General features: G+C 39.8%; 8 protein-coding genes and 1 pseudogene across 8 annotated transcripts; all 9 read right to left on the bottom strand.

Moving 5' to 3' along the window:
• Positions 1 to 5,292: 5,292 nt before the first annotated feature.
• LOC134624067 (immunoglobulin kappa light chain-like) lies at positions 5,293 to 6,614 on the bottom strand. Its single transcript, XM_065470259.1, has 4 exons — positions 6,560 to 6,614; positions 5,765 to 6,472; positions 5,542 to 5,667; positions 5,293 to 5,351 (listed from the first exon to the last, which is right to left on the bottom strand). Exons 1-4 carry the CDS (start codon positions 6,612 to 6,614, stop codon positions 5,293 to 5,295), a joined length of 948 nt encoding a protein of 315 aa, XP_065326331.1.
• Positions 6,615 to 11,729: 5,115 nt separating this feature from the next.
• Positions 11,730 to 13,152, bottom strand: LOC134619884 (uncharacterized). Its single transcript, XM_063465677.1, has 5 exons — positions 13,098 to 13,152; positions 12,262 to 12,954; positions 12,060 to 12,176; positions 11,949 to 11,989; positions 11,730 to 11,849 (listed from the first exon to the last, which is right to left on the bottom strand). Exons 1-5 carry the CDS (start codon positions 13,150 to 13,152, stop codon positions 11,730 to 11,732), a joined length of 1,026 nt encoding a protein of 341 aa, XP_063321747.1.
• Positions 13,153 to 17,883: 4,731 nt separating this feature from the next.
• LOC134619873 (uncharacterized) lies at positions 17,884 to 19,390 on the bottom strand. Its single transcript, XM_063465674.1, has 5 exons — positions 19,336 to 19,390; positions 18,541 to 19,248; positions 18,309 to 18,431; positions 18,178 to 18,215; positions 17,884 to 18,000 (listed from the first exon to the last, which is right to left on the bottom strand). The coding sequence occupies exons 1-5, from the start codon at positions 19,388 to 19,390 to the stop codon at positions 17,884 to 17,886; spliced, it is 1,041 nt and encodes a 346-aa protein (XP_063321744.1).
• Positions 19,391 to 23,067: 3,677 nt separating this feature from the next.
• LOC134624066 (immunoglobulin kappa light chain-like) lies at positions 23,068 to 27,762 on the bottom strand. Its single transcript, XM_063469050.1, has 4 exons — positions 27,708 to 27,762; positions 26,894 to 27,607; positions 26,654 to 26,788; positions 23,068 to 23,264 (listed from the first exon to the last, which is right to left on the bottom strand). Exons 1-4 carry the CDS (start codon positions 27,760 to 27,762, stop codon positions 23,068 to 23,070), a joined length of 1,101 nt encoding a protein of 366 aa, XP_063325120.1.
• Positions 27,763 to 35,183: 7,421 nt separating this feature from the next.
• LOC134624065 (uncharacterized) lies at positions 35,184 to 36,297 on the bottom strand. Its single transcript, XM_063469049.1, has 3 exons — positions 36,243 to 36,297; positions 35,429 to 36,142; positions 35,184 to 35,314 (listed from the first exon to the last, which is right to left on the bottom strand). The coding sequence occupies exons 1-3, from the start codon at positions 36,295 to 36,297 to the stop codon at positions 35,184 to 35,186; spliced, it is 900 nt and encodes a 299-aa protein (XP_063325119.1).
• Positions 36,298 to 39,731: 3,434 nt separating this feature from the next.
• On the bottom strand, positions 39,732 to 40,845 carry LOC134624064 (immunoglobulin kappa light chain-like). The gene is made up of 3 exons (XM_063469048.1): positions 40,791 to 40,845; positions 39,977 to 40,690; positions 39,732 to 39,862 (listed from the first exon to the last, which is right to left on the bottom strand). Exons 1-3 carry the CDS (start codon positions 40,843 to 40,845, stop codon positions 39,732 to 39,734), a joined length of 900 nt encoding a protein of 299 aa, XP_063325118.1.
• A 1,017-nt stretch (positions 40,846 to 41,862) lies between these two features.
• On the bottom strand, positions 41,863 to 48,594 carry LOC134624063 (uncharacterized). Its single transcript, XM_065470258.1, has 8 exons — positions 48,540 to 48,594; positions 47,726 to 48,439; positions 47,486 to 47,611; positions 47,382 to 47,401; positions 44,521 to 44,661; positions 43,623 to 43,734; positions 43,161 to 43,554; positions 41,863 to 41,968 (listed from the first exon to the last, which is right to left on the bottom strand). The coding sequence occupies exons 1-8, from the start codon at positions 48,592 to 48,594 to the stop codon at positions 41,863 to 41,865; spliced, it is 1,668 nt and encodes a 555-aa protein (XP_065326330.1).
• Positions 48,595 to 52,181: 3,587 nt separating this feature from the next.
• Positions 52,182 to 55,805, bottom strand: LOC134624062 (uncharacterized). The gene is made up of 5 exons (XM_063469046.1): positions 55,751 to 55,805; positions 54,938 to 55,651; positions 54,698 to 54,823; positions 54,582 to 54,613; positions 52,182 to 52,586 (listed from the first exon to the last, which is right to left on the bottom strand). Exons 1-5 carry the CDS (start codon positions 55,803 to 55,805, stop codon positions 52,182 to 52,184), a joined length of 1,332 nt encoding a protein of 443 aa, XP_063325116.1.
• Positions 55,806 to 55,945: 140 nt separating this feature from the next.
• Positions 55,946 to 68,041, bottom strand: LOC134624061 (uncharacterized; annotated as a pseudogene).
• Between the last annotated feature and the right edge of the window lie 1,604 nt (positions 68,042 to 69,645).

The raw sequence follows: 69,645 nt of genomic DNA, 5'->3' as shown, positions 1-69,645 counted from the left end.
AGCACAAATGCCAGGTGACTGTGAAAAACCTAACACCACTTTTTCCACAAGTGAAGCCAGTAACTTACTATCCTAACAGATTAGCTCTAGTTGCTTGTGCTTTACCTCCATGCGTGAGATCAGTATGTGCAGCAGCTTAAGCTGTACAATGTTTCAGGATATAGTTTTTCACTTTTTGACATTGTTAGTTCAACACGAGGTAGATGTCTACTACTGCAGACTAAAATTACATTTCTGTCACCTACAAAACACTTGTCTTTAATGTTACTGTTACTCTCATAACCATACATAACCATAAAGTGATGCACAATTCTGAATCCGTCAAACCTTTTGCCAACGAAAGAAGAGGGCACTTCTCATGAGTGTAGAGACCACGTAGAGAAGGAGTGTAAGCCAAGGGATGACTAATAGATGTGCCACTTGGTGAGGGAAAGGTTTGGTTTGTTGATGGTTTGAGTTTTACAACAGTAGAGGGACAGACTAAACCAGGTTTTACTGTAGTAGATAGTGAGGAAGTTATCTGTGCAGGACAACTAGCATGTTTCATATTTGTTTAAGCAGCAGAGATGGTAGCTTTAATGGAAGTGTGTAAAGCTGCAGAGAGATAAGATGTGACAATATACACTGATAGCCAGTATGCATTTGCTACATTACATTTCTTTGTAGTACAGTGGGTGAGACGAGGTGTGACAGCCTCTACAGGGAAACCTGTAGAACACGCCAAACTCTTGCAAAATCTGCTGGAGGCAGAGTTATTACCCAGTAGAATTGCCGTTTGCAAATGTGTAGTACACATGTGAGGGAAAGATCCGGTTGCATTAGAGAATGCTTTTGCACATAAGATTGCAAAAGAAGTAACTTTAGGAGAACATGTTGTTAACATTTTAGCAATGCAACACCAACAGACGTTGCCTATTATGCGAGGTGCACTGGCAGCCATGCAGGGCCACTCGCCTACTGCAGGAAAACAGTTGTGACTTACAGAAGGAGCGAGCTTGCAGGATGGTGTTTGTTATCTGTGTGATGAACCAGTACTGCTTTAGAACTTGTATAAAACTTTTGCTATTTTGCGCCATGGGCTTTGCCATGTCGCAACAGGAGGGAGATAATGAGTAGTTTATACTTTAAGATTAAAAACCCTTAAAAAAACCCTTAAAAAAAAAACCTTTTTGTAGGTCATGTATGATATGTTCAAGCACAATTCTCGGGGTAATTTGAGACCTAAGAGAGGGAAATTCCCCAGACCCAGTCACCCATTACAAGTTACTCACATGGACTATAGAGCTGTCCAACTGTAATAACTATGAGTATTGTTTAGTGATAATGGTCCACATTTTGTAAATGAAGTGATTAGATTAACTGCACAACATCTAGGGATAACACTAAAAACATCATTGTTTATATCACCCACAAAGTGCAGGGTTGGTAGAGAGAACTAATGGAACAGTAAAGTTAAGACTTAGGAAGAGACGCAGGACATGGTTAGACTGTAAAGAATTAGTTAAGATGTACATGAGGATTACTCCAACAGAGAATGGTCTGACTCGTTGAGATTATATATGTTAGAGCATTTAGAGTCTATTCTTCTGTAGTGATGATAGAAGAGCAGAAGAGAGAGCATATTAGCAGATTAGATGCTTAAAATGTTCAAAAATAAAGACGTCTTGAGAACAAATGATCTGCCAGATGATTCTGTTTCTCCGCAGGAGCAGAATCTGAAGTCTGGAGATTGGATGTTGACAAAGCCATGGAGAGGAAGTGCTGGTCCAGTCCACGGTGGGAAGGTCCATATCGGATGCTGCTGACGACGACCACAGCAGTGAAGATCGCAGAAAGGAACACTTGGATACATCAAGCGCACTGCAAGAAGGTAACACACTTCCTGGCCGACTCTGGGTGATGGTGAAAAGGCCAGCGGTACAAAGGGGGGAGTATATCTCTAGGACCTCTCATCTCAATCCTGGTGAAGAAACCAACGGATCCTGAACCCAACTTAGAATGGCTGGGAATGTGCTGTTCACCTTCTTGTGCCTGTGGACCCTGAGTGGGATGACAGGAGCGCACTGGGACAGAGCAAATCACACCCAGTACCCGCATGAGTTTTCAACAACTACTGGTGGCAGTTTGTGAACACAACCACTCACATAAAGAACGAGACCAATGGTTATGCTTGTGATGCCACTGGCTACACATTCTTCTGGACTGTGGCCATATAGCATCACTGAGAGCGAGACAGTTTGTTTGGTTGCCTTGGCAACACATCCAGGAGTGAACATACTTGGAACACTGCCAACTTTTCAACTTCTGAAACCTGAATGGACGGTTGGTTCACCAGTAGCTGGGAAGGTGAACTGCTCTGATACGACAGACCTGCTAGTCTGACTCAAAGTATCTGACTCGCTGCAGGACATTGAACAGCTAAACGAACTGGACATAGGCCAGTTGCCTATGTGTATGAAGGGCAATGGATTAGTCCAAGTTGGAGATTTACCATGGAATTTGTACAACATCACCTATTCTTTGTGTCCTCTGCAAGAAGAATGCAAACAGAGAAGCCTTTTGTCTACATTTACACCATGAACACATCTGTAAGCTGGTTGAGGCTTTGAGCCAAGAAGATCAAAACACCTTGATCCAATTTCCTTTACAAAGCTTTTCCTGTGGTGACAACAGGACAGGAGAAGAGTTGTAAATGCAGATAATTCACCAGTTGACTCAAACCCCCACAGGATGCCCACAGTGAGAAGGATTGGGGGTTGATAAAGTCATAAAGAAGGGTGTTGACCAGGCTACAGCTTTGAAGTTAGCTGAGAGCCACATGGACAAAAGATAAAGTCAACTGATGTGTTTGAATGTCTATGTCTGTATACAGTTGTATTGTAGTGACATATGATTTTTTGAGTATGTTGATTCTTCTTGTTTGACTGTCACATTCAGTTGTTTACTTGCGGGAATACATAATGAATCACATGACAGGAGTAGATGCACCACAAGGCTGGATAACTTGGTTAATGTCTGGTCCTTGGTGGCATTTCCTTTTGAAAATATTAATTCCTGCTTTTGGACTGTTGACATTGATTTGCTTATGTATAGGATGAATTTTACCGTGTATAAGATCAATGCGAACTAAGATGATTTCTGATACATTTGTTAATTATGTACTTTTACAACAGTATGAATTGACTGACATGAATGATATGACAGAAGCCTGTGTATAAATGACGCCTGCGCTGAAATTGTCAAGCAAGAGGTGCATGGATAAGAATATATTACATAGAAATAATTTGGAGCAAAAAAATCACAAAACAGGAGGGAATGTTAGAGTGGATTCTTAAATGTTTGTCATTTTTATGCTTGCCATCCATTTCTACATTATTTAACTGTGAGGCTGAAGTGTTTTATCACAGGGAACATCCTTGTGGAGGTCTGTTTGATGTTTGGTAGAGCTTCCTGCCCTTTGTATGGTTTCACTGTGTTACCTATGGTAAACCATACATTGGGTGTGGGGGAGACTACCCTCTTTATGACCAAGGATGTTCCCCCTGCTTTTAGGTTTTATGACCCTTTGATCAGCAGGAACACACACACACACACACACACACACACACACACACACACACTCTTGTGTATACATTTACATACAGTGCCTTGTCTTTGTAACCAAATGGGGTTGCAAGGGGAGGTGTTTTGTAAACTATTGTTTGAAGTTTGTCAATAAAAGGCAGCGAGAGGAGGCCATCATGGGGTTTCATTGTCGTGCTGGACATAGATGTGGCCTCCCTTGCGCAAGTAATCGATCGAACGCTGTTGCCTTGTTTTTCTTTCATGATGAATAAGTCTCTAGAACTAGCGGGGTTTGTGGGAACAGACCCAACACAAACGCATAGAAAAATCTGCGTTTTCAAAAATACCCGGGTACGTGTGGACGTAGCCTCAGTAAAGCACTCCTCCAACAGCCAAACCCATCTTTTTTCTGATTGGATTGTTAAATTTGTGATTGACATGACATTGACCAATCACCTGAAAGGAAGAAAAATTGGGTCAAACTTCATACATACACACAGCCAGGGAACTGGAGCGTGGAGTTTTACACATAGTTTTTTGCTTTGTATCTGTAACCAGACCTTAACAAAAATAATTTGTAATTTGTGTAAATATTTTTTACAAACACACGCAAAAAGAAGACATACAAACAGGATGTATGTAGATACAAAAACAACATTTTCAGTTTACATGGTTACAAAACTCAGTTCACAACTACGTATTTGATTTACAAGTACAAAATATTTATGACCACAATTTGAGCCCATAGACCGCCACCCCAAGGCAGATCAGCAAATATAGTCCATAAACACTCGTCAACCATGGATCCCCAAACTCAATCTCTACTACAAAATCTTTTAATCTTAAGAGCACATGATGACCAAAACACCTCTTAGAAATTTCCCCCCACCTCTCTTTCCTGTTCAGGGTGCTGTTGTGCACTTTTTACTCTGCTGATGCACAAAAACAGTTTAAATAAACAGGTTAGAAAGCTCAGGCTCATTATAAAGATGTTATTATCAGGAGAACTAAAAAGACAGCAGTGGTGTACTCTTTACAGTCCTTTATTTTTATGATATACTGGAACAAGAGGCTTTCACTGACAGCTGTCGCAAAGAGTTGGAGGTAAAATTTTACTCTCCAGTACTGTTAAAAATATTGTTTTTACAGCCTGATATCACAGTTGCTCATTACATTATGGAAAAGTCAAATCATGGAGCATCAACTTTATTAAAACATTTAAAATGTGAAGGCTGATCTTTGTTATCCCGTAATTATTATTTTTATTTTTATTTAATGTTGATGAATGACTACACAGGTATGATGGGTCACATGGAGATAGTTCTCAAAATCTGCAAAACCTCACAAAAACCAATCAAGCATTAGCTTTTGACACTGAAACAGCTCTATGTCGTTTGACAGTGTGCCATGTTTAATATTTAAGGTAAGTAGTTGTTTGCCAGTGAATAAGAGTATTTTTGTTTATTTTTTTTCTGTCTATAAAACAGTACCAGAATAGCTGGGATGGGTATAAACTGGAAACGCACTTGAATGTTTGTTTTTTAAAAGCTTCTTATTGGAAAGAACATCTCTACAGTTACCACGTTTAGGTGAAATCATAAAACGAAAACTATATATAGATAAAGGAATTCTGTACTTTGTCTCTGTATAACACAACATTTTATAACAAAGATGAAACATTTTCAGCTCTTCTGCTTTACAGTAAAGTAGACACATTCACTCCAGGTGTCATCTCGCTGTCTTCTTGATCTGTTTGTTTTGTTGTCCCTTAAAATGTTCTGGTGATCCTAGTAAAGGAAAAAAGTACATCACAAATGTGCTTCTTTGAACAATAAAAATTGCTGAACCAAAACAGAAATTATATCTTCATTTTTTGTAGTTACCTCTGAAAAGCTTCCATGAGACTCTGGAAAACAGAAGAAAATCTTTTTAGAATATGACATTCAATGCATGAATCGAATTTACAACAACACCTACCTGTGAAGTGGATGCTTTTCTTTTTGGTCATTACAAACAAGAAGGACATTAAACACAAACTAAGGACACAAATGAATGCAACAACTCCATTCAGGACATGCACCAAGTAAAGCAATCCCACCTCATCTGGAAATTGAAAGAAAAGAAGAACTTACAGAATCTTCAGCTGTATCAGAAGAATGAGCCGAGAATGGAACTCAATATTTTTTTGAACGTGGCTCACCTATTAAGTTCAGCTTGGTCCCGTTTCCAAACAGTATGTGTCCACATGAGGCGACAGCACAGTAGTAGGTCCCAGCATGAGACGTATTCAGGCTCTTCATTGGCAGGTTGTAGACACAGGTGTGTGACTGTGTGTTGGGTTTCCTCTCACACTGATCATTCCTGCCTCCATGGCTGTAAATGATTCTTGGTAAAGATTCTTCAGAGTCTCTGAACCAGTAAACACTGTGTTCTTCATCACAGGTCCCAGTGTGTACTGTACAGTTCAGAGTCACGGAGCCTCCTGGCTGGATGGTCTCAGATGTTGACTGCTGCACTAAAGTTGGGATGTTCGACCCTGAACCTTTTACATCAATGACAGTACCCTCTGCAAATGCAAACCTGTATCCATAGCTGCTTGCACAATAGTAAGTAGCATAGTCTGAAATTTGCAGGTCTGTTATCTTTAAGTCAATCTTTCCTTTTTCAAAATTCACTGTGAATCGTGGATCAGTGTTGAATTCATCATGAAACATGGCGTGATTGTCCACTGTGTTGACAGTACAAATGAGCTTTGATTCCTTTCCCAAATTTAACTTATACCAGTAAAGCCTTGCCACATCATTACCTTCATAGAAACAGCACAGACTCACATTGCCCCCAGTATTAGCTGATACAAAGTGTCTTTCTTGATGAACAGACAAGGAGAATTTGAGGTCATTTGTGTGAACTGAAATAAAATGAAAGAACGTAAATGAACATTTTAGACACAAGAAAGGAGGGTAAAAGTTTCGGACTGCAGTTTTAAAAAACTCACCTGTTTCCCCCAAGAACAAACATGTCAGATAGACGACAAACTGTGCAGATGCCATCGTGTTCAGACTCTGGCGCTGAATGCAAAGATTCTTGAACCTGTCTTTGCTTTTCAAAGAAGACTGTGTTTGATTGGCCAACCACAGATGACACAGAATGTCCTATTTAGGGTGCTTGATCACGTGTCAGCTGACGCCTATATGTTAAGCTCAGTGTCTGGACTGTTAGGAAACAACATCAATGACGGTAAAAGAAGGCTATTACATTATGACCTGTGTTGCTTTTGGAGCATACTTTTAGTAAGCATCATTTTCCTTTTGAAATATAATGTTCAGTATTGTCTGTTTTCATAGTAAGACAATTTTTTGTAGTTTTGCCTCTGAATTTTAAATTAAACTCCAGCTTTTAAATCAAGGGTTTTTTTTCCATTAACTGTTTATTTTTATACGAACATCTGTTCACTGTGTTCAGTGTTGGGGAGTAACGGAATGCATGTACCGGCGTTAAGTATTTAAAATACAAAATATGAGTAACTGTATTCCATTACAGTTAACGTTTAAAAAGGTGGTATTTAGAATACAGTTACTTTGTTGAAATAAATTGATTACACGGCGGTCTTATCCTGTTTCATATGTTAGGCTATGCCCTCTCTATTTTTGGTAATTCCACGCCAGTGGAAACCCAAACAAAACACGCATTAAGAGGCTCTAATGCCTGTGTCTCAATCGTGCAGCCCATGTCACCTCTACTTGCGGCCTGCATAATGACATGAAGAAATATTTTTAAAAATTAATACTCAAAAAATTATTTAATATGAAGGCAATAGGTATAGTGTTACAGGCACAGGCCTAAAGAATGTAGCCTCATGGGCAGTGTAGACCGTGCTGCAGGGAGAATGGACTGCTATACCCGTTAAGTGTCTGTGAGCGCGAGGCAGGGAGAAAAAGGAGAGTAGAAAAGTATGAGCTGTCACCGAGCAGAAAAGGGAGATGGAAGTATGTAAATATAATAATAACCACTTCACCCAAGAAGAGTGCCTGACGAGCCCAGCTGTAAGTAAGCTATTAAGACTCGACTGTACACCGTGTTCGTGTTTTCCTCCGAAACAATAAGTTCCGTTGCAGCAGCCTTTCAACGCCTCTCTCTGTCTCTCGCTAGCAAAGTTGACCCAGACAACAAAGTAAAGTTAGTTTTTGGCTACGAGCCCGACACGGAGCCCAACGTATTAGCCAGAGGTCCCTTTACTACGGTTCGGAGCCGCGGACCTGTTTTATATACGCACGGAAAAGTTTTCTATACGAGATCACAGAAAAAGGTGCAGCCTTACCTACAGTCCAACCTACTGTTACTCATTTTATATTAAGATTTAAAAATCCCGTTGGTATTAGTATGGCGAGTAACCTTCAGTAATAGTAATAAATCACACAGCCATAGTACATTCATGTAGTTGTAAAAAGCATGATGATATATTAAGTAATCCAAAGTATTCAGAATACGTTACTCTCATTGAGTAACGTAATGGAATACGTTACAAAATACATTTTGGGGCATGTATTCTGTAATCTGTAGTGGAATACATTTTAAAAGTAACCTTCCCAACACTGACCGTGTTTGACGGTATTGATAGTATTTTCGGAGCGTCAAAATTAATGCGGTAATTGACTGAGGAATGCCTTCCTCTCCTGGACATAGACCTGGCATTCGAACAGTACATGCTTATCAGACTCCAGTTTTTTGTAGTGTGCACACAGTCCCGTTGGGTGCTTGCCTGTTAGCTACAGAGTTTTATTAAGACCTGTGTGTCTTATCCTGAGATGGATAATTGTCATTTATTCTCTCTGGTTCCTACCCACTCTCTTCCCATGACCAACATCGGGCCTCTACTCTGGGGCAAGAGGGGGCAATGCCCCCCTCACACAGCACTAGTCAGAGAACCCCCACTCACCCTCCCCTGAGCTAAATATCCAATCACTGTTAGTATGCAAATGACACGGTGTCAGGTTTCTTAGTATGCAGGGCAGAGCAATAACTAAGCAGCTAATCTCTGTCATCAAAATCATAGCGACTGTAAATGACAGTTTCTTATTTTAATGTTCTCCATTGTATTTGTTGAAACATTTTTGTAATTTTCCTTTAATTGCAGGACTTTGTTTTGAAACTTGGTGGACTCAAGTTAATAAACAACCCATGTCAAAGTATTGTGGTTAAGTTAAATTCAATTGATTAACCTACCTCTGCGATGAAGTGCAGCTGTGAAGAACGCTACGGCAGGCAATGTGGTGCTTTTAATTTGTCTATGTTAATTTGAGCTCCCTGAAACCGCAACAAGCAGGTATTTATGTTTCTACACTTTTATTTGCTGGGTTTAATTTGATAACAGCGTTATTGCAAACCATGTCACATGATAGTTAAAGTTAATTACTTTCACTGAAAATGTGAGAAAAGCTAAAGTAGCATTATATTTTTTTGTTTAGGATACAGTGATGTTTCTAAATGTAACTTCCTTTATTTTAATTATTTCTCACAATGACGATGCTGAGCGATCCTGTTGTTGAACTTGGAATCCGGTCTTAAGTCTGACATCATTAGCCGTTTCCAGGCGTGTGTACCTTAATCAAGCCATGAAATAACAACATGTGCCGGAACATAATAGTGCAAAACTAACATGACGTAACTCTGTTCAGACAGTAAATGGACTGATTCTTATATAGCGCTTTTCTACTCTCATTGATTACTCATAGTGCTCTATACAGCATGCCACATTCACCCAATCACACACTTCCTCTAAACTGAGTGCTTCCTAACTACATTCATACACATTCACTCTCGACATGCAGACTGGAGGAGCCAGGGATCGCCCACCAACCTTCCAATCAGTAGGTGACCTGCTGTACCTCCTGAGCTACAGCCACCCAGTGCTAAATATGAGTAAACCCTCACTAGGTTTTGGATAAAGTGTACACTCACAAACCTGTCAAACCTGCATTTGAAACGTTGGCTACCATAGCAGTATAGTATTGCAACATGGCATTTGGGTCTAACTAAAATAGGAAAATAGGAACATAAACAGTGCCATCATTGCCAGAAATGGCCCACATCTGGTTGATATACACCCTGCCATGACACCAGTCAGTCAGAAGTGCCAGTTTGATGCTGGATCTGGCCCAGACCTGCTTTCTATGAGCCTGGACCACATAAACCAAACCACAAACATCATACACCAAAGCTACAAGAAATGGATGCTGTTCATGTCGATGGGAGAAAGAGTCTACTGGGCAACGGCTACATAGTAATTGCCAGGGAACTCAATGTGTGTGTGTGTGTTTGCGCACGCACAGATGCATGAATCCTTGCTTGTGTGCATATGTCCGTTTGACAAATGAGAATGTGCTTGAATTCATTTATTTACGCTAATTGTTTCCTTCCCCACTCATTTCTCATTGTTTTTTTTTTTTTTCAGGGAACGCCAAAGTGTACAAATGTTGACTAAAATCAGTGACATTCTGATGTCATTGCTGTAGTGGAATATATGTATACATTCATGTGTGTACAAATATTTTCCTTTTCAGGGTCACGGGGCGCACAGGAGCCTATCCCAGCTGTCATGGGGCGAGAGGCGGGGTACACCCTGGACAGGTCACCAGTCTGTCGCAGGGCTAACGCACAAAGACAGACAACCATTTGCGCTTAATCAAGTAACCTATCCCCACACACTGCATGTCTTTGGACGGTGGGAGGAAGCCGGAGTACCCGGAGGGAACCCATACAAACACGGGGAGAACATGCAAACTCCAAACAGAAAGACCCCGGCCTGATGGTGGAATTGAACTCAGGAACTTCTTGCTGTGAGGCAACAGTGCTAACCACTGCGCCACAGTGCTGCCCTACACTCCAATTTTACAAATATTTTTGTCAGGGCTCTGTGTGCGGGCAGGCGGAGAGGAGGATCCAAGCGCAGGACTCCGATACTGAACTGTAACTCAAAAACCTCAGCTTTATTTGCTGGCAGAAAACAAACATAAACTGAGCAATGGCAATGAATACTGAAACACTGACACGGAAACACAGGCATAATCTGAGGGTACGACGCGACACTGGGTTGAGGAAAACACAGGGCTTAAATACACAGGGTAGTAATGAGGGAATGGGCAACAGAAGGGAGACACAGCTGGGAGAGATCAGGGCTAACCAGACGGGGGAAGCAAGCTGCACACACTAACATAAGACAAAGACTTTCACAATAAAACAGGAAACATGAATTACTAAACAAGCACGCAGACTTGACACTGAGAGACAGAAAATAACACATGGAACTCAAACAATACATGAAACCACAAATCCTTAAGCACGGATAAACAGAAACAAGAAACTAATAATAATCATCATCATCATCATCATCAGAATGAGAAAACAATCCAAAACACCAAGATAACTGAAACACAAAGTACCAGAGAAACATAAAGAATAATCCATGATGCCAAAGTAAACCAAAACATAATAAACTCAAAATACTGGGTCCATCGGACCCGGAACCGTGACAATTTTACTTCACAATATTTGTAAAATTGTGTTTAAATATTGTATTTGTATTCATGTTATAATTTACATTATATCTGTATATTTGTGTTATTTATGTAAGTTATTTAAGTCTGTAAATTAAAAAATTTCCATTTTCTTAGTAAAGTAGTTGTAAGCAGCAGTTATGAAGAGGTTTTGAACAGGAAACTGTTAGGTTAGGAACCAATACTTGTACTTAGTGACAAGATATGACCTGTTAGAAACAAGTGATAGAATTGGTTATTCTCAATGGTTATTCTGTAGAAACAGTAGAGAAACTGATTTGGTTTTTTTGTATTAAAAAAGTAAAAGGTCTGCTCATTATTTGTCTTAATTTATTGTCACTGTAAAAGTATCGTGTTATAGAAAGATAAAACACTCAGGAAAGCAACAACTTCCAACAGATACCATCTCATACAAATGCTTCAAAGGTTGAATTCCAGCACACACAGTAAAAAGTGTTTTATTTGGCGAAAAAAATAAACATGAAGTTACAGAACTGCAATGCTTACATTGTGTCAGTGTCTTAGTATATTTTTTCAAAGCCTTTAAATGCTAAAGAATAAGTATAAAAATCTACCAAGATAACTATAATACATAAAAACACACATTGATTTCTACTGCTTTATACTTGAGTAGACACATTCAGCCTTGCTGTTGTTTCTCTGTCTTCTTGGTCTGTCAGCCTTGTGGTGCCTTAAAGCTGCATAATGGAGGTTTTCTTCATTTTGCTTGACCTAATAATAAAATATAATTGTAAAATAACAATATACAACTTAAAACGGGCTAACAAGGTTTTACAATGACAGTGTGCAAAAGTCGACACCAAAATTTACCTCTGCATTTGTTGAAGGCGGGGAAATTCTTGAATGAGACTCTGAAAAGAAAATGATAAAGTGTTCTTACTATTATGCTATTTTGGTTGACAATAACAATAGTTGCAGTACCTGTGCATTTGGTGCCATTTCTTTTGTGGGCCACATACAATAAGAAGGCCATTAAAACGTTTAGAAGTGAGGTGAATGCCAAAGCTCCACTGAAGAAATACACAGCATTTCCATCATCTGTGGACATTAAGACACCAGCAAACATTATATATCTTCTTAGCTCCTATGAAATATTAAAATATAAGCCATCTGAGTTACTCACCCTTAAAGTCCAGCTTGGTCCTGTTTCCAAACAGTATGTGTCCACATGAAGCCACGGCACAGTAGTAGGTCCCAGCTTGAGACGTATTCAGGTTGTACGCACATGAGTGTGTCTGTGTGTTTGGTTTCATCTCACACTGATCATTCCTGCCTCCATGGGTGTAAATGATTCTTGGAAAAGATTCTTCAGAGTCTTTGATCCAGTAAACACTGTGTTCTTCATCACAGGTCCCAGTGTGTACTGTACAGTTTAGAGTCACAGAGCCTCCTGGCTGGATGGTCTCAGATGCTGACTGCTGCACTAAAGTTGGGATATCCAACTCTGAACCTCTTATGTTGATGATAGTGCCGTCTCCAAATTCAAACTTAAATGAATAGCTACTTGCACAATAGTAAGTAGCAGAGTCTGATATGTCCAGATCTGTTATCTTTAAGTAGATTTTTCCTTTTTCAGCACCAACTGTGAATCGTGGATCACTCTTGAATTCATCACTAAAGGTGGCGTTGGTGTCAAACTTGTAAAGAGTAGAAATGAGCTTTGGTTTCTGTCCCAAAGTCAGCTTGTACCAGTAAAACCTCGCAGCAACATCTCCTTCATAGAAACAACTCAAAGTCACGCTGTCCCCTCTGTTAACTGGTATGAAACGTCTTTCTTGATGAACAGAAAAGGAGAATTTGAGGTCTTTCGTCAGAGCTGAAGTGAAATGAAGACAAAGTAAACAATTATGGACTCATGAAATCATCGTCATTCATTTTAAAAGATTCAAACTGCACTTTATAACACACACACACAAACACACACACACACACACACACATAAATACAAAAAAAACTTACCCATTTTTCCTAAGCACAAACATGTCAAATAGAAGGCAAACTGTGCAGATGTCATTGCGCTCATATCGTTCTGCTCATTGAAAAGAATATTGATCCTTTCTCCTCTTTTAAGAGAGAAGAGTGAGTCTGATTGGCCAAGCAGAAGTGACATAGTATGTCCTGTTAAGGAAACTTGATCACATGTCACCTGCTACCTATAGTGTTGAGCTCAGTGTCTCAGAAATATAGCATGGTGAGAGCTCTAAAAAATATAATCTCTTGACATAAATATATATCTTACAGTCAGTCACTTGCTAGCGATGCTATACCTGTGAAATTCAACTGAATGCTAGGTAAGCAACAACAAAGAATCTGATGTTGAGTTAAAGAAATAAATAAACCATTTTCTTTGGTAATTTAAAGTCAGTAAATATTCATCTCTGAATACATGTGCTAATGAAAAGGAACACACTGAAAGTAAATATTGTATTTATTTATTTATTTATTTATTACTTTATTATTTAAACAATAAAGACAAAAACCATACCTGATTTAAATTTGGCCAGTCTCATTTCTATACTGTCAGACTCGCACCTTAAATCTAATATCTACTTGCACATATAAATCTTCAGTGCATGCTAGATCTCCTCAAGTGCAGCATAAATTATATAGGCCTGAAAACTCAGTGAGATCATTAACAAAACTGGCTACAGATACAGACTACGGAATGGAGCAGCTGTCAGCCACCTCCTGTACATGGATGACATCAAGCTGTATGCCATCAGTGAATGAGACATTGATTCACTGATCCACATCACCAGGATATACAGCAATGACATCAGAATATCATTCGGAATGGAGAAGTGTAGTCGGATGATAACAAAGAGAGGAAAGGTAGTCAGAAATGAGGGGATCGAACTACCAGAAGGCAACATTGCAGATATCGAGGACAGCTACAAGTACCTGCAGATCCCACAGCCAAATGGGAACCATGAAGAGAATGATATGCAAGCTGCCACTACTGAGTATCTTTAGAGGGTCAGGCAAGTCCTGAGGAGTCAGCTGAACGGTAAGAACAACAGCCGAGCTATAAACACCTACGCCCTGCCCGTGATCAGATACCCTGCTGGGATAATAAGCTGACCAAAGGAGGAAATGGAAGCCACTGACATTAAGACCAGGAAGCTCCTGACCATGCATGGAGGGTTTGACCCCAAGTCCAGCACCCTGAGGCTGTATGCTAACTGGAAGGAAGGAGGCATCCTGGACTGGTGAGAGTCAGCACCACAGTCCAGGATGAGACAGTTTCCATCCACGAATACATCAGGAAGATGGCCTCAACTGACTGCGAGCTCAGTGAATACCTCAGGCAGCAGAAAGCCAAGAAAGAGGAGGAAGAGGAGGAACCATCATGGAAGGACAAGGCCCTGCGTGGTATGTACCACCGGCAAATAGAGGAGGTGGCTTTTTTTTTAAACATCAGGGACACACATATTATTCCAAGCTAATCTCTTAGAGCTCTTTATTGTACCATGTATTTATTTCAGTCCTTACTTCAGATACACCATATTTATTAATGTAAATTTGAACATATAGGATTCCGTAGTTTTAAGGATGCACATTGCCAACAGCTCCAAATTTTCTCCCTCTTTACCTGGATGGTGCCACCAAAAGACTCCACGAGCAAAATCTCTCTCACCCTGGCAGCACCTGTCTCTCTCCTGCTCTCCAGTTTGCATTATCATAAACTCATCATCATATCCTGCGTTATGATTTACTTGTGGTCTCTCAGCATTTGTCACAGCTGTTTGTGAAGCTGCAATAGTGCCACACATTATGATCAGCCATTATCAACTGAATGAGCCGTGACGCATTTATACAGCAACAGATGATCCCAATACTATAGTACTTTCCACTGTGATCTTGTTACAACAAAATTTATCCCAAGTTACTAAAATATCAATATTTAAATATGAGAATCAGTTCTAGAAGATAAATATCTGGTATATGAAGAATCAGTTTCTTAGTATCGATTCTCACACACATGAGTCAGAGTGTAATGAGCTGGCAAATTCTTTTTGATATTAACTCTCTTTTTGTCATTAGTTTTGGAAAACTTCTTAAATCTATACTTAATGTGTCACCTGTTTACATCAACAGAGTCTCTCTTCTAATTATTTTGCTCTATTATGCCAGGTTTGGTACTTGCACTTGAATTTGTTATTGTTATTTAATTATTATTAGTAGTAGTGATAGTGTTAATAGGAATAATGCACATTTTGAAGATACATTTCTACTACTACTACTAATATGATTATTATTATGCTCAGAATTACAATTAAACATAAAAACAATTCAATTCCATGTAAATGAAACAAAATAGGAAGTGAAAAGCAGTAGGCAATAACTCTTTCATTTGACCATGCTCTAATAGGAATCCTTCCTTAAAAATTTCTCACTTCAACTATTACTGGATGTCATCACAAAAGGTATCTCAACAGGACAAGACTCAGCTGTACATCTGTATCTAAAAGATGAAGGTCACTCTTTCAAGGATGTCCATGTTCACATTTTGGACAAAGAAGAGATGCTTTAAAAGAGGAGTAAATGAAGCCATCTATGTAGATTGTGAACAACCATTTCATTTTATTCATTTCATTTTATTTTGTTTCACACATGGTACAGCAGTAATTCATGTCCTATATATAAACCTTCCTTTCAATTAAAATAACACTGTATCCATGCATGAAAAGGACCATCATTGAACAGAGGGGGTGTTGTTTACGACACCAACTGTCTGCCACCTACAATTTAGTCTTGAGATCCTGTCCCAGGTGTCTAAACCCCCACTCATATCTTTTGCCCGGTAACCTCAATGGGTCACATGATGCAAAGTCTCACAATGGTTTCACCCAAGACCTATGGTGATAATGATCCACGTCTTTTTTCACACCTTGGCTCATGTGACAACCCCCACTAGGGTTTAAATACCTTGAACACTCCCCATTTGGTTTTAGAACCAAAGAAGCCTGTTGGATGAGAGGTGAAATGTCTTTATGAAACTTAAAGAAGTCTAAACCTAGTACCTGCTCCGATCAGCTCAGCACAGCTCCACACAGTTTTTAGGATTTTCCATTAGGAGATAGTACCTGATACCAGGTACCACAGATCAAGCAGCCTTGATCACCTTGACATCTGTCAGGGTGCTGGGTCTTTGACTAAGCCTATTAGCTAGGCTGCTTTTGCGTCTTTGTCTCATCCCCGTGTCTCCAGTGAGAGTTTGTTATCTCCTTTGTGTTTATTTGTTTCCCCCCAGTCGTGTCTCTGTCTTTCATGTTTGTGTTGGTGTCCTGTGTCTTGCTCTCCCTCTCTGTCTTAGTGTCTTAGTCACGTTTTGATATTTTTTCTCCCTTACTTGTTCTCATGTTCCTCTCCTCCCCAGTCCATTGTCTGTTTCCATTTCATTTTTATTTATCCCCATCTGGGTGTAAAGCTTGTGTGTGTTTTTGAGTCTCTGTGTTCGTGCTACTTCCTGTTTTATTTTGACAGTGTCTTGCCCTGTGTTCAGTGTGTTCAGTTTTGCTTCCCCTGTCTCATTATGCCTGATTTGTCCCTCCTGTGCTCCCATGCCTCCTGTGCCTCCACTCTCCCTAATCACCCTTTTGTGTATATATTGTGTGGGTTTCCCCGTTGTTCCCTGTCAGGTCATCTGTTCTTATCCCCTTGTGTCTCTGTTCCTTAGTGTTTCCCAGTTTAGATTAGTTATTAGTTGGGTTGTCTGATTTGTACTTTTATATTCAGCCTAATAAACGGCACGTCTTTAGTTAAAATTAGTTCCTATTCTCTTGTGTTATTGCACCTTGGTCCTCTCTCTGCTTCACACAATCTGCAGCTGCAGATCATGACAACGCCCACCTTTGTTGTAGCATTTGTCTCACATACAAGTGACGTCGTGGGACCTTCGGGCAAGTAGCTATAACGACCTCCTGTGCACATTAGGTGGTACTTGGTTGTAATGAAAAACAAGTCATGTCGAGTCGATCTCAGTAGGTACTAATGGAAAAAGGGCTTAAGTGGAAATTATATGTGACACGTGGTTATTGCCTGAAGCCTTAGCTTTGTTTGTTTTTTGTTGTTGTTTTTTTAAACACAAGCTTTGGAGCGGGGTTCTCTTTTACATCATCACTGCTCTCTCCACTCGAGACATTTTAGCTTTATGTTTGTTTTTTCTTCTACAGCACTTACCTTAAATTTGTCCACACACAAAATCACTGTCATATTCATCTACATGCCCAGTTTTTTGTTTAAATGCACAAGTATATAAGTACAATTAAACTGTACTACAATAAAGCGGTTGAATGTAAGTATTAAATTACCATTGGTTATGGCATTGTTAGGTCATGCAGTGACACTGGTTGCTTTTACATCCACCCAAAACTAAAATAGAGGACAACAATTATACATAATTTTGTCTTTAATTAGTTCAGCAATGTTGATAAAAAAAAAAAGACAGATGTGGAAATGATGAGGCATAGAGATCGAAAAACAAACAAAATATACTTATTTCTGTCTTTGTTGATCGTGTGGTGACATTTGCTCAGAACAGCAAAGTATGAAACTAATAGATAAAAATAACATAAAGAAAGGTTATTTCCATGTAAAATTCAACCTTATATTGTAACAGGTCATTGTTAAACACTGAAAAATGCAATGATCTTATGTTCAACATATATGAAATTATCTTCAAATTACTCATCAAAAGTCTGTGCTTATTTTTTTTCTTACATTTCAGTGGAAAAAATGTAACCTACTGCTTGACACTGGAGTAAACACATTCACTCTGGTATTTTCTTTGTCTCTTTGATTTGGCGGGCAGGTTAATGCTTAAAGCAGCGTAGTGGAGGTTGTCTGCATCATGGTTACCCTGGAAAAAACAAATTTGAGAGGTAGATCAAAATGTGATCACGTTTTTGTCACAAAAAATTGTGGCAAAAACGCGAAAGAAAAAAAAAGTAAATAAAATAAACATTAAAATGCTTTGTAGCAAAATTTTATTGATTGTTATTTTAATTGCAATATATGCTACACAGAGGAAACATACCTGTACAGAAGGAATAGAAAGTCTTGCTTGATGATGGCCTGAATGTGAAATACAAAAACAGCAGTTAAAACTCACTTAAAAGTCCAAATCAGTGAATAAAAGCCGTCAAATACAGTACTTTTTTCCAGTACCTGATTTGAAGTGGTTTCTTTTGCTCATCTTGTAGAGAAGAAAAGCCAGTAAAACAACCAGGGTGGAGGTGAAAGTCAATGCTCCACTCAAGACGTACACCAAGGCAAGAGATTTTGCCTCATCTGTAAAGACCAAGGCATCCTTAACACAGACTTCTCTATACTCTATGTTTTCTTTTAAGTTTGATCATATAGTATCAGTGACTGATTTGGCTTCTATACTGTTACTTACCTCCAAACAGCAGCGTGGTTCCTTCTCCAAACAGTATGTGTCCACATGAGGCGACAGCACAGTAGTAGGTCCCAGCATTAGACCAATTCAGGCTGTTGATTGTCAAGTTATAGACACAGGTGTGTGTTCTTTTGTTAGCTTTCCTCTCACACTGATCATTCCTGCCGCCATGGGTGTAAATGAGTCCTGGATGCGATTCTTCAGAGTCTTTGAACCAGTAAATACTGTGTTCTCCATCACAAGTCCCAGTGTACACTGTACAGTTCAGAGTCACAGAGCTTCCTGGCTGGATGGTTTCAGAAGCTGACTGTTGGACCACTGCCTTGATGTTCAAATCTGAATCTTTAACACCAACAGTAATGCTCTCTGAAAATGTTGATGTGTACAAATAGGAACATATACAGTAGTATGTTCCTGAGTCTGAAATGCACATATCTGAGATTATTAAGTGGTTTTGACCTCTTTCAGTATCCAGGGTGAAGCGTGGATCATTCTTGAATGTGTCATAAAATGTGGGATTGTTTTCATATACATAGAAGGTAGAAATGAGTGTTGGTTTATCTCCCAAAGTTTGCTTATACCAGTAAAACCGTGGAGCTCCATCACCTTTACTGTAACAATGCAAAGTCACGCTGTCCCCAGTTTTAACTGATATGAAACGTCTTTCTTGGGGAACAGAAGAAGAGGTATTCAGGTTGTTTGTCTGAGCTGAAGTAAAATAAAAGACAGACCAAATGCAGATTATGGAATCTTGAAAGCATGAAAACATATTGAAATTTTCAAAACCAAACTCACCTATTTCCCCCAAGAACAAACATGTGAGACAGACGACAAACTTCGCAGATGTCATCTTCTTGAAATAATTGTGCTGAATGAAAAGAATCTCAAACCTTTCTTCACTCTTCTTACAGGAGACTGTGCCTGATTGGCCAAGCAGAAGTGACATAGTATGTCTTTTTAAGGAAACATGATCACATGGTCAGAGTCAGCTATAGTGGGGAAAAAAACCCCTCACAATGTGCACAATGAATGAGATAAACAGAAAAAAAAACAAGACTCATCAATTTTGTAATATCATATGAGCGTGTTATTACACTTGTTACTTTTTGGTTTTACAACTGACAGCACAGGTGCTGGGAGCCAATAGAGAGCAGCTGATACACTCATCTCCGTACATAGACAGAAGTTTCCTCGATCTCTGATGAAATAATATGATTACTGTTGTAAGGTTGGCTGATCTAAGTATTTCAGAAACTGCTTATCTGGAAGGTTTTTTCAGCACAATCATCTCTAGTGTTGCCAGAGGTCAAGGAGCTGATAGAAAACAATAGCTGTATTTGAACATGCTGAAGAGCATTTCTGAACAACAACCTTGATGTAGATGAACTATAGCACATGTTAAAATTAGACAAAGATAACCCAAATAAATACAAAATTATGTTTTTACAGTTATAAGAGATTCAAGATGAATATGACACATAACCTCTCTAATCCAAATCGGCCAAATGTTGGAGGCAAAATGTCCTTTATTTAGAAGGACAGAGTCTTTCTGCGAGCAGAGAAAATAAATCAGCTGTTTGCATCATCCACACTAAGAGAGATAACTAATGAGACCCCCCGTTTACACTGAACTCTTGAAGAGTATGGAGATGGATTTACTGTTTGTACAAATATTTAATAAAAAGACTCAAAAATGGAATTCTAAAACATGTAGCTTTGGACATAGCCAAAATATATGAAGCAGTTTGACTGTAGGTCCTCTGCATCGGTCACATGTAGGATCCATCTATGTGGATTTGTGATAACCTGTCCATGGACCAATGAAAATGGTGAACAACCTTAAAATGTATTACAGCTTCGATGGCACACATAAGATATACTAAGTTTGGAAGTGATATGTCGGCCTTTTTTTGGGGTAACTGTAAGGCACTTTTAGATATCATTGTTGGCCTTTTATTCCATTTGAAGCGTAATATCTGAGAATTAAGAAAGCTCGTCATTGACTGGGCCAGGAAAACGATTGCTAGCAGGAGTCTTTTTTTGTCTCGCTAACCGCACTAAGATCAGGGTTCTCCTTCCCACAGATCTCACAGTCACCTGATCTTTCCTGGGTACCCTCTGAATATCATGATTTACAGGAATTATTCAGTATGGATAAAATGCTCTAACTCCCACCTTACTGTCCATATGATTGTGGTATTGACCTATTACCCAGAGGTCTGCTGCCATCTGGCTGACTTTACAACCTGTCTCAAATCCATGGAGAAGTACATTCAGGAGTCACTGCCAGCAGAAATGATCAGACTGTCCTCTTCACCGGAAGCTGCTGGCTTCTTCTTTGTGCCTAAAGGGATCGGTTGCTCCGGCCATGTATTGATTATAGAGGGCTGAATGACATGACAATAAAGAATAAATACCCACTCCCACTCATTAACTCAGCTTTCAAGTCTATCCAGGGAGCCACTGTCTTCACCATGTTAGACCTTCATAATGCTTACCACCTCATCTGGAGACGGAAAGTAGATAAATGGAAGACAGCGTATAAAACACTTCTGGGACATTTTGAATACCTAGTTATGCCGTTTGGGTTAACTAATTCTCCCTCTGTCTTCCAGGCTCTTGTGAATGATGTGCTTAGAGACTTTTTGGATGTATTCGTTTTTGTCTACCTTGATGACATCCTTTTTTTCCCAGGACTCTTGAGGAGCATAGCCTTCATGTGAGGAGCTTTTTAGAGAATCAGCTGTACACGAAGGCCCAGAAATGTGAGTTTCATGCTTCCTCCGTCTCATTTCTGGGCTGTGTATTAGCCAGAGGACAGGTGAAGACAGACACAGCAAAGGTGAAAGCATTGCAGGAACGGCCCATCCTGGAGACCTGAAAGCAACTCCGCGCTTCCTCGGGTTGGCCAACTTCTACCGGAGTTTCATCAGAAACTACAGCCAAGTTGTCTCACCTCCCCTAAGGTACCATTCACCTGGCCCTAGGACGCCCACACAGCCTTCACTAAACTAAAACAGCTATTCATGTCACGGTGAGTGAGATGAGCAGTGTGGAAAATAAAGGAGGATCCAAACGCAGGCACTTGTACAGGTGTGAGGGTGGTTTATTAAACACAAAATGAAATGGACAAATGGCGAACGGAGCAAAGACTAAACTAAACTGGGAACAAACTGACTACAGAACACGAACCTGAACATGAATGAGAGCGGGCGGAAACAGATGACGGTTGACAGCAGGGAAACACACAGAATGAAGCAGGGTGGATACACAGACGGACCAGCAACTACAAAGACAGAGGACGCCACTTAAATACACACAGAGAAACACAGGGAGATTACACACAGGTGGGGAACACAGCTGGGAATAATCAACAAGACGAGACAGAGGTAAAACTGAACACACTCACATGAGACGCAGACCTTCACAATAAAACAGGAAACAAGAACACTACACCAAGACGCAGACCTGACACTGAGAGACAAACAGAAAATGACACATGGAACCTGAACTAAACTAAACGTGAGATACAACCGAAGAATGAATCCTTAAACATGAGTAAACAGAAACATAGAATTCAAATAATAACCAACATATCACAAAAGGTAACAAAATGATCATACAAGAATAAACCAAAACATTAGAACTCAAAATACTGGGTCGCACCGACCCAGAACCGTGACAATTCACCTCCGCTCTCATTCTAATTCAACCAGATATAAGCAAACAGTTCATTGTAGAGGTTGACGCATAAGATGTTGGTGTAGAAGCAGTGCTATCCCAGAGATCACAGCCTCAAGGTAAACTCTAGCCACACGCCTTCTCTTTCATCAGGCTTTTCCGTCACTGGCAACAAGTCTGTGGAACTCTCTTCCATTGTCTTTCTGTCTAGACTCCAGTGAGTTTTAAAAAGCAGCTGAAGACATGTCTAAACAAATGAGCTTGTTGTTTTATATTGCAATTTATATTTCTAGTTTTATTGTTAAGCACTTTGCTAATGCTCGTCCCCGTAACAGCCTCACAAAATTTTAGCAGCATACGTGGGGAAGGCATGCGGCGTGCGGCTGAAAAATAGAGAGCATTGGAAAAGGAACCCCCCCCCCACAGGTCTAGTTCCCCGTGGAAGGGTTCCAACAGCGGAAATGAAATGCTGCGGCACGCAGGGTCGGGCTGCTTGGCCCGCAGTTCGTCCTGAGTGTCACTAAGCTCCTGGTATTGGTCCTGGAGTGATTGGAGCAGCTGATCGTGACGACCGAGAATAGCGCCCTGTTTTTTAATTGCGAATTGCTGGGTACATCCTGGCCAGTCCGTACTGTCAAGAACCGTATTTCAGCACACAAGCTGGACCCAGAAGCAGAGACAACACGCCAAGGTGCACGTAAAATAAACTTTATTTTAACTAAGGGTGTCCCGGAAGGGTCAAAAGAAAAAAACTAATGTACTAGAAAACCAAGGGACCGGGAGATAAATAACTCAGGAACGCCGTAATCGGGACTGTGGGAGGCTGCAACAGAAAGAGGAAGAGAGTTACTGGGGAACGGGGAAATAAGAGCATACGTGGGGTAGAGTACTACGGTCAAGGCGGGGCTGTGGGAACTGGAGGGAGGGTGAGGGTCCGCGGGGGAGCTCCAGGAAAATAGAGGAGATGAGTACCGGTAGTGATCCAAACTCCAGGCGGGCAGGAAGACAGGCAGGAGAGGGCTCCAAACACACCAAGCTTTTACCTGAGCGCACAAGGAAAGGATTAGTTTGTTCACAATTTGTTTCACAACCGCCTTCACGTGGGTGCATGTTACCGCTGAGAGGCGACTAACGGACTGGCGTGAACCAGCTGGCTGAGCTGGATTAAATAGTCCACCTGATGATGGGATGCAGGTGTGGAGTTGACAGCCACACCCGCGGGTGTGGGCATCCTCGGACACCATGACAATGAAGCGCCTTGAGGCGACTTTTGTTGTGATTTGGCGCTATAAATAAAATTGAATTGAATAATCTTTTATTAGATTGCAAACAGAATTACAAAATAGAAAAAAAAAAAAACAGAAATCCAAAAATCATAATAGAGATCCTCAGAAACCAGAGGGTGGAGATATACAGCCACAGAGACAAAGAACAAAGGAAGACAGGGCTATAAATACTAACTGGGAATGAACCTGAACTTTTAAATAGGCAGTGGTCGAGCCTCTGCTGAAACACCCTGGCCTAGATGCCTCTTTGTTGTGCAATTTCAGACCTATTTCAAAGCTTCCTTTTGTTTCTAAAAGTTTGGAAAAAGTCGTGACTTCACAGCTACAGCCTTTTTAAAACCGTAAAACAATTTTTGAGGTATTTCAATCAGGTTTTAAAACACTTCACAGCAGTCTGCACTTTTGAGTTTTTAATGATATCTTACTAACTGCTGACTCTGGCAATTTCATCTTACTTGTGCTTTTGGTTCTCACAGCAGCGTTTGATACAGTAGATCACAACATTTTAATTTCTCCCCTAGAACATCATGTTGGAATTAGAGGCACTGCCTTGGAGTGATTCAAGTCATACCTGTCTGACAGAAGTTTCTTTGTCTCACTTGGAAAATTTCATTCATCCTCTGCCCCCCTCCCATGTGGTGTACCTCAAGGATCCATCCTCGGGGCCCCTTCTTTTTTTTTAGCATTTATTTACTTCCCCTTGGCCATATTATTAAAAATACAGCCAAGGGGAATAAAATAAAAATAAGTGTCATTTCATTTTTTTGCAGACAACTGTCAGATTTATCTACCCCTGAAACACAAGGATCCTAACCCCCTCAGGCCTATTTTAGAATGTATGCTTACTCTGAATTTTTTAAATTTGAATGAAAAGAAGACTGAGATGATTATATTTGGGCCAAGTGGCCCTGGTATCCCACCATCTGACTTGGCTCCTCTCACATCCTGTGTCAAACCAATTGTCACCAACCTTTGAATAAAAATTGACATAGCTCTTAAAATAGACAGATAAATACAGTGGTGAGAAATAGCTTTTTTCAGCTGAGGCTGCTCTCTAAAGTCAAACCTTTTATTTCTTTTTGTGACTTAGAGAGAGTTTTACATGTATTTGTGACCACTCGCCTTGATTATTGTAATGCACTTTATATTGGTCTATATAATATTCTCTCACCCCAACCCGTCACAGCAGATGGCCGCCCCTCCCTGAGCCTGGTTCTGCCGGAGGTTTCTTCCTGTTAAAAGGGAGTTTTTCCTTCCCACTGTCGCCAAAGTGCTTGCTCATAGGGGGTCATATGATTGTTGGGTTTTCTCTGTATTTATTATTGTGCGATCTACTGTACAATATAAAGCGCCTTGAGGCGACTTTTGTTGTGATTTGGCGCTATATAAATAAAATTGAATTGAATTGAATTGAATAATATCAGCCCTCACTATCACGCTTGCAAATGGTCCAGAATGCTGCTGCTTGCCTGCTGACAGGGAAACGCAAACATGAGCATATTACCCCTGTTCTTGCCTCTTTACACCGGTTGTCTGTCCATTTTAGAATTCATTTTAAAATTTTATTGTTTGCTTTTAAAGTGTTAAAATGGCCTGGCTGCTACTTACCTGTACACAGTTGTCTTTTAGATCAACTGACCAGTCACTCCTTGCTGTCCCCATGCCGAGACTGAAACACCAGAGGGACCAAGCTTTTGCTGTTGTGGCCCCCAAATTATGGAATAAGCTGCCCCTCCATATTAGGCTGGCCCCACACTTGAAATCTTCAAATCACTATATAGTATATACTACTATATATATACTATATATATATGTATATATACTATATATATACATATATATAATGTTATTCCTCTACCCCCCCCCCCCCCCCCCCCCCCCCCCCCCCCCCCTTTTGCACATGTCGAGGAGCGTGTCAGGATACATTTCACTGTGTGTTATACTTGTATAACTATGCATGTGACAAATAAAGAACCTTGAACCTTGAACCACTTTTAAAAATGCACCTTTTTTCCAAGGCTTTTTAGGAGTAGTACCAGAGTCAGCTGGTAGTCAGTTTTAGTCAGTTTTTGGTCACTCTTAACCTTTTTATTTTGTTAATTTCATTTCTGGTATACTTTATTGTCTATTTTACTCATGTTTTAATATTTAATATATACTGATTTATTTTTATCTTCTTTTTTCATTCATGTATTTATTTTATTGTTATTTATATTCATTTCTTTGTCTGTTTAATGTATGGTTTTTAACTTTTATCTCTGTTTTTTGCTGGAAAGCACTTTGGTCAACGATGTTGTTTTAAATTGCTCCAAAAATAAAGTTGGATTGGATTGGAATGTTAAACAGGTGAGAAATAACATGCAGGTGACAGTCATTATCAGCAGGAACACTTGGGAGACTACTACTCAAAACAATATTATACATTTTTACACAAAAACTAAGCCTCATCATTTGAATACAGCAAATACAGGCACAAAAACCTAATCTGATCACAAGCATTCAGCAATAAAATATGGTATATCAAAACAAGTATCCAATACTGAACCCAGAAAAATTAAGAATCAAAACTTCAAATGATAGAAAAATCACAACACCAAATTCAAACAGACAACTAAAAAATACAAAATTAAATCAAACCCAAAATCCAAAACAAATTATCTTCTGCAATTACATTTACAGGAATTTCAAAAATTTGCAAGCGATCAAATGCTGTTAGCAGTTAAATCTTTTTTTTTCAGACCAAAGAGAAGATGAAAAAATATTTAGAAATTGTTGCCAAAATCATCACTATAGCAGAAAGGTTATATTGGAAATAATCATTTCTACTATGTTTACTTTATACCGGAGTACACACATTCATCCTGGGTGTTGCTCGTCTGTCTTCTTGCTCCTTTCGTCCTAATTTTTCTCAAAGCAGCATAATGAAGGTTGTCCTCTTGCATGCTCTGGATACCAAATGAATCAAGATAATAATTCAACAAGAAATGTCATTTCCTAAAAACACATGAACTTCCACACTTTAAAACTCACCTCTAAATTTACAGAATCATTTGTGTTTGAGTCTGCTGAGAAAAAAAGGAAATGATTTAAACTTAAATGCCACTATTTTTAAACCACAAGAGTAAAATATGAAAACAGATTCTAACCTCTGGATTGGCAGTTGTTCTTTCTTTTCATCTTATACACTAAAAAAGTTGATAACACACTGATGATGGTGGTGAGTGTTAAAGCTGCGCTTAAGAAATACATCAGGGAAGGAGAATCTCGCCGAACTGTAAATCCTAGAAATGACAGAGCTTTTTAGCTTTTCTTCCTCAGTTCATCAAATATGATCTGCTCCTATTTATAATACCATGTGAGTCACTTCTGCTGGAAAAGTGACTTACCCCCAAAGTCCAGCTTGGTCCCATTTCCAAACAGTATGTGTCCACATGAGGCGACAGCACAGTAGTAGATCCCAGCGTGAGAGAAATTCAGGCTCTCCATTCTCAAGTTATAGACACAGGTGTGTGTTCTTTTGTTGTCTTTCCTCTCACACTGATCATTCCTGACTCCATGGGTGTAAATGAGTCCTGGCTGAGAATCTTCAGAGTCTTTGAACCAGTAAACACTGTGTTCTCGATCACAGCTCAGCATAGTGTGCACCATACAGTGCAGACTTACAGAGCCTCCTGGCTGGATGGTCTCAGATGCTGACTGATGAACTGAAGCTCGTATGTTTAAATCTGAATCATTGACACTGACAATAATGGTCTCTAAGAACATTAATGTGTAGAAATAGGAAAATATACAGTAGTAAGTTGCTGAGTCTGAAACACTTAAGTCTGAGATAATCAAATGATTATTTCCTTTTCCATTATCTAGTCTGAAGCGTGCATTATTGTTGAATGGATCATGAAATTGCACAAAATTGGTTTCTGTCTCATAGAAGGTAGAAATGAGTTTTGGTTTCTCTCCTAAAGTTTGTTTATACCAGTAAAAATTTGCAGCAACATTCTGTTCATAGTAACAATGTAAAGTCACTCTGTCTCCAGCTTTAGCTGATATAAAACGTGCTTCTTCATGAACAGAGGAGGATAAATGCATGTTGTTCTTCTGAGCTGTGGTGAAATGAAAGACAAAGCAAATACACATTGTGGAACATGGCAGCCGAGAAAAAAGACCTTAAAAGAATTAGATTGTAGTTAAAGACAAACTTACCAATTACACCCAAGAACAAACATATCAGATAGAAGACAATGTGTGCAGATGCCATTGTTCCAAACAGTCATACTGAATAAAAGAATGGCGACTCTTCACTTTTAAGAGTGAAGAGTACATTTCTTCGGCCAATCAGAAGTTACACAGTATATGGAAAACTAGATCACATGATCAATGACATCTGTAGTGTTAAACTTAGTAGCTGAGATGATGTCAATTCACTAAAAATCCTGTAGACAATATGTTTGTGTGGGGCAGTGTGAGACCCATAGTTAATAATTTTGAAATATTTCATGTATATAAAAATGGTGAATAAACTACACAACCACATAAAATACGCCACTATCTTTTTTAATGATTTTCATGTTAGAAACCTTTTAGGATTTTATTTGTTATCTTTTTGAATTTGTGTTTGGGATTTTCTGTCATTTGAATTTGACTCTTGTTTGTGTCAGGATGAGTTTGGATATCCATTTTTATTCCTTTGTTATTTAATTGTAACTTTCCATCCATCCATCCATATTCATCCGTTTATCTGGGACTGGGTCGTGGGGGCAGCAGCCTAAGAAGAGAAACCCAGACCTCAGTCTCACCGGCCACCTCCTCCAGCCTGTCCCGGGAAATACCAAAGCATTCTTAGCCCAGCCAAGAGACATAATGGCCGTTTATCAATGTCCAAGTACGCGAGTACGTACTCGCGTTCTTGGTGAGTACGTACCCGCCGAGAACGCACGGGAGTACGTACCCGCCGAGAACGCGAGCACGGACTCGCGATATATACAATTGGAACACCTGCGTACGTGATGATGTCACAGGTCTGGAGTTTTTACTGCCGTCCCCTCTTAATTTAACTGTAAGTAACATGTTATGAAGCTTAACTTTAATCACAGCCAAACCAGTTTACTCAGGAACAAATAAAACACTGAAATAAACCAAACATTAACATTTAGAAGTGATCTAAGTGACTTACTGTATATATCATTTTAAACCTCAGTAGTGAAACCTCTATTAATAAAAATAGTGTACATGTACATACGTGTACATACCTTAATAAAAACAAGCAGGTGAGATGTTGGAACGCTTGTATTTCTATTCTAGTGGACACTCAATACTATAGACAGCTGCTGGAGTTTCTTTAACCTGAGTAGTGAGAAGTCCGCGAGGGGGGGTGGGGGTGGAAACGATGTGCCGGGAGTCCACTGTTGAGTTTTGGACGAAATGCATTCTGGGATATATAGCTCTCCCAAGTCCACACCGATGCATGCTCGATAAAACGGGCGGATCGAGAACACATTCGGGACTTTTTCGCATTCTCGGCTTGATGCGTACTTCGAATTGGAACAGTACTTGGTCTCCGACTGATGACGTTTCACGAGTACACGAGAACGCAAGTACGCACAAGTACGCATATTGATAAACGCCCAATATCTCAAGCGTGTCCTGGTCTCCTCCCAGTGGGCGGTGCCGGGAACACCTCACCCATAAACCCACCATGAATGATGGTAGGGACATAGAACGACCAGTAAATTGAGCCACCAAACCAATCCATCTGTCGATCTCCTGTTCCCTTCTCCCAGAATGCTGTCAAAGCTCTGTTGGATTCCAGAGTTGATGATCTCTTGTGCCGAAGCTTCTGCCAGGCATTCCTCACTATACGTTTCGGCGCACCAGGTCTGTCCAGCATCCTACCCCGCCACCTGATCCAACTCACCACCAGTTGGTGATCAGTTGACAGCTCAGCACCTCTCTTGACCGTAATTATAACTACAATATTATTAGCTCTTTCCCCTTCCTATATTTACTGTTTTCTAGCAATGAGGCCTAGTTTTTGTGTTATCTTGTGTTTGGGCAGTTTGCACTTTACCATCACACTCCCATCCTTTTGTGCAATACAAATAAAATTAAAGTTCATATCTATGCTGTGGACTGTGCCACTATTTTCCAGACAGACTAACAATTCCAAGAAATGTAAGTACTGAACTTACTTCACGGAATGGGTTTATTTATTCATGGAAACCAGCCGCATCAAAACCTTACATAACCTATCTAAATGCACCGCGTCGGATGCAGTGGCATAAGCCATGCCACCACTGGATGCCAGAGGAGCTGAGACATCTTCTCTGGAGGGACCAATCACACTTCTCCGTCCGACAATCTGATGGTAAAGTCTGGAATTGGCAGGTGTGAGGAGAACAGCAGTTGCCTGACTGCCCTGCACCAAGTGTAAAGTTTAGTGGAGGGGGATTATGATGTGGGGTTGTTTTTCAGGAGCTCAACACAGCCCCAGTGATAGACCTGTTAATGCTTCAGCACACCAAGACATGCTGGACAATTTCATGCTTCCAACGTTGTGGGAACAGTTTAAGGATGGTTCATCCTTAAATCCGATCATCCGATCATTAATCACAGTACAGATATATCAGAAGAATTTTTTGCCTCCTGGGATTTGTACAGGTTTTAGCGGTTAATTTATCTCTCATAATAATTTATGCCATGTATACACCACAGAGATCCTTGTCTTCCCAACCAGCTTACTCTGTCAAAATCCCCCAAAATTACACAACGTAAACAGCCACACTCTTCTGCTCTTGATGCAAACGGATCAAATAAGCTGTTGTTACAGGCATATACTGCAGCACTGGGCTCATTTCCTCATCAAAGACACTTCTGAACTCATTGGTAAACTCAGCACAACACAAATCCTTGCTACAGTTGAGAATGGCCTAAGCCCATCTGAGAGTCCTTCCTCTGAGGAGGTGAACAAGGTAGGAAATCTTTGATTCATCTGCCGAGTAAGTGAGACAAATGTGTCTAAATACTAGTGAGCACTGTGTGACAAAATACACATTGTTTTTTACACACTCACACTAATATATGAGAGAGGGAAAACGTGGAGGAGAGACGGAAAGAAAATGGCATGTCAATACTAGATATACAAGAATATAATTTTTGAGAAAAAAAAGCATACCATAATAAGACAATCACGAGACAAACTATGGGAAAGAGTAGAAAAATACAGAAGTGAAAAGAGTGTAGTGGAGAAGACATGTCAAGTTCATTATGGGAAATCTCCTAATTGCCTGAACCTATAGGAGTGTAACTGAGGGTTGGCTCTTGGTCTCTGGTTTCTACCTTTCTTTCTTTTCCTTCATTTTCCAATTCATAGTTGCAGAGAATATCCCAACTGCCATTGGCTGAAAGGAGGGTTACACTGTGAACAGGTTGCCCTTTTTCCGCCAGGTTAACACAGAGCCATTTTTGGACACTGAATAATTGTCACAGTCTGGCTAAGGCAGACTGTATGGAGTGAGGAGTGGACCCAAAATGCAGACACAAATGAACATGAAACAAAGCTTGATATAAACAAAAACTGAGCTGTTTATTGAGGGCTGGCAAAAAACTACAAAGGGGGCAAGGGAAAAACTGAAACCTAAACTGGGTGAACTAAAGCACAACATAAAAGACCCTAACATGAACACAGATAATCTTGGACATGAATACCTGAGACGTGGAACATGGAAACCTAGGAGCATGGCATGGAAAACAACAGATGACCTGACAAAGACTGAATGAGAAAACACAGACTAAATTCACACAGCAGGCTAATGAGAGAAGTGGGAACATTGGGAAAACAGCATAAACAAATGAACATAACGATGTCACAGCGGAAGTGTAAAACTACACACAATGAACACAGGAACTCTTCAAAATAAAATGGGAAACGTAATGAAAAGCAGACATGACAACATGAACTTGATGACGAAAGACATGCAGACATGAAACACATAAAGGACGAGGGAGATGTAACACTGGGGTTGAAAACATAAAGGGAATCTAATAAACAAATGAACTTAGCGCACCTAAAGAACTTAAACATAAACATCAACATCCAAATAAAGTAAAACATAAAACCTAGGGTCAAAAGACCCAGGAACGTGACAATGATGTCCTTCTCTGAGTGGGAGGCAACGTAGGTCGTAAGTGAAGGACTCATTAAGCATTAAGTGAACTCAAAAAGGCAGCTTTAATACTGAACACTTTCCAAAAAACAGAAAAATACAAAACTCAGATAAACCAGGACGGAGTCACATATTCACAATATAGGAACGAGGTGGGATACATAAGGCTGGAGACTGTAATGGGGACCGCGTGGACCGGTGGTAGTGCAGGTGAGCGGGGAGGCTGAGGCCCAGAAAAATGAACTGAGGGAAAATAGAAAGGTAGGCAGGTTGATGCACAGATAACTTCAGGCTGGGAATGGCTGAGCAGTGAGCTTTAAGAACTGCCAGGAAGCAGAAGAGAAGGCGATCCGTGAATGTCCTGCTAATTAAAGTAGAAAAAAAGATGGTTGATGTGTTACCACTTGAGACTGAGACAATAATCTGACACCCAAGAGCTGTCACACTGCTCCTTAAATAGAAGAGGTAAGAGAGAGGGAGGGACCTGTCCTGGCCAACTTAGTCTCTCTGTGCTCTTCCATTTTCTCTTCTATGGCTCCTCTTTTCCAAAGCCTTCCTCAGCTTGGTTCTGCTGGAGATCTCTTCCTTTTAAAAGTGAGTATTGCTGCTCATTGGGGATTATCTTATTGTTGGGATACTCTCTATTAAAGCAGGATCTTTGCATTTTAAAGCACCTTGAGTTGACTGTTGGATTGAATTGGCAATATTTACATAAAACTGAATTGACATTGAATTTAATTCTGTGTAACAGTATCCAACACTGATTTGTACTGCTTTAATTCTTCAAAACATTGATTCAACAAGGTCCTGAAAACCTTGCTCAGACATATTGGTCCATACTGATATGCTAGCATCTGCTGTAGTTTTGGAATCTGCACATCCCCAATGTGAATCTCCCATTCCACCACATCCTAAAGTTGCTCTGTGGGACTGGAATCTGGTGACTGTGGAGGCCGTTTGAGTACAGTTTATGTTTCCATGTTTCAAGTACTTTACAAATACACAGTGTTGGGCAAGTTACTTTGAAAAAGTAATTCAATTATAGTTACTAGTTACTTCTTCAAAAAAGTAACTGAGTTAGTAACTGAGTTACAATATTCTAAAAGTAATTAATTACTTGAAAAGTAACTATTGCGTTACTTTAAAAAAAAAACGTTTAACCCTCTGGAGTCCAGGGTATAATTGGCCATTTCTTACTACTTTTGATTTTCCCTCCACATTTTACCTTTAAAAACTATTTACTTTGCCTTGCTTGGTATCATTGTTTTCAGCACAACCTCATGTGTCTGAATTTACAGTCATGTTTTCATTTTGACATACTGTATTAACACAATTGATCTAAAATCAGACAAAAACCATAAAATCAGAGTAGAAAAAGTTAAAAAAAATTTTACTGTAACAACCACAAACATGTTTAATGAATCATATTTCATAACTTTAAATGCAAATATAAACTGTCAATTTTAAAATCCTATGCACAAGTTTTGCAAACAACAAAGTTATTTGCAGCCATTTACCTTTTACCCTTTTTTAAAATAACCATTTCAAACTATTTACAGAACAATCAGCTGTTCTTCAATAAGATGGCAAACAAATTATTTGTGCCACTCCAAAAAAATAATTTCTGTCCACTACAAAGGAGAACATCACAGCCTGATACCTGCAGGTCTGACAGCAGCAGGTGTATCACTCCTGTTTCTACCTGGAGACAGCAGTCGCCTCATTGTTCTGACACACAACACAAAACTATCCACAACACTACACACTAACTACACAAGACAACACATTAACTACACACTCCAAACACGCTAAACGTCACAAATCTCCAACATCTCAAAACTCGCGCTGTCTCTTTTCCTGCTCTCTCTTTCTCTCTCGCCGTCAATCTTAAAACTTTCCGGTTTTTTTAAGGTCACTCTAGATCGTCTAGAGTGAGAGAGCTGCAATCGATGTGTCAGTGCTAGCGCTAACGTGGCGAAACTATTGAGGAAAAAACGCCGCTTATATATTGTTTATCATGACTCTGGTTTTACGTGGCCTATCAACACAATTTAAAAACTGGTATATATCACCTTGTTGCTTTGTCTTTAAGTGGTCATGTGATTGGCTTACCACGACTACTTTATTCTTCTGCTTCAGTCAAACAGCAGCACTCATGCGATTGTTTTGCCCCCTTAGCTCCAGGTGTTGTGCTAGACAGTGATCGTGATTACCGTCCGCGGGAGCGCGCAGCTGCTTAAAGCTGTACTTACGTAGTCAGCTACTTCCGTGCAGCTGATATAAGATGCGGTAAGCTGAACACAGCTTCAACCGTCTGTTTGTTGAAAAATAGTAACGGACCGCATTTTCTTGTTAGTAACTGTAACGGCGTTGTAACGATAGGAATAGTAATTAGTTAGATTACTCGTTACTGAAAAAAGTAACGCCGTTTGTAACGCCGTTACTTGTAACGCCGTTACTTGTAACGCCGTTATTCCCATCACTGCAAATACAGTGTGTTTGATTGATGCCAAACATGCCACAGTTTGTAGAATTAATGATGCAAACGTAGGACTGAAGGCAGAGAAAGCTCATCTTTTATTAGGTTGCAAACAGATTTACAAAATAGAAAAAAGCAGAAATCCAAAAATCATTTTAGAGATCCTCGGAAACCAGAAGGAGCAGAGGGTGGAGATATACAGCGACAGAGACAAAAACCAAAGGGAAGACAGGCCTTTAAGTACTAACTGGGAATGTTAAACTGGTCAGAAATAACATGCAGGTGAAAGTCATTATCAACAGGAACACTTGGGAGACTACTACTCACAACAATATTATACATTTTTACACAAAAACTAAGCCTCATCATTTGAATACAGTAAATACTGCCACAAAAACCTAATCATATCACAAGCATACGACAATAAAATATGGAAGTATCCAATATTAAACCCACCAAAATTAAGAATCAAAACTTCAAATGATAAAAAACTGTCAACACAACAACAACTTCAAAGAGACAACTAAAAAATACAGAACCTCAAAAGTACATCAAACCCAAAATCCAAAACAAATGATTTACTGGGATTACATTTACTGGAATTTCAAAAATATGCAAGTGATCAAATTCTGTTAGCAGTTAAATCATTTTCTTTCAGACCAAAGAGAAGATGCCAAAATCATCACTACAGCAGAAAAGTAATACTAAGAATCATCATTTCTACTATGTTACTTTATACCGGAGTACACACATTCATCCTGGGTGTTGCTCGTCTGTCTTCTTGCTCCTTTCGTCCTAATTTTTCTCAAAGCAGCATAATGAAGGTTGTCCTCTTGGGTGCTCTGGATACCAAATGAATCAAGATAAGAATTGAACAAGAAATGTAATTTCCTAAAAACACATGAACTTCCACACTTTAAAACTCACCTCTAAATTTACAGAATCATTTGCGTTTGAGTCTGCTGAGAAAAAAAGGAAATGATTTAAACTTAAATGCCACTATTTTTAAACCACAAGAGTAAAATAAGAACGGAAATTCTAACCTTTAAATTGGCAGTTGTTACTTCTTTTCATCTTATACACTAAAAAAGTTGATAACACGCTGATGATGGTGGTGAGTGTTAAAGCTGCGCTTAAGAAATACGTCAGGGCAGGAGAATCTCGCAAAACTGTAAATCCTAGAAATGACAGAACTTTTTAGCTTTTCTTCCTCAGTTCATCAAATATGATCTGCTCCTATTTATAAAACCATGTGAGTCACCTCTGCTGGAAAAGTGACTTACCCCCAAAGTCCAGCTTGGTCCCGTTTCCAAACAGTATGTGTCCACATGAGGCGACAGCACAGTAGTAGATCCCAGCGTGAGACACATTCAGGCTCTCTATTCTCAAGTTATAGACACAGGTGTGTGTTCTTTTGTTGTCTTTCCTCTCACACTGATCATTCCTGACTCCATGGGTGTAAATGAGTCCTGGTTGAGAATCTTCAGAGTCTTTGAACCAGTAAACACTGTGTTCTCCATCACAGCTCAGCATAGTGTGCACCATACAGTGCAGACTTACAGAGCCTCCTGGCTGGATGGTCTCAGATGCTGACTGATGAACTAAAGCGCGTATGTTTAAATCTGAATCATTGACAGTGACAATAATGGTCTCTAAGAACATTAATGTGTAGAAATAGGAAAATATACAGTAGTAAGTTGCTGAGTCTGAAACACTTAAGTCTGAGATAATCAAGTGGTTTTTTCCTTTTCCATTATCTAGTCTGAAGCGTGTAGTATTGTTGAATGGATCATGGAATTTTACAAAATAGTGTTCTGATATATAGAAGTTAGAAATACGTTTTGGTGTCTCTCCTAAAGTTTGTTTATACCAGTAAAAACGTGCAGCAACACTGTGTTCATAGTAACAATGTAAAGTCACTCTGTCTCCAGATTTAGCTGATATAAAACGTGCTTCTTCATGAACAGAGGAGGATAAATGCATGTTGTTCTTCTGAGCTGTGGTGAAATGAAAGACAAAGCAAATACACATTGTGGAACATGGCTGCTGAGAAAAAAGACCTTAAAAGAATTAGATTGTGGTTAAACACAAACTTACCAATTACACCCAAGAACAAACATATCAGATAGAAGACAATGTGTGCAGATGCCATTGTTCCAAACAGTCGTACTGAGTAAAAGAATGGCGACTCTTCACTTTTAAGAGTGAAGAGTACATTTCCTCGGCCAATCAGAAGCTACACAGTATATGGAAAACTAGATCACATGATCATTTACATCTGTAGTGTTAAAGTTAGTAGCTGAGAAAGAAGAAGAAAAACTTCATAGTTAATTAGAGGTCAGTCATATTCAATCCCGACTCACTAAATACGATGCAGAGACATTTGTGTGGGACAATTTGAGACCCATAGCTTATTTTATATATAAATGCCACTAAATGTTTTTAATTGTTTTAATATTTTATACAGATTTGAAATTTGAAACTTTAGAATGTTATCTAAAGTTTGTGTTTGTGAATTTGTTTTTAGGATTTTCTTTTATTTGAAGTTTTGACTCTTGTTTGTGTCAGGTTGAGTTTTGGATACCTGTTTTGATCCCCTTGTTGTTTTACTATAAGTTTGATAACTGCAATATTATTAGGCCTCTGTATATATTTACTGTTTTGTAGTAATGAGGCCTAGTTTTGGTGTAATTTTGTGTTTTAGCAGTTTGCACTTTACCATCGCACTCTTGACCTTTCGTGCAAAACAAATAAAAGTAATGTCCATATCCACATTGTAGACTGTGCTCTATTTTTCTCCTCTGGCACATTAACTGAAATCAGCTGATTAAAGTGCAAATACAAGTTGAACCGAAGTGCAATCAATAGACAGACAGGCTAACAATTGAAGTACTGAACTACTTTTTCAAGTAATGGACTTCCATGACCCAGCAGCTACATCAAAGCCTTAAATAGCCTAGCTCACTGCAACACATCAGGTCCAGTGGTGTAAGGCCAGTGTTGGGGAGTAACGGAGTACATGTACCGTCTTTACGTATTTAAAATACAAAATATGAGTAACTGTATTCCGTTACAGTTACTGTTTAAAAATGTGGTATTTAGAATACAGTTACTTTGTTGAAATAAATGGATTACACGGCGGTATTTTCCTGTTTCATATTGTGGCAGGTCAGGCCTGTTTGGGTTTTGTTTGACAGCGTTATGGTTGCCATGGTTACGTGTTTCCTGGGTGAGAGAGTGCCTTTTTGTTGTTGTTGTTGTGCTAAGCTAATTGGCAGAATACTACAGGCATAGCTCTAAAGAATGTAGCCTCATGGGCAGTGTAGTCTGTGCTGCAGGGGGAATGGACTACCATACACGTTATGTGTCTGTGAGCGCGAGGAGGGAGAAAAAGGATAGTGGAAAAGTACGAGCTGTCACGGAGCAAAAACGGGAGCTGGAAGCCTGTAAATATAATAATAACCACTGCAGCCAAGAAGAGTGCCTGATGAGCCCAGTTGTAAGTAAGGTATTAAGACTCGACTGTACACTGTGTTCGTGTTTTCCTCTGAAAAAATAAGTTCCGTTGCAGCAGCCTTTCAACGCCTCTCTCTGTCTCTGGCAAGCAAAGTTGACCCACACAACAAAGTAAAGCTATTTTTTGGCTATGAGCCCTACACGGAACCCACCGTATTAGCCAGAGGTCCCTTTACTACGGTTTGGCGCCGCGGACCTTCAGTAACAGTAATAAATCACAGCAATAGTACATTCACGTAGTTGTAAAAAGCATGATAATATATTAAGTAATCCAAAGTATTCAGAATATGTTACTGTCATTGAGTAACGTAACGGAATACGTTACAGAATACATTTTGGGGCATGTATTCTGTAATCTGTAATGGAATACATTTTAAAAGTAACCTTCCCAACACTGTGAAAGGCACACCACCACTGGATAGTAGAGGACTGAAGATGCGTTCTCTGGACTGAATAATCACATAGTAAGAAACATAACACACAATATCACATTATAAAAATCTCATAAATATTTTGTCTAACCAGGTACTAACTCTAAATGGCATTACTAATACCTAATACAGGTCCTAGTTTGGATTTGGGCGACCTCTACTTTTAAGCTTAGGCTACAAACTTTCCTTTTTGCTTAAGTTTAGAGTTATGAACAGATCAGGTGACACCAAACCATCTCTTAGTTATGCTTCTATTTTCCCCTCCCATGCAGTTAAAAACCACTACAGCATGTCATAGTTTGTATATTGACATTGTAATTGTGCTCTTCCATTTTCTCTTCTCTAGTCCCTCTTTTCCAAAGCCTTCCTCAGCTTGGTTCTGCTGGAGATCTCTTCCTTTTAAAAGTGAGCACTGCTGCTCATTGGGGATTATCTTATTGTTGGGATACTCTCTATTAAAGCAGGATCTTGATTTTACATTTTAAAGCACCTTAAGTTGACTGTTGGATTAATTGGCACTATTTAGATAAAACTGAATTGACACTCAATTTAATTCTGTGCATCAGTATCCAACAATGATTTGTACTGCTTTAATTCTTCAAAACATTGATTCAACAAGGTGCTGAAAACATTGCTCAGACATATTGGTGCATACTGATATGACAGCATCTACTGGAGATTTAGCATCTGCACATACTCAATGTGAATCTTCCATTCCACCACATCCCAAAGATACTCTGTGGGATTGGAATCTGGTAACTGTGGAGGCCATTTGAGTACAGTATTATGTTGCCATGTTTCAAGTACAAATAAAGTGTATTTGTACTTCAAGTGATTGATGCAAAACGTGTCTCAGTTTAAAGAATTAATGATGCAAGTGTAGGACTGAAGGCAGACAGAAAGATAATCTTTTATTAGGTTGCAAACAGATTTAGAAAAAAAAAACAAAAAACAGAAATCCAAAAATCATAATAGAGATCCTCGGAAACCAGAGGGAGCAGAGGGTGGAGATATACAGCAACAAAGCAAAGAATAAAGGTAAGACAGGCCTATAAATACTTACTGGGAATGTAAAACTGGTCAGAAAAACTGTCAACACAACAACAACTTCAAAGAGACAACTAAAAAATACAGAACCTCAAAAGTACATCAAACCCAAAATCCAAAACAAATGATTGACTGGAATTGCATTTACTGGAATTTAAAAAATATGCAAGTGATCAAATGCTGTTAACAGTAAAATCATTTTTCTTTCAGACCAAAGAGAAGATGACAAAAACATCACTATAGCAGAAAGGTAATACTAAGAATCATCATTTCTACTATGTTACTTTATACCGGAGTACACACATTCATCCTGGGTGTTGCTCGTCTGTCTTCTTGCTCCTTTCGTCCTAATTTTTCTCAAAGCAGCATAATGAAGGTTGTCCTCTTGGGTGCTCTGGATACCAAAAGAATCAAGATTTCAATTCAACAAGAAATGTCATTTTCTAAAAACACATGAACGTCCACACTTTAAAACTCACCTCTAAATTTACAGAATCATTTGTGTTTGAGTCTGCTGAGAAAAAAAAAACAAATGATTTAAACTTAAATGCCACTATTTTTAAACCACAAGAGTAAAATAAGAACAGAAATTCTAACCTTTAAATTGGCAGTTGTTACTTCTTTTCATCTTATACACTAAAAAAGTTGATAACACACTGATGATGGTGGTGAGTGTTAAAGCTGCGCTTAAGAAATACGTCAGGGCAGGAGAATCTCGCCGAACTGTAAATCATAGAAATGACAGAACTTTTTAGCTTTTCTTCCTCAGTTCATCAAATATGATCTGCTCCTATTTATAATACCATGTGAGTCACTTCTGCTGGAAAAGTGACTTACCCCCAAAGTCCAGCTTGGTCCCGTTTCCAAACAGTATGTGTCCACATGAGGCGACAGCACAGTAGTAGATCCCAGCGTGAGACACATTCAGGCTCTCCATTGTCAAGTTATAGACACAGGTGTGTGTTCTTTTGTTGTCTTTCCTCTCACACTGATCATTCCTGACTCCATGGGTGTAAATGAGTCCTGGTTGAGAGTCTTCAGAGTCTTTGAACCAGTAAACACTGTGTTCTCCATCACAGCTCAGCATAGTGTGCACCATACAGTGCAGACTTACAGAGCCTCCTGGCTGGATGGTCTCAGATGCTGACTGATGAACTAAAGTTCGTATGTTTAAATCAGAATCATTGACACTGACAATAATGGTGTCTAAGAAAGTTGATGCGTACAAATAGGAACATATACAGTAATAAGTTGCTGAGTCTGAAACACTTAAGTCTGAGATAATCAAGTAGTTTTTTCCTTTTTCATTATCTAGTCTGAAGCGTGCACTATTGTTGAATGCACCATGGAATTGTACAAAATTGGTTTCCGATTTATAGAAGGTAGAAATATGCTTTGGTTTCTCTCCTAAAGTTTGCTTATACCAGTAAAAACGTGCAGCAACATTCTGTTCATAGTAACAATGTAAAGTCACTCTGTCTCCAGATTTAGCTGATATAAAACGTGCTTCTTCATGAACAGAGGAGGATACATGCATGTTGTTCCTCTGAGCTGTGGTGAAATGAAAGACAAAGCAAATACACATTGTGGAACATGGCAGCTGAGAAAAAAGACCTTAAAAGAATTAGATTGTAGTTAAACACAAACTTACCAATTACACCCAAGAACAAACATGTCAGATAGAAGACAATGTGTGCAGATGCCATTGTTCCAAACAGTCGTACTGAATAAAAGAATGACGACTCTTCACTTTTAAGAGTGATGATTAGATTTCACTGGCCAATCAGAAACTACACAGTATATGGAAAACTAGATCACATGATCATTGACATCTGTAGTGTTAAACTTAGTTGCTGAGAAAAAAAATAGAAGAGCATCATGGTTTAGATCAGAGGTGAGCTATATTAGATGTCAAGTGACTAAATATCCTGTAGACAATGTGATTGTGTGGGGCAGTGTGAGACCCATAGTTAATCACTTTGAAATATTTAATGTATTTAAAAAAACATGAAAACGGGTCTTCTGCCAGGCATTCTCCCCCGACCTCCTGATCCAGTTGGTGATCAGTTGACAGCTCAGCACCTCTCTTCACTGTAGTCATAACTGCAATATTATTAGGTTTTTCCCTTTCCTATATTTACTGTTTTCTAGCAATGAGGCCTAGTTTTTGTGTTATCTTGAGTTTTGGCAGTTTGCACTTTACCATCACACCCTCACTTGATTATCTCAGACTGAAGTGTTTCATGTTACACCCTGAACAGGGTGCCTTTTTTCCGCCAAGTTAACACAAAGCCATTTTTATGACAGTGAATGATGTCCTTCTCTGAGTGGCAGGCGAATGAGGGCGTAAATGAAGGTCTCATTAAACATTAGGTGAGCTCAGAAAGGAAGCTTTAATACTGAACACTTTGCCAAAAACAAAAAAATACAAAATTCAGATAAAACAGGAGCCACACATTCACAATCTAGGAACGAGGTGGGATACATAAGGCTGGAGACTGTAATGGGGACCACGTGGACCGGTGGTAGTGCAGGTGAGCGGGGAGGCTGAGGCCCAGAAGAAATGAACTGAGGTAAAATGGAAAGGTAGGCAGGTTGATGCACAGATAACTTCAGGCTGAGAATGGCTGGGCAGTGAGCGTCACGAACTGGCAGGAAGCAGAAGAGAAGGCAGTTCGTGAATGTCCTCCTAATCAAAGTAGTAAATAAAAATGGTTGGTCTGTTACCACTTGAGAATGAGACAATAATCTGACACACAAGAGCTGTCACACTGCTCCTTAAATAGCCTAGCAAATGATGCCTGATGCTCGCAGCCTTGACCGCCTGCACTACAAAAGGAAAAGACACACAACACAATAGAACACATGGAGTCCCAACTCCTAACATAAACAGACGAAAACTTGACAAAAGGCATGGGAAACACAGGGGAAGCATGATAACTAAGAAAAGTCTATAAACTGTTGTTTTTTTTATGAGAGAAGACAAATAACTGTCAAATGATGAGTTTTCACAATTTATTATTAAATGGTTAGAATGTCAAATTAGTTTTACATGGCACCGTGGACTGCCATCTCTCTGGCTCGGAGACAAAAGCTGCTGCACGCAAGCAGTAAACACTTTTATTGTGTGTGGTAGAAACAGAGTGCATGACCAGTCGAGTTTGTTGTCCACCCACAGCCCGAGGTACTTGTATGTGTTGACCACCTCCACCTCCTCTCCTTCTATCTGAACTGGCAGTGGACCTGGTCTGGACCTCCCACAACCAGTTCCTTGGTCTTTGAGGTGTTGAGTTGCAGGGGGTTTGTGTGACTGTCACACAGTGGAAATTTCTGTTTTTCTGTTTTATGTTGTTTTGGATTATACTGTGAATTGGTGTATAGAGTGTTGATTTTATTTGTATACTTTTATTTTGATATTTATATTGCATGTTTTAGTATTGCTGTACAATATTCTTTTAATCCACTGTGTCTAGGAGGACAATAGTAGGCGCCTGTTGAAGTGTGGGCATACTTCTGCCTGTATTTGTGAGTAACGCTTTCCACACTGTCATATGTCAGGTGCAGCTTTGCAGGGAGGGTCGCCGCGGCAGTGCCGACAGCGTTACTGTCCAGTGTTTATTTGTTCCAGGGCGGCGCAACGAGGGAGGCTTGAGGAATCGAGAGATTAAGTGTGGAGTGTGGCGGGACTGTGTGGCGACACGGGCGTCAAGGAGGAACAGGGCCACCATAGGAAAATCTTCTTGGCTTCCTGCTGAGCCTGGACTCTATTGCGGAAGAAGACTTTCTCTCCTGGTTTGTTTTTATATAAGGAACATTAGCCTGAGCGTGGCTGGACAACGATACCACAGAGCTGTTGGGGGGTAGAATTTTAGTATATGAGAGACATTGTACGGTTTCTTGGATAGTTGTAGATTTTAATTGAGAATGTTCTTTTTATCTCATTAATATTTTTTTGAAACCATGTTTGTAAAGCTGGGTTTTGTCTTTTTCCACGGAAATAAATGGTGTGTTTAAGACCGACTTAGTCTCTGTGCCCTGAGCGCTGACCCACTCACTCCCCTTCTTCTTGTAGGTGAACGGTGAAGATTTAGATCCGCCAGCCTTAGCGGTTACATGACTCCATGTGACAAAGTTCCTCACCAGACTCCTGTACTCCTCTGCCTGATCATCCCAGATACACACCATGATGGCCGTGTCATCTGCAAACTTCTGAATATGGCATGATTCATAGTTATAGCAGAAGTCAGAGGTGTACATTGTGAAGAGAAGAGGGGACAGCACAGTTCCCTGTGGTGCTCCTGTGCTGCTGACCACAGTGTCAGACGTGATGTCCTTCAGCCTGACGTACTGTGGTCTGTCAGTGAGGTAGTTGGAGATCCAAGGCAGGGGTCCCCCTGCATCCTGTTTAGTTTTTCCTGAAGCAGACAGGGCCGGATGGTATTAAAGGCAGTGGAAAAGGAAAGAAACAGTATCCCGACCGTGCCTTTTCCCTTGTCCAGGTGTGAGTGGGCTCTGTGTAGAAGGTACAGAATGGCATCCTCCACTCCGAGATCCACCTTGTAGGTGAACTGTAGTGGGTCCTGGGCACATTGTACCTGTGGTCGGAGGAGGTTGAGGAGGAGCCGCTCTAGAGTCTTTAAAAGATGTGATGTCAGTGCCACCGGTTGGAAGTCATTCAGCTCATTGGGCTTGTTCTTTTTGGGGACCGGGATGATGTAGGATGTCTTCCAGAGGCCGGGCACTCTCCCCAGTCGCAGGCTGAGGTTGAAGACTCGTTGTAGTGGCTCCCCATCACCTTTAAGGTTGTTGTTTCACCAGGGAGTCAAACTACTGTGCTTTCTTTTTCAAATGAAAAGCAAAATTCCTAAAGCTCGTATTTAGATTTGTTATTTGAACTGGAGCTCAACTGCAAATGCCAAAGTCAGGAGAAATTACAGAGACTTTTTGCTTTTCGATATCTATTGCTGTCACAGTTTATCATACAACATGAGTTACCTCTGCTGGAAGAAGAAAACTTCATAATGGGGAAATCCATGTTTTATGTCTTTTTGCAGCATTTTTCTTTTTGCTGGGGTTTTCTTACAATGCAGTGCATTCAGCCAGTTACAGTCACTGTAAATTACACTGATTTTCTTTATTTCCATCCAAAACTCAAGCAGAAGACCACAACCACACATTGTTTTCTTTTAATGAGTTCAGCAGGTGACTATATACTACAAGTTAACTACAGGCTTATTTAAAAAAGAAACAAAACCCCCAGATCATATTACACACTGTTATACAATGAAAAATGCCGTAAACATTACTGTGTACACAATTTGGATGTCAACATCTAATGAATGTGTGAAGTTTTTTTCTCACTGGATTGGAAAAAATATAACCTGCTGCTTGACACTGGAGTAAACACATTCATCTTGGTTGTTCCTGTGTCTCGTTGATCTGTTGGGCAGGTTAATGCTTAAAGCAGTGTAGTGGAGGTTGTCTGCATCATGGTGTAACTGAACGGGACTTGACACACTGTTCTTAAGATAGACAATTAATACAGTTTTTTTCCACCTTTAAATTCAGAAAAGACCAAAGTTATTGTTATCATAAAAATCTCATAAATATTTTGTCTAACCAGGTACCAACTCTAAATGGCATTACTAATACCTAATACAGGTCCTAGTTTGGATTTGAATGACCTCTACTTTTAAGCTTAGGCTACAAACTTTCCTTTTTGGTCAAGTTTAGAGTTATGAACGGATCAGGTGACACCAAACCATCTCTTAGTTATTCCTCTATTTTTATTCCCATGTGGTGATTCACCACTACAGCATGTCATAGTTTGTATATTGACATTGTAACTGTGCTCTTCCATTTTCTCTTCTATGGCTCCTATTTTCCAAAGCCTTCCTCAGCTTGGTCCTGCTGGAAATTTCTTCCTTTTAAAAGTGAGCATTGCTGCTCATTGGGGATTATCTTATTGTTGGGATACTCTCTATTAAAGCTGGATCTTTACATTTTAAATATCCAATATCCATCCGGTATCCAACACTCATTTGTACTGCTTTAATTCTTCAAAACATCGATTCAAAAAGGTGCTGAAAACCTTGCTCAGACATATTGGTCCATACAGATATGATAGCATCTGCTGCAGATTTGGTATCTGCACATCCCCAATATGAATCTCGCATCCCAAAGATGCTCTGTGGGAATGGAATCTGGTGACTGTGGAGGTCATGTGAGTACAGTGTTAAGTTTTCATGTTTCAAGTACTTTACAAATACAATGTATTCGTCCTTCACATGATTGATGCCAAACCTGTCACAGTTTGAAGAATTAATGATGCAAGTGTAGGACTGAAGGCAGACAGAAAGATAATCTTTTATTAGTTTCTAAACAGATTTACAAAACATAAATCCAAAAATCATTTTAGAGATCCTCAGAAGCCACAGAGAGAAAGAACAAAGGGAAGACAGGCCTTTAACACTTAAGCCCCACGCCCCCGGTATCGGGGGCAAAAAAGAGGAGATCACGTTTAATCGGTTATAACACGGGGTGAGAAATATAAGTCCAGACATGTGTGATATCCACAGAAACCTCTGAATCTCCGCTAAAATGTCATATAAACCATTTCTACAACCATAGCTTCCAGGGCTATCACTGACTGCACACACCAAGTTTCACCACACTCTGACCAAAATTCACTGAATAAGCCGCAAAAGAAGACCACAAAAACACACAGCGGCGCAAATGCGCTAAGACAGAAATTGGCTTACCGTCCCGATTTCCTCCGTTATTTTCGCCGGTAGCCGGTAACCACGTGATTGCCGGTAGTTACCACGCCTACCTAGCCGCATCAGAGCCATTTTCCGTCAACAACCTCCATTTTAGACCCACCTACAGACACGTGACTGGACAGACGCCACATGCAATAAATTTGGACCCACGTGGGTTTTGGCATCACAACGTCTGATTGGTTGAAGTGACGTGAACGTGGCATCATTATTTTGAATCTATTGGCTAAAACGATTAAAAAGAGGTGTCAATCATGCAAATTGACCAAAAGAAACCAAAGTTACAGCCCCTCAGAATTTAAAGGGCCAGAGGCCAATGAAGCGCTCTATGCGCACTGCAGTAAAGGGCCATTACCATGTAAATGTGTGGTTAATTCTTCCAAAATATATTTTTAAAAAAAGCATTTTTAGGCCTGTTAATAAAATTTATTACTTTCTGCTCTTTAATACCTAAAAAAATCAACTGGCATGGTGTCCAATTGTGTGCCAAAATTGGACATTTTTGTACAACGTCTGGATATTCATGTATTGACAGGGCTGTAGTTTTTCACTGTTTTACTTTAGAAACATAAATCTTTGCACAGATGATGCTTATATGTTGATTACTGGATTTCTGGAACCAAATGTGAGCTGAGGCATATTTTTAAAAGGGTTATATGCTAAAAATTACAAAAAAAAATTAGGCGAGAATAAAATCTACTTACTTTTTCTGTGTTCCAGTCTCAGTAACTTTGACACAGTAATATCTGCTTTAATATTTACACCTCTGATTAAATTTCCCAAGTGTTAGCTTTATTTCGATACCAAGATTGTAAGGACAGAGTTTGTAATTGGAGAGAAATAATCAATTTAATTTGGGCATTACATTTTCGAGCAGGAAGCTCAGAAACCCCCTTGGGGCTTAAGAGGGAATTTTAAACTGGTCAGAAATAACATGCAGGTGAAAGTCATTATAAACGGGAACACTTGGGAGACTACTACTCACAATAATACTATACACTATTACACAAAAACTAAAAATACATAAAAACTAAAAATACATCAAACCCAACAATCCAAAACAAATGATGTACTGGAAATACATTAACAGGAATTTCAAAATTATACAAGTGATCAAATGCTGTTAACAGTTAAATAATTTTTTAAATATCTTTTCTTTCAAACCAAAAAATGAAAAGATAATCAAATCAAGAAAAACCAAAATCATCACTATAGCATAAAAGTAATACTAAGAATCAAAATTTCTACTATGTTACTTTATACCGGAGTACACACATTCATCCTGGGTGTTGCTCGTCTGTCTTCTTGCTCCTTTCGTCCTAATTTTTCTCAAAGCAGCATAATGAAGGTTGTCCTCTTGGGTGCTCTGGATACCAAAAGACTCAAGATAATAATTCAACAAGAAATGTCATTTTCTAAAAACACATGAACTTCCACACTTTAAAACTCACCTCTAAATTTACAGAATCATTTGCGTTTGAGTCTGCTGAGAAAAAAAGGAAATGATTTAAACTTAAATGCCACTATTTTTAAACCACAAGAGTAAAATATGAAAAGAAATTCTAACCTTTAAATTGGCAGTTGTTCCTCTTTTTCATCTTATACACTAAAAAAGTTGATAACACGCTGATGATGGTGGTGAGTGTTAAAGCTGCGCTTAAGAAATACATCAGGGCAGGAGAATCTCGCCGAACTGTAAATCCTAGAAATGACAGAACTTTTTAGCTTTTCTTCCTCAGTTCATCAAATATGATCTGCTGCTATTTATAATACCATGTGAGTCACTTCTGCTGGAAAAGTGACTTACCCCCAAAGTCCAGCTTGGTCCCGTTTCCAAACAGTATGTGTCCACATGAGGCGACAGCACAGTAGTAGATCCCAGCGTGAGACAAATTCAGGCTCTCCATTCTCAAGTTATAGACACAGGTGTGTGTTCTTTTGTTGTCTTTCCTCTCACACTGATCATTCCTGACTCCATGGGTGTAAATGAGTCCTGGTTGAGAGTCTTCAGAGTCTTTGAACCAGTAAACACTGTGTTCTCCATCACAGCTCAGCATAGTGTGCACCATACAGTGCAGACTTACAGAGCCTCCTGGCTGGATGGTCTCAGATGCTGACTGATGAACTAAAGTTCGTATGTTTAAATCTGAATCATTGACACTGACAATAATGGTCTCTAAGAATGTTGATGTGTACCAGGAGGAACATATACAGTAGTAAGTTGCTGAGTCTGAAACACTTAAGTCTGAGATAATCAAGTGTTTTTTTCCTTTTTCATTATCTAGTCTGAAGCGTGTAGTATTGTTGAATGGATCATGAAATTGCACAAAATTTGATTCTGTCTTATAGAAGGAAGAAATGAGTTTTGGTTTTTCTCCTAAAGTTTGCTTATACCAGTAAAAACGTGCAACAATATTCTCTTCATAGTAACAATGTAAAGTCACGCTGTCTCCAGATTTAGCTGATATAAAACGTGCTTCTTCATGAACAGAGGAGGATAAATGCATGTTGTTCTTCTGAGCTGTGGTGAAATGAAAGACAAAGCAAATACACATTGTGGAACATGGCAGCTGAGAAAAAAGACCTTAAAAGAATTAGATTGTAGTTAAACACAAACTTACCAATTACACCGAAGAACAAACATATCAGATAGAAGACAATGTGTGCAGATGCCATTGTTCCAAACAGTCGTACTGAATAAAAGAATGGCGACTCTTCACTTTTAGGAGTGATGATTAGATTTGACTGGCCAATCAGACGTTACACAGTATATGGAAAACTAGATCACATGATCATTGACATCTGTAGTGTTAAACTTAGCAGCTGAAAAAAAAATAGAAGAACATCATGATTCAGATCAGAGGTGAGATACATCTGATGTCAGCTCACTAAAAATCCTGTAGACAATATGTTTGTGTGGGGAAGTGTGAGACCCATAGTTTATCACTTTGAAATATTTAATATATTTAAAAAACATGAAAAAAATACACAACCACACAAAGTATATTAGTAGCTTTTCTAATGGTTTTCATACATTTTGGGAATTCTTGAATTTTTTGTTTATGATTTTCTGTCTTTTGAAGTTGTGACTCTTGTTTGTGTCAGGTTGAGTTTTGGATATCTGTTTTTATTCCCTTGTTATTTTACTGTAATTTTCTATCCATCCATTTTCTTCCACCTATTTGGGACTGGGTCACAGCGACAGCAGCCTAAGCAGAGAAGCCCACAACTCACTCTCCCCGGCCACCTCCTCCAGCTTGTCCCGGGAAATACCAAGGCGTTCTTAGACCAGCCAAGAGACATAGGGCGTTTATCAATATGCGTACTTGTGCGTACTTGCGTTCTCGTGTACTCGTGATACGTCATCAGTCGGAGACCAAGTACTGTTCCAATTCGAAGTACGCATCACGCCGAGAACGCGAAAAAGTCCCGGATGTGTTCTCGATCCGCCCGTTTTATCGAGCATGCATCGGTGTAGACTTGGGACAGCAAAATATCCCAGAATGCATTTCGCCCAAAACTCAACAGCAGACTCCCGGCACATCGTCCCCCCCCCCCCCTCAAACCGCTCGCGGACTTCTCACTACTCAGGTTAAAGAAACCCCAGCAGCTGTCTATAGTATTGAGTGTCCACTAGAATAGAAATAAAAGCGTTCTAACATCTCACCTGCTTGTTTTTATTAAGGTATGTACACGTATGTACATGTACACTATTTTTATTAATGGAGAGGTTTCACTACTGAGGTTAACAATGATATATAAGTCACTTAGATCACTTCTAAATGTTAATGTTTGGTTTATTTCAGTGTTTTATTTGTTCCTGAGTAAACTGGTTTGGCTGTGATTAAAGTTAAGCTTCATAACATGTTACTTACAGTTAAATTAAGAGGGGACGGCAGTAAAAACTCTGGACCTGTGACATCATCACGTACGCTGGTGTTCCGACTGTACAAATCACGAGTCCGTGCTTGCGTACTTGAGAATTGAGAAACGGCCCACGAGTCCGTGCTCGCGTTCTCGGCGGGTACGTACTCCCGTGCGTTCTCGGCGGGTACGTACTCACCGAGAACGCGAGTACGTACTCGCGTACTTGGGCATTGATAAACGGCCAATATCTCTCAAGCGTGTCCTGGCCTCCTCTCAGTGGGAGGTGCCCTGGTCTGGACCTCCCACAAACAGTTCCTTGGTCTTTGAGTTGTTGAGTTGCAGGGGGTTTGTGTGACTGTCACACAGTGGAAATTTGTGTTTTTATTTTTTATGGTTTTTTTTTATTATTCTGTGAATTGGTGTATAGAGTGTTGATTTTATTTGTATAGTTTTATTTTGATACTTATATTGCATGTTTTAGTATTGTTGTACAGTATTCTTTTAATCCACTGTGTCTAGGCAGACAATATGGTAAATGGCTTGTATTTGTATAGAGCTTTACTTACTCCCTATGGACCCCAAAGTGCTTTACACTACATTGAGTCATCCACCCATTCACACACACATTCACACACTGGTGACGGCAAGCTACATTGTAGCCACAGCTGCCCTCGGGCGCACTGACAGAGGCGAGGCTGCCGGACACTGGCGCCACCGGGCCCTCTGACCGCCACAATAGTAGGCGCCTGTTGAGGTGTGGGCATACCTCTGCCTGTATTTGTGAGTAACGCTTTCCGCACTGTCGTATGTCGGGTGCAGCTTTGTCGTCACCGCGGCGGTGCCGACAACGTTACTGTCCAGTGTTTATTTGTTCTAGGGCAGCGCAACAAGGGAGGCTTGAGGAATCGAGAGACCAAGTGTGGAGTGTGGCGGGACTGTGTGGCGACACGGCCGTCAAGGAGGAACAGGGCCGCCATAGGAAAATCTTCTTGGCTTCCTGCCGAGCCTGGACTCTATTGCGGAAGAAGACTTTCTCTCCTGGTTTGTTTTTATATAAGGAACATTAGCCTGAGCGTGGCTGGACAATGGTACTGTAGGACTGTTGGGGGGTAGAATTTTAGTATATGAGAGACATTGTACGGTTTCTTGGATAGTTGTAGATTTTAATTGAGAACGTTGTTTTTATCGTATTAATATTTTTTTGAAACCATGTTTGTAAAGCTGGGTTTTGTCTTTTTCCACGGAAATAAATGGTGTGTTTAAGACCGACTTAGTCTCTGTGCCCTGAGCGCTGACCCACTCACTCCCCTTCTTCTTGTAGGTGAACGGTGAAGATTTAGATCCGCCAGCCTTAGCGGTTACATAACTCCATGTGACAAAGTTCCTCACCAGACTCCTGTACTCCTCTGCCTGATCATCCCAGATACACCCCATGATGGCCGTGTCGTCCGCAAAACTTCTGAATATGGCATGATTCAGAGTTCTAGCAGAAGTCAGGTTCTTGCCTCTTTCTGTCCTTCTGTCAAGTCAAATATTCGAAATCTTGGAGTAATATTTGACTCTTCTCTGGGCCTTGACTCCCATGTAAAACCTTTGTCTCGTTCCTGTTTCTATCATTTAAGAAACATCTCTAAACTGCAACATATGGTCTCTTCAGCTGAACTGGAAAAACTCGTTCATGCATTTGTGTCATCACGCTTAGATTACTGTAATTCCCTGTTTACTAGCTTGGATAAATCATCTCTCTCTCGCCTCCAGGCAATACAAAACGCAGCAGCCAGACTACTAACTCGCTCTACCAAGCGTGTTCACATTACTCCCATCTTATATTCTTTACATTGGCTTCCAATAGAGTTTAGAATTCGCTTTAAAATTCTTGTTTTAACATACAGAGCACTAAATGGCCAGGCTCCAGATTATTTATCAAAGCTTCTTATAAAATACACTGCTGCTCGTCGTCTCCGCTCACAGACTCAGAGTCTGTTGGTTGTTCCCCGTACACGACTGAAGACAAAAGGGGACAGAGCCTTTCAGTCTGTTGCACCAAGGCTGTGGAATAGTTTACCAAAACAATTACGTTTGCTTGACTCTGTGGATTCTTTTAAAAAGCAGTTAAAAACTTTTCTGTTCAAACAAGCCTTTTGTTGATCTACGTATTTTATATTCTTTACATTATTTACATTTGATCTTTTACACTGTGTATAATGTCTATTGATTGTATTGTTTATTTTAATATTTCTGTACAGCGCTTGTGACTGCCTGTCTGTTAAAAGCACTTAATAAATAAATTTTAATAATAAATAATTAATAATAAAAAAAAGTCAGAGGTGTACAGGGTGAAGAGAAGAGGGGACAGCAGAGTTCCCTGTGGTGCTCCTGTGCTGCTGACCACAGTGTCAGACGTGATGTCCTTTAGCCTGACGTCTGTCAGTGAGGTAGTCGGAGATCCAAACGACCAGGCAGGGGTCCATCTGTATCCTGTTTAGTTTTTCCTGAAGCAGACAGGGCCGGATTGTATTAAAGGCACTCGAAAAGTCAAGAAACAGGATCCTGACCGTGCCTTCTCCCTTGTCCAGGTGTGAGTGGGCTCTGTGTAGAAGGTACAGAATGGCATCCTCCACTCCGACATCTGCCTTGTAGGTGAACTGTAGTGGGTCCTGGGCATGTTGTACCTGTGGTCGGAGGAGGTTGAGGAGGAGCCGCTCTAGAGTCTTCATAAGATGTGATGTCAGTGCCACCGGTCGGAAGTCATTCAGCTCATTGGGCTTGTTCTTTTTGGGGACCGGGATGATGTAGGATGTCTTCCAGAGGGCAGGCACTCTCCCCAGTCACAGGCTGAGGTTGAAGACTCGTTGTAGTGGCTCCCCGTCACCTTTAAGGTTGTTGTTTCACCAGGGAGTCAAACTACTGTGCTTTCTTTTTCAAATGAAAAGCAAAATTCCTAAAGCTCGTATTTAGATTTGTTATTTGACCTGGAGCTCAACTGCAAATGCCAAAGTCAGGAGAAATTACAGAGACTTTTTGCTTTTCGATATCTATTGCTGTCACAGTTTATCATACAACATAAGTTACCTCTGCTGGAAGAAGAAAACTTCATAATGGGGAAATCCATGTTTTATGTCTTTTTGCAGCATTTTTCTTTTTGCTGAGATTTTTGTAAAATGCAGTGCATTCAGCCAGTTACAGTCACTGTAAATTCCACTGGTTTTCTTTATTTCCATCCAAAACTCAAGCAGAAGACCACAACCACACATTGTTTTCTTTTAATGAGTTCAGCAGGTGACTATATACTACAAGTTAACTACAGGCTTATTTAAAAAAAAGAAACAAAAAACCCAGATCATATTACACACTGTTATAGAATGAAAAGTGCAGTAAACATTACTGTGTACACAATTTGGATGTCAACATCTAATGAATGTGTGAAGTTTTTTTCTCGCTGGATTGGAAAAAAATATAACCTGCTGCTTGACACTGGAGTAAACACATTCATCTTGGTTGTTCCTCTGTCTGCTTTAAGCAGTGTAGTGGAGGTTGTCTGCATCATGGTGGAACTGACTGGGACTCGACACACAGTTCTTAAGATAGACAATTGGTACAGTTTTTTCCACCTTTAAATTCAGGAAAGACCAAAGTTATTGTTATTATAAAAATCTCATAATTTTTATAAAAATTATGAGATTTTTATTCAAATTATGGTACTAACTCTAAATGGTGTTACTAATACCTAATACAGGTCCTAGTTTGGATTTGATTCTGTGTAACAGTATCCAACACTCATTTGTACTGCTTTAATTCTTCAAAACATTGATTCAACAAGGTCCTGAAAACCTTGCTCAGACTTATTGGTCCATACAGATATGATAGCATCTGCTGTAGATTTGGAATCTGCACATCCCCAGTATGAATCTTCCATTCCACCACATCCTAAAGATGCGCTGTGGGACTGGAATCTGGTGACTGTGAAGGCCATGTGAGTACAGTTTTATGTTTCCATGTTTCAAGTACTTTACAGTGTGTTTGATTGATGTCAAACCTCTCACACTTTGTAGAATTAATGATGCAAGTGTAGGACTGAAGGCAGGCAGAAAGCTAATATTTTATAATTTTGCAAACAGATTTACAAAATAGAAAAAAGCAGAAATCCAAAAATAATTTTAGAGATCCTCGGAAACCATAAAGAGCAGAGGGTGGAGATATACAGCGACAGAGACAAAGAATAAAGGGAAGACAGGACTATAAATATTAACTGGGAATGTTAAACTGGTCAGAAATAACATGCAGGTGAAAGTCATTATAAACGGGAACACTTGGGAGACTACTACTCACAATAATACTATACACTATTACACAAAAACTAAAAATAAATCAAACCCAACTATCCAAAACAAATTATTTACAGGAATTTCAAAATTACACAAGTGATAAAAATCCTGTTAGCAGTTAAATCATTTTTTAAATATCTTTTCTTTCAAACCAAAAAATGAAAAGATATTTAGAAAAATTTCTAAATATTTCAAAACAAATATTTAGAAATTGTTGCCAAAATCATCACTATAGCAGAAAAGTAATACTAAGAATCTTCATTTCTACTATGTTACTTTATACCGGAGTACACACATTCATCCTGGGTGTTGCTCGTCTGTCTTCTTGCTCCTTTCGTCCTAATTTTTCTCAAAGCAGCATAATGAAGGTTGTCCTCTTGGGTGCTCTGGATACCAAAAGAATCAAGATTACAATTCAACAAGAAATGTAATTTCCTAAAAACACATGAACGTCCACACTTTAAAACTCACCTCTAAATTTACAGAATCATTTGTGTTTGAGTCTGCTGAGAAAAACAGGAAATGATTTCAACTTAAATGCCACTATTTTTAAACCAGAAAAGTAAAATGAGAACAGAAATTCTAACCTCTGGATTGGCAGTTGTTCTTTCTTTTCATCTTATACACTATCAAAGTTGATAACACGCTGATGATGGTGGTGAGTGTTAAAGCTGCGCTTAAGAAATACATCAGGGCAGGAGAATCTCGCCGAACTGTAAATCATAGAAATGACAGAGCTTTTTAGCTTTTCTTCCTGAGTTCATCAAATATGATCTGCTCCTATTTATAATACCATGTGAGTCACTTCTGCTGGAAAAGTGACTTACCCCCAAAGTCCAGCTTGGTCCCGTTTCCAAACAGTATGTGTCCACATGAGGCGACAGCACAGTAGTAGATCCCAGCGTGAGACACATTCAGGCTCTCCATTCTCAAGTTATAGACACAGATGTGTGTTCTTTTGTTGTCTTTCCTCTCACACTGATCATTCCTGACTCCATGGGTGTAAATGAGTCCTGGTTGAGAATCTTCAGAGTCTTTGAACCAGTAAACACTGTGTTCTCCATCACAGCTCAGCATAGTGTGCACCATACAGTGCAGACTTACAGAGCCTCCTGGCTGGATGGTCTCAGATGCTGACTGATGAACTAAAGCTCGTATGTTTAAATCTGAATCATTGACACTGACAATAATGGTCTCTAAGAATGTTAATGTGTACAAATAGGAACATATACAGTAGTAAGTTGCTGAGTCTGAAACACCTAAGTCTGAGATAATCAAGTGGTTTTTTCCTTTTCCATTATCTAGTCTGAAGCGTGCACTATTGTTGAATGGATCATGAAATTGTACAAAATTGTTTTCTGACTTATAGAAGGAAGAAATATGCTTTGGTTTCTCTCCTAAAGTTTGTTTATACCAGTAAATAAATGCAGCAACATTCTGTTCATAGTAACAATGTAAAGTCACGCTGTCTCCAGATTTAGCTGATATAAAATGTGCTTCTTCATGAACAGAGGAGGATAAATGCATGTTGTTCTTCTGAGCTGTGGTGAAATGAAAGACAAAGCAAATACACATTTTGGAGAATGACAGCCAAGAAAAAAGACCTTAAAAAATTAGATTGTAGTTAAACACAAACTTACCAATTACACCCAAGAACAAACATATCAGGTAGAAGACAATGTGTGCAGATGCCATTGTTCCAAACAGTCGTACTGAATAAAAGAATGGCGACTCTTCACTTTTAAGAGTGATGATTAGATTTGACTGGCCAATCAGAAGTTACACAGTATATGGAAAACTAGATCACATGATCATTGACATCTGTAGTGTTAAACTTAGTAGCTGAGAAAAAAACAGAAGAACATCATGATTTAGATCAGATGTGAGATATATTAGATGTCAACTCACTAAAAATCCTGTAGACAATATGTTTGTGTGGGGCAGTGTAAGACCCAAAGTTTATCATTTTGAAATATTTAATGTATTAAAGCATGAAAAAAATAAATAACCACACAAAATATGCCAGTAACTTTTTTAATGGTTTTTCATGTTAAATAGATTTGGGAAGTTTTGCATTTTTTTTTTAGTGTTTAGGATTTTCTGTCATTTAAGGTTTGTTTGTGTCACGTTCAGTTTTGGATATCCATTTTTATTCCCTTGTTATTTTACTGTGACTTTCCATCCATTTTCTTCCGCTGACCTGGGACCGGGTCGCGGCGGCAGCAGCCTAAGCAGAGAAGCCCATACCTCCCTCTCCCCGACCACCTCCTCCAGCTTGTCCTGGGAAACACTAAGGTGTTTCCAGGCCAGCGAAGTGACATATTCGCTCAAGCGTGTCTTGGCCTCCTCCCAGTGGGAGGTGCCCGGAACGTCTCACCAATAAACCAACCAATAACGAGGGTATGGATCTAGAACGACCAGTAATGACCAGCCACCCAGGATACAGCCAGCCGGCCAGAAACACGAGACCTTTACAATACAACAGGAAAGAGAGGAACATGATGGCGGAGTGAAGGAGAGGCAGACGAGATGGAGCGAGGGAACATGAGGGAACATGAGAAGGAGGACGAGAGAGAGACATGACGCAAAGGGAGACAAAACATCATAACATGACACAGGGACTGGCAGGACACAATACTCAGGACGAGAAGGTCTAAGGAGATAAATATAGATGGGAAACATGGAATGACACACACAAGGAGGGGAACATGGGCACAGAAAAGGGAGATAAGGCACAAGGACTAACACACTTAAACACATACACACAGAAGGGGACACAGAGGGTAAATACATCAGGGGAGCCTAAATGTACAACTAAGAATAATAAACCATAACATAAAAGGTCATAAAAACACAAAATGTTGGGACAAAAGGATCCAGAACCATGACACTAAGTTCACTATGGGAAATCTCCCAGCAGCCTGAACCTATAGGAGTGAAAATGACGTTTGGATCTTGGTCTCTGGTTTCTACCTTTCTTTCCTTTTCTTCATGATCTAATGCTTGTCCAATTCATAGTTGCAGAGAATATCCTAAGTGCCATAGGGTGAAAGGAGGGTTACACCCTGAACAAGTTGCCATTTTTCCGGCAGGTTAACACAAAGCTGTTTTTGGACAGTTAAAGTGTGAATGATGTCCTTCTCTGAGTGGCAGGCAAAGTAGGACAAAAATGAAGGACTTATTAAGCATTAAGTGAACTCAAAAAGGCAGCTTTAACACTGAACACTTTACAAAAAACAGAACAATACAAAACTCAGATAAAGCAGGAGCCACATATTCACAATCTAGGAACGAGGTGGGATACATAAGGCTGGAGATTGTAGTGGGGCCCGCGTGGACCGTTGGTAGTGCAGGTGAGCAGGGAGGCTGAGGCCCAGAAGAAATGAACTGAGGTAGTATGGAAAGGTAGGCAGGTTGATGCCCAGATAACTTCAGGCTGAGAATGGCAATTTTAGTGCCCCTGCTGTTTTTACTGTATTTATTGCCTCTGGGTTCCATCTTTAAAAGGCATGGGATCTCTTTTCACTGTTATGCTGATGACTGCCAAATTTATTTGCCACTAAAAAAGAAGGACGGCATCTGTATAAAACCTCTCTTGACATGTCTAAATGATATTAAAGCTTGGTTGGCTTTAAACCTTTTAAATTTTAATGAATAGAAAACAGAGGTGTTGGTGTTTGGACCTAGTGGTTCCTGTGAGTCCTCCTTTGTTGATTTGGAACCCCTGGAAGTTTATTTTAAACCTGTTATTACTGATCTTGGTTTTAAGTTGGACAGTGATTTTAAATTGGACAGCCAAATTAGAGCAGTGATGAAGTCCAGTTTTTATCATTTAAGGCGACTGACAAGAGCAAAATCTTTTCTTTCTAGGCAGCACTTTGAAACAGTGATCCATGCTTTTATTTCTTCCTGTCTGCATTACTGTAACTCACTTTATGTGGGGGTCAGTCAGTCATTGCTCTCACATCTGCAGCTGGTTCAAAATGCTGCTGCACGACTGCTAACACAAACTTGTAAAAGAGAGCATATAACCCCTGTGCTGGCCTCACTGCCCTGGCTGCCTGTGTCTTTTAGAGTTCATTTTAAAATTTTTATGTTTGTTTTTAAAAGCTTTCACAATCTTGCCCCGCCTTACCTCTCTGGGCTTCTTCTTCTCTACACACCCTGTCGCTCTCTTATGTCAGTTGCTCCTGGAAGTACTGAGATCCAGGAGGAAACTCAGAAGGGCCAGGGCCTTTTCTATCTTTGCTCCTAAATTATGGAATGACTTAACCTTACATGTTAGAGAGGCCCCTTCGCTGTGCACTTTTAAAACAAGTCTTAAAACTCATTTTTTATTCTTTGGCTTTTGACCTCAGTGAGACTTAGTTTCTCTTGTAATTAAATTTGTTATTACCTAACTAATTAATTATTAACTTTTATCTATATGTTGTGTAATTTTATTATTTAGTTGCAATGTACAGCAGTTTGCGTCAGCTGTGGTTGTTTTAAAGTGCTTTATAAATAAAGATGATGATGATGATGATGAAAATGTATTACTGTCATGGTCCTGGGTCGCTGACCCAGTGTTTTGCGTTTATTGTTATTACTTTCTAGTTTCTTCTGTTTTTGTATTAGTTCTTAGGGTTTGGGTTTTGTGTTTCTGTTATCCCTACCTGTGTCCTCTCCTGGTGTTCTGTTCGTGTCTCTATATTTGTGTTTGTAAAACAGTCTGTGAATTTCCTGTTTTACTTTGAAGGTCTGTGTCTCGTTATGCCCATTAGTTCCAGCTGTGTCCACCCCTGCGTGTCATTTCCTCATTACCTGGTTTGTATTTATAGTGTGTGTTTGCCTCTGCTCGTCCTTGCTCTGTCTGTGTTACTTGGTAATCCCTGCGTCTCTCTGCTCTTCATTCCATCTCTCCATTCTCCACTCGTCATCCCCTGTGTCACCTCCATATGTTTTTCCCTGTGTGCTATTCCGTGAGTTATAGTTTCGGGTTTGGTTAGTTATTAGTTTCCCCAGTTTAGGTTTTTGTTTAGTTCTGTCGTCGCTTTTGTTATTTTCACCATCCATAATAAAGCTCCCGTGCATCACAGCAAATGCCTGCATTTCGGGTCCTTCTTCACAACACCACACGACTGCTGCCCCAGCCGTGACAGTTGCCCTGTTTTTTATTTAGCAGAGTCAGCCTTTTTTGTACTTTCGAGTACCATCACCAGTCCTGGCAGACCATCCCGCTCACACATTCCTCAGAGAAGAAGCTTCTCTCTGTTTATGTTTGTTAGTATCTGAGTGTCACAGTCTACATCCAAAACTATACTACAATGCATATCTGTGCGCAATAAAGGATAAAACATAAATGTATGATATGAATTATAGGTAATTTGTAATATAAAATGGGGATATATGAGCCTTAAAGATCAAAAATAAATACTAACATTAGAAAGCAGAGGTTGATACACAAGGAAATTTTTGTTATGCATATTTACCCCAGACAATGTTATTTGAAAACACTGCATGATGGAAGATTAATGATACAGTTATATGGCAGCTGATTCTGGTCTCCTATCCATCCTCGTCCTTCTTGATCTTAGTGCGGCGTTTGATACCATTTCTCACAATATTCCTGAACCGGTTAGCTTCCATTGGTATTAGTCATACCCCCCTTGCCTGGTTTACCTCCTATCTCTCAGACCGCACTCAGTTTATCCAATTTAAATCCCATTCTTCAACTCTCTATCCTGTTTCTGCTGGTGTGCCCCAGGGTTCAGTATTAGGGCCTCTTTTATTCATTATTTATATGCTCCCTCTTGGTTATATATTCCGAAAATACAATACAAATTTTCACTGTTATGCCGATGACACCCAGCTCTACCTTTCTTCTAAACCCATTTCATCCCTCCCACCTACCTCCCTCTCAAACTGTCTTATTGAGATTAGATCCTGGCTCTCCTCCAATTTTCTCAAACTTAACAGTAATAAAACTGAAGTTTTACTTGTTGGTACACCATCTATCTTAACCAAATCCCACAGTTTTTCCATTAACACTGAAAATTCTCCTACCCTTCCCTCCCCTCAGGTTAAGAGTTTGGGTGTCATACTTGATAATACTCTTTCATTCCAGTCTCACATTAATTACATAACCCGGTCTGCTTACTTCCATTTACGTAATATTAACCGACTCCGTCCATTCCTTACTCCCTGATAGGTTTGTAGCTTAAACCTATTCGCTGGAACGTTCAAGACAATTCAACTACACAGCAAAAGCATTGAACACCAAGTAGGCAAAGTTCTTTGTGTTACTCATATATGAGGGAGAGAACCATGACAAGCGCCGTTCCTTCACTTGACCCCAGTCGCTCTCGTCCGCTCCCCCGTAACACTGCTCTTTTATTGAGGTTACATGAATATACATATGTTCATTAACATATGACGTCTACATACAAACAAAAAGTACCTTGCCTGTGCGTTGTGTGTGTGTGTGTGTGTGTGTGTGTGTGTGAACCCATAAATGACTTCCCTAAACCTGCTGGTCTGGAAGTCCAGCAGTTCATCTACACAAAGGCACTTAGACTAAAACAGATATAGATACGTTTATGCTACCACAAAACAATAAGAGAAGGTACGACCTCTCCCATGCTCCCAGGATGTGGGTGTGAATGCCAGTGCACTCTGGAATGCACACGAAGTCTTTGCAGACTATTAAGGATCAAACCTCTACCAACATGACATTGATTATACAACTCTAAGCATATATGAGTAGATATTTCTAAGCATAAATGACAATCAACAATACAAATCTAACACTCCCCATGCTGCTGCCATCCTTGTCCATAGTCTTATTACGTCCCGTATTGATTACTGTAATTCCCTCCTATTTGGTCTCCCTAAAAGGTCCCTTCATAAACTCCAACTTCAAAACACATCTGTTTAAACTGGCTTATTCGCTTTAATGCTGATTTTATCTGTTGTCAAGCTCTGTTTTGTAATTTTAACTTATTTTATCTATTTTATGACTACTGTTCCTTTTATTAATTTTGTTTTTTGTAAGGTGACATTGGGTTTTTGAAAGGCGCCCTCAAATAAAATACATTATTATTATTATTATTATTATTATTATTATTATTATTATTATTATTATTATTATTATTATTATTATTATTTATCAATGAAACCTATAAAACAACTGGTTAAATTAAATGCATTCCTGATGATAGACAGTTGGTACAGTTTTTTCCACCTTTAAATTCAGAAAAGACCAAAGTTACTGTTATCATAAAAATCTCATAAATATTTTGTCTAACCAGGTACTAACACTAAATGGCATTACTAATACCTGATACAGGTCCTAGTTTGGATTTGGGCGACCTCTACTTTTGAGATTAGACTACAAACTTTCCTTTTTGGTCAAGTTTAGAGTTATGCATTGGTCAGGTGACACCAAACCATCTCTTAGTAATGCTTCTATTTTCACTCCCATGTTGTGATACACCACTACAGCATGTCATACTTTATATTTTGACATTGTAACTGTGCTCTTCCATTTTCTCTTCTATAACCTCTCTTTTCCAAAGCCTTCCTCAGCTTGGTTCTGCTGGAGATCTCTTCCTTTTAAAAGTGAGTATTGCTGCTTATTGGGGATATCTTATTGTTGGGATACTCTCTATTAAAGCTGGATCTTTACATTTTAAAGCACCTTGAGTTGACTGTTGTATTGAGTTGGCACTATTTACAAAAAACTGAATTGACACTGGATTTAATTCTGTGCATCAGTATCCAACAGTGATTTGGAGCAAAACAAAACAAAAAGTATGTTTTGTACTGGCTTAATTTTTCGAAACTTCGATTCAATAAGGTGCAAACAACCTTGCTCAGACATTTTGGTCCATACAGATATGATAGCATCTGCTGTAGATTTGGAATCTGCACATCCCCAATATGAATCTCCCATTCCACCACATCCCAAGGATGCTTTATGGGACTGGAATCTGGTGTTTCGATGTTTCAAGAACAAATACAGTGTATTTGTCTTTCACATGATTGATGCCAAACCTGCCACAGTTTGAAGAATTAATGATGCAAATGTTGGACTGAAGGCAGAGAGAAAGCTAATCTTTTATTAGGTTGCAAACAGAATTACAATATAGAAAAAAACAGAAATCCAAAAATCATTTTAGAGATCCTCGGAAACCAGAGCAGAGGGTGGAGATATACAGCGACAGAGACAAAGAACAAAGGGAAAACAGGACTACAAACTGGAAATGCTAAACAGGTGAGAAATAACATGCAGGAGAAAGTTATTATCGAACAGGAACACTTGGGAGACTACTACTCACAATAATATTATAAATTCGTACAGAAAAACTAAGCCTCATCATTTGAATACAGTAAATAAAGCCACAGTAAAAACTAATCACATCACAAGCACACAACCATAAAATAGGGAATCAAAACAAATATCCAAAACTGAATCCACCAAAATTAAGAATCAAAACTTCAAATGATAGAAAAACCTTAACACAACAACAATTACAAACAGACAACTAAAAATGACAGAACATTTGAAAAATACATCAAACCCAAAATCCAAAACAAATTATCTACTGGAATTACATTTACGGGAATTTCAAAACTCTGCAAGTGATCAAATTCTGCTAGCAGTTAAATCATGTTTCTGTCAGACCAAAGAGAAGATGCCGAAACCATCACTACAGCAGAAAGGTAATACTAAAGATCTTCATTTCTGCTATGCTTACTTTATAGCGGAGTACACACATTCATCCTGGGTGTTGCTCGTCTGTCTTCTTGCTCCTTTCGTCCTAATTTTTCTCAAAGCAGCATAATGAAGGTTGTCCTCTTGGGTGCTCTGGATACCAAAAGACTCAAGATTACAATTCAACAAGAAATGTAATTTCCTAAAAACACATGAACTTCCACACTTTAAAACTCACCTCTAAATTTACAGAATCATTTGCGTTTGAGTCTGCTGAGAAAAAACAGGAAATGATTTAAACTTAAATGCCACTATTTTTAAACCACAAGAGTAAAATATGAACAGAACCTCTAACCTCTGGATTGGCAGTTGTTCCTCTTTTTCATCTTATACACTAACAAAGTTGATAACACGCTGATGATGGTGGTGAGTGTTAAAGCTGCGCTTAAGAAATACATCAGGGCAGGAGAATCTCGCAAAACTGTAAATCCTACAAATGACAGAGCTTTTTAGCTTTTCTTCCTGAGTTCATCAAATATGATCTGCTCCTATTCATAATACCATGTGAGTCACCTCTGCTGGAAAAGTGACTTACCCCTAAAGTCCAGCTTGGTCCCGTTTCCAAACAGTATGTGTCCACATGAGGCGACAGCACAGTAGTAGATCCCAGCGTGAGACAAATTCAGGCTCTCCATTCTCAAGTTATAGACACAGGTGTGTGTTCTTTTATTGTCTTTCCTCTCACACTGATCATTCCTGACTCCATGGGTGTAAATGAGTCCTGGTTGAGAGTCTTCAGAGTCTTTGAACCAGTAAACACTGTGTTCTCCATCACAGCTCAGCATAGTGTGCACCATACAGTGCAGACTTACAGAGCCTCCTGGCTGGATGGTCTCAGATGCTGACTGATGAACTAAAGCTCGTATGTTTAAATCAGAATCATTGACACTGACAATAATGGTCTCTAAGAATGTTGATGTGTACAAATAGGAACATATTCTATATTCACATAGTCTGAAACACTTAAGTCTGAGATAATCAAGTAGTTCTTTCCTTTTTCATTATCTAGTCTGAAGCGTGCACTATTGTTGAATGGATCATGAAATTGTACAAAATATTTTTTTGACTTATAGAAGGTAGAAATGAGTTTTGGTTTTTCTCCTAAAGTTTGCTTATACCAGTAAAAACGTGCAGCAACATTCTGTTCATAGTAACAATGTAAAGTCACGCTGTCTCCAGATTTAGCTGATATAAAACGTGCTTCTTCATGAACAGAGGAGGATACATGCATGTTGTTCTTCTGAGCTGTGGTGAAATGAAAGACAAAGCAAATACACATTGTGGAACATGGCTGCTGAGACAAAAGACCTTAACCCTTGGATGCACAACCTACCAATACTTACACTCTTCCACGAGTGGGGTCAAAAATGACCCCAAAGAGAAACAATGCATTTTGCTATAAACTCGGTTGTTATTCTTCAAAATCTTTCAAACAAAGAGTTGTAATATTTTCATATTTGAGGTATTCCTCTTAAAAGATGTTTGTGACATGAGGCCCTTTGAATTTTTATTTATTTTTTCATTAATTTTAAGAAATTGCAGTTTTTGTATCACTTGTATCACTTTTGTATGCTTGCTCGGCATATACTGCAGAAGCTGGGTCTTCCCTCTGAAAGGCACAAGTTGTTCATCCACCGTAACACAATCACTGAGGATGAATTTCTGCCTGCAGTTGACCAGGAACAGGCCCCATATGTAGCGGAAAGCTGCCATGTGGTTTGTTTTCAGTCGGTAGGCTCTGGTCCTCTTGTCATCAAAGTGCAAGAAACTGCAAATATCTTCAAATCTTTGAATTGACATAGTGGCCTTGTACAATGGGTTATGCAGAGGACTCCCAAAAAACACACCGACTGGTACATCCCAGTTCTTCTCACTTCCTCCAAGAAGGGTCAATCAAATGAAGGCCAGGAGCTTATGTTTGATTACATTTTTCCACTCTTTTCCCTTGTCTGTGGCTACTCTTCGTGCCTCCATGTTTGTGTATGACAGCACCTCTTCTATTATATTATCAGACATGAACATCTTCCATGCATCTATTGGGGAGACTAAACCCAGGTGCAAGCCCTGGCCGACTAATTCAGAATATTGTGGCTAGAGCAGTAAGAGGGGCTCATTCTCTTAGACTCAATATCCATTTCCTCTTCAGAGGACTCATCAGAGGACTCCTCTGTGTCTGACTGGCCTTGTTCAGTGGGGGGTACAATAGTCTGGGTCCTCTATATCTTAGATGTCAGATTCTGAGTCAATGCCTCCGATGGGCTCATCATCCCATCCGTCCTGGATCATTTGTAGGGCAAGGTCCACAGGGATCCTTCCTGGCCTCATAGCAGTAATGTTACTTTAGATATTAAAAAAAACATCAGAAAGGACAATGTTTGAAGTGCACAGGAAACTATAAACAGGGGTGCACATAAATGGTCCGCAGGTGCGCATTCACTGTCAAAATAAAAGACGCATACCAGATAAGAAGTTGGAACGCTCGTTTGCGTACATTAGATGTTCTGGAGGAGGACAGACATTTGTTCAGAACTCTTAAAGATGTCAAAGAAGCAAGCTCCGTAAGCAATTACTTTGGTGTTCCTCCACCGCAAAAGAAGCGGTATTCTCTGAATTTCCAGGAATACTTTTATTTTGACAGCGAATGCGCACCTGCGGACCACTTATGTGCAGCCCTGACTATAAATCATGTATGTTACTGTGTAAAAATTAATTCTTGATCCATCAGAAGTGTAAGTGGGACAGTCAGAGTTGCTAAGAATGAAAGTTCCATAGAAGATTCCATAGGAACTGCTTGGGGTCATTTTTGACCCCACTTGTGGAAAAGTGAGGTAGTGATACAAAAACTGCATTATTTTAAAATTAATGAAAAAATAAATAAAAATGCAAATGGCCTCATGTTACAAACATATTTTATGATGAATACCTGGAATATGAATATATTACAACTTTTCATTTTAAAGATTTTGAAGAAAAACAACCCGTGGGGTCATCTTTGACCCCACGTGTGCATCTAAGGGTTAAAAGAATTAAATTGTGGTTAAACACAAACTTACCAATTACACCCAAGAACAAACAAACAGTCGTACTGAATAAAAGAATGGCGACTCTTCACTTTTAGGAGTGAAGATTAGATTTCACTGGCCAATCAGACGTTACACAGTAAATGGAAAACTAGATCACATGATCTTTGACATCTGTAGTGTTAAACTTAGTAGCTGAGAAAAAAAACAGAAGAACATCATGGTTTAGATTAGAGGTGAGATATATTTGATGTCAACTCACTAAATATCCTGTAGACAATGTGTTTGTGTGGGGCAGTGTGAGGCCGATAGTCTTTCATTAAATTATTTAATGTATATAAAAATCATGAAAAAAAAATACACAACCACACAAAGTACGGCAGTAACTTTTTAAAATGGTTTTCATGTTAGAAACATTTTGGGAATTTTTGTTATCTTTTTGAATTTGTGTTTAGGATTTTCTGTCATTTGAAGTTGTGACTCTTGTTTGTGTCAGGTTGAGTTTTGGATATCCGTTTTTATTCCTTTGTTATTTTATTGTAACTTTCCATCCATCCATTCATTTTCATCTGTTTATCCGGGACTGGGTCGTGGGGGCAGCAGCCTAAGCAGAGGAGCCCAGACCTCACTCTCCCCGGCCACCTCCTCCAGCTTGTCCCAAGAAATACCAAGGCGTTCTTAGGCCAGCCAAGCAACATAATCTCTCAAGCGTGTCCTGGTCTCCTGGACATTCCCAGAATGCCTCACCAATAAACCAACCATAAGTGAGGCTAGGGACATAGAACAACTGGTAGATTATAGCACCAATCTGTCTGTCGATCTCCTGCTCCCTTCTCCCAGAATGCTGTAGAAGTTCTGCCGGATTCTTCTGCCAGGCATTCCTCCCGCACCACCTGATCAATCTCACCGCCAGTTGGTGATCAGTTGACAGCTCAGCACCTCTTTTCACCGTAGTGATAACTTCAACATTATTAGGTCTTTCCCTTTCCTATATTTAATGTTTTCCAGCAATGAGGCCTAGTTTTTCTGTTATCTTGTGTTTGGGTAGTTTCCACTTTTATGCGTATTGCACAAAAGGACGAGAGCATGATGGTAAAGTTCATATGCATGCTGTAGACTGTGCTAGTGATGTGCGATACCACTGATTTCCTTTCCGATCCTATACCAAGTAAATTTCAGGGTGGTATCGACGATACTGACCTGATACGAATACTCTGTACAAAAACGTAATGTTTTATTGTATTTCACATAATAGCTTAATAATGATTACAGAACATCAGACTACTTGTTCTTATTGCTTAAAAATGCAGAATTATCATATACAAATAAAAAACCTGAAGTTGTGCGCTATTTGAACACACTGCCTGCAGCACTAAAGCACTCCGCGAGAGACGTCTGTCTCGTCCTAGCAGCACCTGTCCCTCTCCTCTCCTCTTCTTCAGTTCGCCTCAACATAAGCTCGTCGTATTCTGTGATATGATTTACTCTGAGGTGTTTGACGAGGGTAGTAGTGTTGCCACAACACCTCACTGTCTTGCCACATGTATCACAAAATGCGTCTTGGCTGTTTGTGGAGGTAAAATACATCCACACATGACTCCGTTTACGCTCAGCAATTGTTGTGAGTGTGCACGCCAAGGGGCTGCAACACATTTATACAGCTGTATTTCGCATATGACTATGAAAGGCGGAAGAGGAAGTGATTCTTTTAATGTTCGACGATCCTAATGATACTGCTTCTTTCCACTGTGTCCCTGTTAGTCATAAACTACAAATTTACCCCAAATGACTAAAATATTGATATTTTAATATGAGAATCAATTCTCGAACATAAATAACTGGTATCAGAGGAATCGATATTTTAATATCGATCCACACACCACTAGACTGTGCCACTATTTTCCCATGCTGGCCCCCAGGGTGAGGACAGCCAGGACACAGCCTGCCGCCGCGCCTGTACCCACTCATCGAGTGGGAGCTGCTGGTACTTAGAAGGGGCCTGCACCCGTTCTGGCTCCCCGGAGGAGGGCCACTGAGCAACCGCCAGACCCACCACCGGCTCACGCACCTCGCCAGCCGGTGGAGGTGGAGAGAGGGTGGAGAGAGGGTGGAGAGACCCCGGTCTCTAAGGACCAGGGGAGACCAAGGAAGACCATGGTCGCTGAACCAGTGGAGCCTGCTCTGCCTGAGTGGGTGGACAATGTGCGGGGAGGACTGGCTTGGCGTGAGCTGGTGGGACCTGCCAAGCTGGATTCAGAGGTCGAGGTGCACAGGGGTCCTGCCATGCCCGAGGTCGGTGTGCTGCCCGGTCCAGCCTCTCTTCTGTCAGATACATGGGTGGCCACCTGAGGACACTTCCCTGTCGCTGGGCCGGGGGGGCACCAACGTTCTGGGCAGATTCCCTCTCCCGCTTGTGTGCATGATGGGGGGGCTCAGTCGGGCGATGGGGGTATGTGGCACGTTGTCGTCTGCAGTGCCGCTGCAGGGGAGACGGACGCACCTAAGTGGCATTTGCAATTACGCTTCGCCATCTTCAAAGCTGAACCACGTCCTGCAGTGTTATTGTTCTTGTCAGTGTGTGTGTCTGCGAGCTGCAAAGCTGCAGCCGGTGTGTAAAAAAGCAACCGTGAGAGTTAATACAAGTAAATGTTGAAAGGCATGAGCTGGTCATCGGGTCTGCCGTGGTATGTTTACAAGTAGAAAAATACAGAAGTGAAAAAGAGTGCAGTAGAGAACACATGCTAAGTGTCATGAAACAGCTCTGCGGGCAGGCAGGAAAGGACCCAAATGCAAACTCACAAAAAACGGGACTTAAACTCAAAATACAGCTTTATTTGCTGAAAGGGAAAAAAGGCAACACAAAACTAAACTGGGGAATATAAACACATGAATACACAGGAAAACACGGGGAGAAACACACAGCCATGAGGGAGATCGTGGCACGGGACTGAGGGAAACGCTGACATAAATACACAGAAGGATAACGAGGAAATGAGAACACACGAGCAACACAGCTGACACAAATAACCATAACAGGACAGGGGAAGCAAAATTGAACAGAACATGAAAACACGAGACCTTTACAATAAAACAGGAAACAGAGGAACATGATGCAGGAATGGAGGAGAGGCAGACAAGAGGGAGCGAGGGAACACGAGGGAGGATGAGAGGAAGGACAGTAGAGAGACATGACACGAAGGGAGACAAAACATCATAACGTGACACAGGGACTGGGAAGACACAACACTCAGGAAAATGAGAAGGTCTAAGGCAGGGGTAGGCAACCTTTCTGATGGTGAGTGCCATTTAAAATTTCCTCAGAAGTCAGTGTGTCATATGATTGCATTAGCAATAAATTTAATAACGCTCTATATGAACAGTTACACACTGGAACCACTTTATAGAATTATATTTGTTCGCAGATGTTGGGAGCTATCAGCGAATAGTTATCAGCTAGTTTGAAACAAAAAAAAGACACTTTATCCATAACAAGAACTCTATAACAGCAAATACAGAAAATACAAATGCTATTTATGGTCTCCTCACAACAGTGATAAGAAAAATAAACTGGGCCAATATGGCATGTTTGTTAATAAAGAGATACACATGTTAATGTGATCTCTGGTCTCCCACTCAGAGACACAGGTCTCTGAGTGTCCAGGATTCAGACGGCTACCTGAGGACACTCATGTGAGAGAAAATCTGCTCACACAGATATGTAGAGCCAAATACTGTCAATAAGGCCTCTGCAATGTTCTGA

This window comes from Pelmatolapia mariae, linkage group LG3_W (assembly GCF_036321145.2).
Source record: "Pelmatolapia mariae isolate MD_Pm_ZW linkage group LG3_W, Pm_UMD_F_2, whole genome shotgun sequence".
Classification (NCBI taxonomy): domain Eukaryota; kingdom Metazoa; phylum Chordata; class Actinopteri; order Cichliformes; family Cichlidae; genus Pelmatolapia; species Pelmatolapia mariae.
The sequence above is the reverse complement of the archived record's forward strand: the minus strand, read 5'-3'. Positions and strand labels throughout refer to the sequence as shown.

What these genes read in the sequence shown, in the direction of transcription:
- LOC134624067 (XM_065470259.1), bottom strand. Translation starts at nt 6,614, where the DNA reads ATGGCATCTGCACAGTTTGTCGTCTATCTGACATGTTTGTTCTTGGGG. An exon ending in TTTGTTCTTGGGGGAAACAG is followed by an intron (nt 6,473 to 6,559) that starts GTGAGTTTTTTA and finishes ATTTTATTTCAG; the next exon opens with TTCACACAAATGACCTCAAA. An exon ending in GACCAAGCTGAACTTAATAG is followed by an intron (nt 5,668 to 5,764) that starts GTGAGCCACGTT and finishes TTCAATTTCCAG; the next exon opens with ATGAGGTGGGATTGCTTTAC.
- LOC134619884 (XM_063465677.1), bottom strand. Translation starts at nt 13,152, where the DNA reads ATGACATCTGCACAGTTTGCCTTCTATTTGACATGTTTGTGCTTAGGA. An exon ending in GACCAAGCTGGACTTTAAGG is followed by an intron (nt 12,177 to 12,261) that starts GTGAGTAACTCA and finishes TAATGTCCACAG; the next exon opens with ATGATGGAAATGCTGTGTAT. An exon ending in AAATGGCACCAAATGCACAG is followed by an intron (nt 11,990 to 12,059) that starts GTACTGCAACTA and finishes TTTTCTTTTCAG; the next exon opens with AGTCTCATTCAAGAATTTCC.
- LOC134624066 (XM_063469050.1), bottom strand. Translation starts at nt 27,762, where the DNA reads ATGGCATCTGCACACATTGTCTTCTATCTGATATGTTTGTTCTTGGGT. An exon ending in TTTGTTCTTGGGTGTAATTG is followed by an intron (nt 27,608 to 27,707) that starts GTAAGTTTGTCT and finishes ATTTCACCACAG; the next exon opens with CTCAGAAGAACAACATGCAT. An exon ending in GACCAAGCTGGACTTTGGGG is followed by an intron (nt 26,789 to 26,893) that starts GTAAGTCACTTT and finishes TGTCATTTCTAG; the next exon opens with GATTTACAGTTCGGCGAGAT.
- LOC134624065 (XM_063469049.1), bottom strand. Translation starts at nt 36,297, where the DNA reads ATGGCATCTGCACACATTGTCTTCTATCTGATATGTTTGTTCTTGGGT. An exon ending in TTTGTTCTTGGGTGTAATTG is followed by an intron (nt 36,143 to 36,242) that starts GTAAGTTTGTGT and finishes ATTTCACCACAG; the next exon opens with CTCAGAAGAACAACATGCAT. An exon ending in GACCAAGCTGGACTTTGGGG is followed by an intron (nt 35,315 to 35,428) that starts GTAAGTCACTTT and finishes TAGGATTTACAG; the next exon opens with TTTTGCGAGATTCTCCTGCC.
- LOC134619873 (XM_063465674.1), bottom strand. Translation starts at nt 19,390, where the DNA reads ATGACATCTGCGAAGTTTGTCGTCTGTCTCACATGTTTGTTCTTGGGG. An exon ending in AAGAAACCACTTCAAATCAG is followed by an intron (nt 18,216 to 18,308) that starts GTACTGGAAAAA and finishes TTTCACATTCAG; the next exon opens with GCCATCATCAAGCAAGACTT. An exon ending in TTTCTATTCCTTCTGTACAG is followed by an intron (nt 18,001 to 18,177) that starts GTATGTTTCCTC and finishes TGTTTTTTCCAG; the next exon opens with GGTAACCATGATGCAGACAA.
- LOC134624062 (XM_063469046.1), bottom strand. Translation starts at nt 55,805, where the DNA reads ATGGCATCTGCACACATTGTCTTCTACCTGATATGTTTGTTCTTGGGT. An exon ending in GAACAACTGCCAATCCAGAG is followed by an intron (nt 54,614 to 54,697) that starts GTTAGAATTTCT and finishes TTTTCTCAGCAG; the next exon opens with ACTCAAACACAAATGATTCT. An exon ending in ATGATTCTGTAAATTTAGAG is followed by an intron (nt 52,587 to 54,581) that starts GTGAGTTTTAAA and finishes GCCCTCTGGAAG; the next exon opens with ACATCCTACATCATCCCGGT.
- LOC134624063 (XM_065470258.1), bottom strand. Translation starts at nt 48,594, where the DNA reads ATGGCATCTGCACACATTGTCTTCTATCTGATATGTTTGTTCTTCGGT. An exon ending in ACTCCAGTGTCAAGCAGCAG is followed by an intron (nt 43,735 to 44,520) that starts GTTATATTTTTT and finishes CTCCGACCACAG; the next exon opens with GTACAATGTGCCCAGGACCC. An exon ending in ACACCTGGACAAGGGAAAAG is followed by an intron (nt 43,555 to 43,622) that starts GCACGGTCGGGA and finishes TGTCTGCTTCAG; the next exon opens with GAAAAACTAAACAGGATGCA.
- LOC134624064 (XM_063469048.1), bottom strand. Translation starts at nt 40,845, where the DNA reads ATGGCATCTGCACACATTGTCTTCTATCTGACATGTTTGTTCTTGGGT. An exon ending in TTTGTTCTTGGGTGTAATTG is followed by an intron (nt 40,691 to 40,790) that starts GTAAGTTTGTGT and finishes ATTTCACCACAG; the next exon opens with CTCAGAGGAACAACATGCAT. An exon ending in GACCAAGCTGGACTTTGGGG is followed by an intron (nt 39,863 to 39,976) that starts GTAAGTCACTTT and finishes TATGATTTACAG; the next exon opens with TTCGGCGAGATTCTCCTGCC.